This window comes from Cololabis saira, chromosome 1 (genome assembly GCF_033807715.1).
Source record: "Cololabis saira isolate AMF1-May2022 chromosome 1, fColSai1.1, whole genome shotgun sequence".
Taxonomy (NCBI): Eukaryota; Metazoa; Chordata; class Actinopteri; order Beloniformes; family Belonidae; genus Cololabis; species Cololabis saira.
In genome coordinates this window covers 10815809-10871581 of record NC_084587.1, presented here as the reverse complement: position 1 = coordinate 10871581, position 55773 = coordinate 10815809, and the positions used below count along the sequence as shown (strand labels likewise).

The window sequence follows — 55773 nt, the reverse complement described above, 5'->3', positions numbered from 1 at the left end:
TATTTTAGGAATGAGCCAGATCAAATATAATGTAAGATCCCTAATTATTATCAGAGATAATTGACACAGTTTATAGAGAAGTTTTGCTGCTATAAGCAGATTCTCATAATGAACTACCAACATTTGATGTTATAATGACCATGATTTTTTTTTTTTCATTGTCTTTTTTTCTTCTGTGCATGATGCTTTTCTTTCTTTTTTAGCTACTTTTATTATGGTGATTGTTTTTTGTTTTTTTTCATTGACTTTTTTTTCTTCTCTACTGTGCTTGATGCCTTTCGTTTTAGCTACTTTTATTATTGACTCACTTGTCTTTTAATTACTTTTATATTGACATACTTTTATATGTCAAGAAGAAGGGTATATACTGTATATGTATTATTGTTGTTGTTATTATTATTATTATTGTTATTGCTACTATTATTCTTTTATATATCGGATACTCTTATATTGCAAGAAGGGGCCGCACTAGATAAGCATTTGCTTCTTCCTGTCCCTTCTTGAACAAAACTGGTTGTGCTTTATTATTGTTGTTGATGTATGGTGTGTGTTTTTTTATTGTTTTGTTCAAGATGAATAAAGATCAAATCAAATCAAATCAAGTCCAAGCAGAAACTAAACAATCATCAAATGAAAGTAGCCATTTAATGTAAGAGAGCCCATTAACAACCAAAATTAAAAGATGGCTCTCGCAGCTTTGTGGTTCTGCATGGAGAGACATCCTGAAACCTCCCAGAGCTCCTAACCCTCTGTGAATCTGAAATTTGAGCTCTTGGGCTGCTTTCTCTCTCAAGACTGCCCATTTCCTCCAAGGAGTTCTCAGCGACAAAGTAGCGACTGTTCATCTCCGAGGATAAACTAGGTGAAAGGTGGCGGCCATGAAGACCTCACTTTACCTCCCGGTAACTACAACGCTTGTATTTCCATGATTTTACTATTTTATATTGTTATATTTTTCTTTTTTTTCTTTCACATGGGCAAGTTTCAGTGTTTTTTTTTTTTTGTTTTTTTTTAGTAAAATGTCACGGATCGGAAGATTAAAAGTGCACAGGTCTCTCTGATCTGCATGAGATGACTCAATCCGATATTCCCATTTTGAAATCATTATCCAGTAATGCCACCGCCCAGATGCGCGCACAGACCTGGCCGCATCTTCCTGGGCGCACAAATGCCTGTCAAATCTGCGCTGCCGGGGTTAATCATTTGCTATTATCTCGTACTTAGTACTTGAGCGTGGAGTTTGGAGTCTGCCCTCCCTCCAGATAAAACACAGCAGCAGAGGCCCGGGCTTGCTTTGCCTCTCTGTTTTTGCGGTGACACTTCAGCCTCAGGTCTTTGTGAATCACCTGGCCGCAGGGTGAGCACAATGTTGCTTCTTGTTGCCTTCTTGCTTTGTGCAGCCTCCACTACCTCAGCATCCACCAAAGGTAAGGTGATGGGTTTTTGTGACCCTTTTTTAAAAAAAAAAAAAAAAAAAAAAAAATCATGAGACTTACATGAGGTCCTTTTAGGAAATCTTTAAAAAAAAAAGGCTGAATAGGACTGAAGAGAGTAGAAAAAAGTTGTTTATTATCAGCTTAAAACTTTAACACTTTGCTGGCAACTTCTTCATAGAAGGGACGCGTGGAATTTATTGGTTGTCTTTCTGAGTTTTTGTTTGATTGGTATTTTGAGGCTTTGGTCTTGTGTGTTTCTCACATTTCAAATCCTCAATGAATGAGTCCTGGCTGGAAATGACCTCCACATTCATGGCCAGAGGACCTTCAGTCAGCGGTGTTTAGTCTGCATCACTGCTTGATAGGAGCACAAACTAACTAGGATTTAAAAACAGGTTTTTTTGAAGAGGAAAGAAAATGAATAGCTTTTGAAACTCCCATGATCCGATGTCCCTGGGATATCGTCAGTTTATGCAACAGACAAACTGACCCTGACATTGTATTTGATTAAACGAGCTCCACGCGACACGTGTGACTAATGATTGAATCAAATACTGACACGTCAGTATTTGTCTTCCTAACCCTGGCTGAACGTCACATCTATCAGGAAGCTTGTCATTACTAGTGAAGAGCAGAGATTATCTCTTCTCATCTGGAACACACCCAGTTCAATGGGAGATGATTGAATCACCTCAGCTTTTTGTCCACTCGCCACTTCTGTAAGGACAATGAATGACGTGTAAAAGTCACTTTATTACATATTCCTTATGGCTGTGAGCTTAAACCAAAACATTTTGTAAAAGAACTTAGTACCGTGTGTCATGATTGTTCATCACAACAGTGCAACTGATGTTAGTTTGTATAAAAAACACACTTCAAGACAGTTTTGGATTACAAATGAAAGGGAAATGATCCTTTTAACACTTGAAAGTTATCTTTCTTCTGTCATTTTTACCAAAGATGGCTCTCACTTAGGAATGGGCGATATTTTACCGTTCACGATATACCGTCAAAAGAAATCCCCACGGTAATAATTTGTCATCTCGTGGTAAAAATGATAGATTTGCGTTGGTGACATTTTTGTGTAAAAGCCGGATTTAAGGAAGGAAGGAAGGAAGAAGGGAAAGGAGCCTGAAAGAAAGAAAGGAAGGAAGAAAGGAAGGAAGGAAGGAAGGAAGGAAGGAAGGAAGGAAGGAAGGAAGGAAGGAAGGAAGGAAGGAAGGAAGGAAGGAAGGAAGGAAGGAAGGAAGGAAGGAAGGAAGGAAGGAAGGAAGGAAGAAAGAAGAGAAAGGAGCCTGAAAGAAAGAAAGGAAGGAAGGAAGGAAGGAAGGAAGGAAGGAAGGAAGGAAGGAAGCAAGGAAGGAAGGAAGGAAGGAAGGAAGGAAGGAAGGAAGGAGGGAAGAAGAGAAAGGAGCCTGAAAGAAAGAAAGGAAGGAAGGAAGGAAGGAAGGAAGGAAGGAAGGAAGGAAGGAAGGAAGGAAGGAAGGAAGGAAGGAAGGAAGGAAGGAAGGAAGGAAGGAAGGAAGGAGGGAAGAAGAGAAAGGAGCCTGAAAGAAAGGAAGGAAGGAAGAAAGAAAGGAAGGAAGGAAGGAAGGAAGGAAGGAAGGAAGGAAGGAAGGAAGGAAGGAAGGAAGGAAGGAAGGAGGGAAGAAGAGAAAGGAGCCTGAAAGAAAGAAAGGAAGGAAGAAAGAAAGGAAGGAAGGAAGGAAGGAAGGAAGGAAGGAAGGAAGGAAGGAAGGAAGGAAGGAAGGAAGGAAGGAGCCTGAAAGAAAGAAAGAAAGAAAGAAAGAAATGAGCCTGAAAGAAAGAAAGAAAGAAAGAAAGAAAGAAAGAAAGAAAGAAAGAAAGAAAGAAAGAAAGAAAGAAAGAAATGAGCCTGAAAGAAAGAAAGAAAGATAAATCGCCCGTTGATGACGTTTTTGTATTGGTATTTTTTTTATCATTATGGGGATAAATGCTAGAAATGATCGTGAAAAATGTTTTAGTCCATACCGCCCATCCCTACTCTCACTGCGTATTTCTTTACCGTCTGCGTGCTCGTGTTTCTTCAGGTGTTGCTGCTGGGCCCCGTCTCAACAACAACCAGCTGTACAAATTCAGCTACACCACCGAGTTCCTGCTGGACAAGGCCAGAGGGTCAAAGGAAGGCGGCGCCGGCTACAGGATCTCCAGCGATGTGAACGTGAACCTGGTTTGGAGAGATCCGGGCAACAAGGATGACCAGCTGGTTAGAGTGGCGGTATGTGGCCTGATATGTGTTAAGAGGAGCTTTAGATAGAAGAACATCAATAAGTCTGCTGAATAAGTGTGGTCTGCACACAACAATGACATTGCTGACTTTTGTTGCAATAAACTATTCTCTGTTCACCAGATCTCGAATGTGGAGCTTGAGCATGTGTCCCCCAGAACGGAGAAGAAGAACGTCCTCCGTGGGTCTACAAGTGAAAGCATTATGGGGAAAACCAACCTGGCAGCTTTTACAAAACCGTTCCTGGTGCATCTGAAAGGTGGAAAGGTGAGATCATGAATAGGGCTGGGGATCGATTCAAATGTCAAGAATCGATTTGATTCCGATTCTTAAGATTCAGAATCGATTAACAAGATTTGATTCGATCCGATTCGATTCCGATATTGATTTGGGTTAGTGTTATTAAAACTGTTTTTTCAGCTGTTGCATGAATTATATGACTGTAGTTATGCAAAATATTACTACTAGTATTATATTGAGATTCAACAGCAAGTATTGCAGCTAATGATGCTGTAAGGACCAATCAGCTCCCAGAATGCTGATAGAACTGCTTTCAGAAACATCACGTGGGTCAGAATTACCAAACAGATCCAGGGAGGAAACAGAGACGGATGAAATCGGTTTTATTTTTTCCCACATTCCGTTTTTATTTGTTCCATTTTCGGTCTATTTTGGTTTTTAATTTTTGAGCATTTGGTTTTTATCATTTTTTGCAAATGTAACCCCAAGACAGTATATAAAGTAATGAAATATAGACAATTTATGCAATTATAACCTAACACTTTAATGTTTTCATACCTTTAAACATATTTAAAGGCAAAAACATGGCACCAGTTATTCTCGTGTCCAACAAAACATTCCTTTTTTGGGGATAAACAAAAAAATAACCAAAAGTTGTAATGTAATGATGAAAAAAAAAAACACATAGATAAATAAAATTAAAAAAAAAAATCTTTACACATATGAATTGATTTTTAGGAATTAATATGAGAATCAATTTAAAATTGGGAAATTGATTTTTTCAACACAGGCCTAATCATGAAAACCATCACAGAGGGATGATTTTTTCTTAACTTGTGGAAGAAACTAAAGGCATCAGATTTTACTTCGTTTCTTTTTAAACTAAGCAATAATTTGCCTTGATAAACTAACAAAATAACACGGATATGAATGTAATGAATGCAATATATTTGTTACAAAAATCAGTTTGGCGCCAACAAAACCAATAATTATACACAAGGATTAAAAAAAGACTCCAACTTCAATTAATTAAAACAAGTATATGAGCTGAAACTGAACATCCATTGAAACAAAAAATATATGTACTCTTCATGTCACCAACAACATTAAAGTGAAGTATTGGCGCACGACCTGGTTTAATGTTCTGATGACCGATCCACATATTTTGTCAGTATCAGGAATGATATCCAATCCTAAAATCGGATCGGTGCATCCGTGCTGCCACACCGGTGCTCGTCATGGATTCATTTACTTTGTAGGCTCGTCATGTTAGCGGTTTACGTTTCAAGTGAGCGACATTAGGAAGAGAGCACAGTGCAAAAGCAAAAGTATTTTAAACTTTTCTGTTTAAGAAGACATGGCCTACTTTCTTCTTTTTTTTTTTTTACCAAAGCAAGTAGGTAAAAATCTATTTGTTAGAGTTGTTAGTAGGAGTTGGTGGTTGTAAGTTATGAAATGGGGGGGGAGTGTTTTACTCTTGCCACTTACAGCGCTCCTGTCGCCTTCAGAGCGTTAATGAGTGTATTTTCACCGTGCTGCAGTGATGATGCTGGCAGGGGAAGTACTGACGAGAGATGTGTGTGCGTGTTTGTGTATGTGCAAAGGTCACAGGGTTCAGAGGGTCAATGACGGAATTAGTCAAAGTGAAAAAACAACTACGGTACAAGCTGATTGAGAAAAAATACTGCTGAGTGAGCCTGGGTGAAGTCACTTGTTTATGATTTACATATTGCTTCTGGAGGCACAGTAAAGTTTGTCAAATGCGGGCCACTTTTATGTTTTTAAATGGAAAACATCAATAAAATGAATAAAATAAAACATGTATAGTCACATCTAATACATCTAAAATTTGTATTAAATTTGGCCTAAAGGATTTTGATATGATTTTATAACTGAAAGTGCCTTTAATAATTCTGACACAACCCAAAGTTAAATAAACCCTTTTAACCTGAAGACGAGGTATAAGGAAATTAAATTGAGATAAAGTTGTGGCAAATCTGACATATCTTTAAATGGTGTTGACGTTTATTATGCTCCTGACAAGCAGAAGAACTGTCATTAAAGACTAAAATCCTGTTAATCGAAGCAGTTTTTGAGTTTAGACAGACTATGTGTTTGAAGCAAAATGGCAATTAATCACAGCTCTGAGGCTAAATAGCTTATGCCAAAATGAAGTCTTTGTTTGTGTAAAGAAAGTGATTAAAAAAGGACTGTTTCTGCATCTCTTTGACTGTTTATATATCCCTTTATTTGCTGCCTCCTTGTTTCAAATCTGTGCAAAGCAACAACCGACGTCATGCAAACTAGCAAAATAAGCAGAGTTCATATTATCTGCCTCCAACAATAGTTTATTATTGATTATTGACTGATCCTGTTCTGTGGAAGATGAGGTCATGAACTCCCATCCATTTGCGTGACACTTAGTATTTGATTTGTATGAACTTAAGATGGCGACCGGAAGCAGATGTCATGTGTACAAGCGGCCCTTTTTATACACCTTTTAATATACTCACAACGTTAAAATGACCTCTAAATGTCTTCGGGGACTCTATTGTACGGAAGAGTATTAGGGCCAGGCAGGAGAAAAATAAAAATAATATTTTAGAAGAGGAAGATTTTTTTTTCATTATGCACTTCGAGAAAAAATTCGAAATGTCGAGAAAAAAGTCGAAAAGTCGAGATTAATGTTGAAGTAGAATTTCGAGAAAAAAGTCAAAATGTCGAGAAAAAAGTCGAAATGTCGAGAAAAAAGTCAATATTTCGTGAATAAAGTTGAAATGTTGAGAAAAAAGTCGAAATGTTGAGAAAAAACGTCGAAAAGTCGAGATTAATGTTGAAGTACAATTTCGAGAAAAAAGTCGAAATGTCGAGAAAAAAGTCGAAATGTTGAGAAAAAAGTCAACATTTTGTGAATAAAGTTGAAATGTGGAGTAAAAAGGCAAAATTTCGACTTTATTCACGAAATTTCGACTTTTTTCTCGAAATTGTATTTCAACATTAATCTCGACATTTCGACTTTGTTCTCGAGGTGCACAATAAAAAAAATCTTCCACTCTCAATTTTTTTTCCTCTTGCATGGCCCTAATACTCTTCCGTACTATTGACAGTATCACTCAAGTAAAATGAAATGTTCTTGCTCATAACTGTTTTGATTGACATTGTTTTGGTCTCTAATGAAATTTTACACTCTTTACCTCCTAAAAATAGACCTAGGGTTGATTTTACTCTTTTTAGCATTTATAAATGCATAGTTAATCCTAAGTAAATGACTAATTTTACCTCATAAACCCTAAATACCTTTCCATGTTTTTTTTTGTGTCTGAGAGTGGCATCTGTTACTCTTATGTCCATTATGCAGGGCAGTCCGTGTGGAGTTTTTAGTATGTTGGTTAAACCTGGTTCTCCACCTTACTTTGGTTCCTGAAGTAAAAAGGAATAAAATCAAAAATGCAGACGAGGTTCTAATTTTATAGGTAAACCATCATCTCAACCGGGTTCAGCATGGTGTAAAGTGTTGAGCGCTATTCGTCTGCGACACTTATATGTCACAAGACAGACCCGTGTCTCCCCTGGTGTTGATAGATTATTTATACCGATGGCAGGCGGCGGCGGCGGCGGCACCGGCGGCAGGAAAAACTCAGAGTAGCAGTGGATAGTCTATTTATGGTGGTCCTGTCTGATATTGAAGTTGGGTGCCACAAATAAATTTCATACTGTAAAGGAGATACTGTATGATGATGTAATGGGATGCTAACATTCATATCCAGGACACAGTCCATCACTGAGCCTCACTGGAGAGGTTTATAGTGCAACTTCCCATTTTTAAGGATTTCTTGAAACTGAACTTTTATTGGAATTATTTAATATGACATAAAATAACTATTAAAGAAGGATATGATAGTTAAATAGGTACTATATCTCAGTCTACGGTACATGTAGGTCATTCTGTGTACACTATTGCTTTATGCATGAAGCAAGAATACATTAAAAATGTCTTAAACATTGATGCTAAAAATGAAATTAACTTCCAACAAAGCTCAACTCCAGAGATTCGTTTGGAGTAATTGTTTATATTTTACCAAACACTAATGTAAAAGGATTAATTTATTGATAACATATTTCAGGAGATATTTTCATCACAATTTGCATGAAGTAACTCATGCTAGCTGACAAACTAATGCGAGCACAAGTTACTTCTTGACTTTTGTAAGTACTAACCTAATTCATTTGTCAACTCTTTCGCAATTTTTTTGTTTTTAGTGTTAATGTTTATGACAACAGACCATGACGATTAAAGTTAGATGCAGAATAATCAGGAGGGATAGCAGCAACTTCGCATTTAACATTAGCAAATATGTCTGTTAATATGAATTAAGGACTTCACAAGGTCTAATTTTGTCTCAAACCCTTTTTAAAAATAAAAATAATAATAATTAAAAAAATAAAAATAAAGAAATAAAATAATAATAATAATAATAATAATAATAATAATAATAATAATAATAATAATAATAATAATAATAATTCATTTTATTTAGAGGCGCCTTTCAGGTCACCCAAGGTCACCTTACAAAAGATACAACATACATTTTACAAGTTAAAATACAATTAATCCAAAAAAACAGACACAATCAAAAAGTACATAAATCAATAAATAAAACAAACTGTTGAGAGTATGTGGCTGATGAAGCATTATCAGATTATTAAAAAAATGTAATAAAAGTCTTAATATTTGCAGCTTTTGCAGTGTGATGGCCTGCTATTACCTCTAGCCTTTTTTCTTTACTGTGTTTTTGACCTGCACTTTGAAGTATAACATATAAAAGTATAAAAGTAGTCTGGTGTATAAAGTGTGAACATGTTTCTTAACACAAGTGTGCAAATGAAAACTGAGACTCTGAAAGTATTTGTGAGGTGTGCTATGGAAGGCTGTTACCATCGGTAGCTACACGTGCATTTATGTTTTACATTTCTGTCTTTTCTGCTGTAGACAAAAGGCTTTTATTCCTACTGGGCAGAACCTGCAACCATCAAGAACCTAAAAAGAGGCCTGGTCAGCTTACTGCAATTTCAGCTCAATACTGGGAAGGTTGTCGAGGTAACTAGCATTATGATATCACCTTTAATGATGTCATATATTAATGAAAGGAACAAATATAAAGAAAAGTGATGCATGTCTTTGACAGAATGATGTGTCTGGGAGGTGCACAGTTCAGTACCAAGCAGTAAAAGGTCAAGTAACAAGAACCAAGGACCTGGAGACATGTAAGGCTTCAGAGACTGGATTTACCACGTTTAGTAAGGTTAGTTACCATCTAGAGTAAATCTTCGTGCTCAAAGATAACGTTTTTGTGAGTAAGCTGCTCCTTTTTGTTCGTATCTTTCACCCGCTACCCTTTCCTTGCCCGATCCATCCAGGTCATGGGTGTGAGCAGGAAGTCCAGCTCTGTTACGGTGTTCACACTCGAGGACGGCTTCATCCGCTCAGCTGTGGCCGAGGAGACGCATTCAGTGGCTGTTAATTCTCACAGATCTGTGGCAACTAAAGTCGTGTCCAGGTAAAGGCCTTAGACCAGGGGTGTCAAATGTGCGGTCCGTGGGCCGCATGCGACCCGACAGAGGTTTTCATGCGGCCCGCGAGAAGTTTCCAACGCAAAAAAATTAAATGTTAATTTACTAAAAAGGAAGGCATAAATAATTGCCATGAATCGCAGCATATCTGATAATATATTTCTTCTACAAATCCATTGTTATTCCACAAAGAGAGCAGTTTTCGACATTTTTTTAGTTTTCTAGAATGCATTTGCCGATTTTATTTATTATTACTTTGTAGATGGTCGTTTATTTTTATTAACTGACTACTATTATATATTTTCACAGGAAAAATATCACTGCTAAAAAAGATGATAGAAGATATTTATTCTGAGAATTTCAGTTTTGGATACGCGAATAGTGACAAAGTAAAACAGTAAAAAGAGAAGTGCTGACTTTTTCGGCACACTGGCGTAAATATCCGCGCCAATTTTTAAAAATAAATACACTTAATTGTACTGGAAAAATCTCTAAATCACAAAGAAACACGCTCGGATGTAATAAGAAAGATTTTGCTTTTAATTAAATTTCCTATAAAAAAGCGAAATATAAAAAAAACATACTTGTTTCTGTTTATCTTTGTACAATGATATTAAAAGTATCTTACACAATTTGAAAAAAACCCAGAAATTTCAAGAAAAGATCCTGAAGAAATATATTTTACATAATTAGAGTGTAAACAAAGTGCATATTTCCTTTAAAATTAACTAAACTGATATTGGATTAGATAACAATAGTAAAAAAAAAAGAATTAGAGAAAACATTTTCCGCACCGTTTTTGTTATTTTGAGGCCGCGAGAAAGAAATTGGTCAAATCCGGCCCCCCAAGCAAAATGAGTTTGACACCCCTGCCTTAGACGTTTTGTGAAACTGTGAAAACCGGCGCAAATGTGACGGGATATGCAACGCTGCCCATGATTTTTAATGTCAAACTCCGTCACAATTAGGATCATTGCGCTGTCGTTGCATCAGGATGAGCAGCATTTCACTGCCATTAAACTCCAATGGCCCGATATACTTACTCTAAAGCAGGCCTTTGGCTTTTTTTAGTCACCACCTCTCCAGTTTAGTGGCCGGACCGAGGTGTTCAGTTGGTTGCAATTTGAAATCCATGCCATAAGATGTCACTACTTCCTCCTAGTGCCTCAAAACTGCATTGTTTGATATGTATTTCCCTCTTTCCCAGGCAAAAACTCCTGTTGTTAGGTACTGAGGCTGGTCCCCTGGAGACTGCTGGGAAAGATGTTGCTGGTGTTGTGAAGTCAATTGATGCCAAGCTGGCAGCTGTTGGCATTGTGGCTGAGAAGGTCAAATCGCAGTGCAAACGATGTCCGTCTGTAAGTCGCTGTTCATTTTCATGCAATAAATCTTTCATATTTTGTACAAGTATATAGGCATGTATTGGTAACATCAGAGGGCTGAAAAACCGAGCTGGTGGAAAATGTTTTCCCCTGGTCTGATGATGTAAAGCTTGATCCAAATGGAAACCAGTCTCCGTGGGCTCCTGAGTTTAAATGACCAGCTTTATAGCAGAACTAATCATGTTTCCAGCTTGGTTAAAAACGTCTGGCACTTTATAGCTATTTTTTCCCCTCATGACAGGAATGTTTCTCTGCTACTAATGGACGTACATGAGTACCTCCATGTTCTCAGTAATCCAATCTCTTACAAATCACTTCTGGCTCCAAAAAGCCTAGCTGGCTAAAGCCAAATACCAATATCATTATTACCAGCCGGTCAGGAAGATGAGCTTTACCGGATGAATTATGGTTCTTCACTATGCTTTTTTTTTTTTTTTGGTAATTTTAACCATTTTATTTCTCTCTCTAACCACTCAAAGGGGTTTTGATGAGCTCCTCAAGTCGTAATTACAAAATTACTTTTGATAGGACTGTATTAGTAACTAAATACTGTCTATTTTTGCACTTTAATCACTTACTGAAGACGATCTGACCTCTTAGACGCCTCTCCCCTGTGTTTTCCCTCTTAGCTTTTTGAGCATTGGCAGGCTGAACAGAAGCAGCTGGAGCCAGCGAGCCTGTCCAAAGTCACAGCTCCCCGGAGTTTCCTGGCCCTCATCCAGAGCATTAGGAAGGCGTCCAAGGACGAGATCCTCAAAGTGCTGAGGAGTGCCAGCAAGACATCTCTGTAAACCTGCTCCTCTTTTTTTTTTTTTTTTTTTTACACATTATTTCTTTACCACTGACACTGTGCAGTCTCACTGAAGTTTGTTAAACTGTTAAGATGCAGGTGCATGCAGTACTGGAGTTGAGGGGGGATGAGGGGGGAAATAAAAACGGTCAAAATCATCCCCCCTGTAAAACTGCCATCCCCCCTTTCCATCCCTTATGTCATTTCATCAATGAAGGTGGTTTTACTGCTATTTCAACATTTAGTCATCACCAGAAAAATAACACCAGAAAAATGTGACAATTTTCACCTGTTTTAAGTAAATTTTCACTTGAAATAAGTAGGAAAATCTACCAGTGGGACAAGATTTATCTTCTTATTACAAGCAAAAAAATCTTGTTGCACTGGCAGATTTTTCTACTTATTTCAAGTGAAAATCTACTTGAAACAGGTGAAAATTGTTGTTTTTTCCAGTGATGGGTCTTGTTTTAAGTGTAATGAGATTGTTTTACTAAAATGAGACATTTTAACTAGAAATAAGACAAATATTCTTGTTAAGATTTTGAGTTTTTGCAGTGATCCATTTTACTTATCCTGTGAAGGACAGAGTCATATTGATAAATTCAGAAAACTGTTTTTTATTGTTGTGTTTTGATGTATTTGATGTAAGCCCAGTGGATATTTAAAGCTTACAGAAGGCTGCATTTAACTGCTGCTATGTCATTCCTGCAGTATTTCTGCAGGTGTTTTGGTCACTGCTATTATTTGTAATATATTATATTATTTGTAATCAGCACAAATTATCTGTCCCCATATGATAAAATCCACCATCCCCCCTGACTTTTTTTTACAACTCGAGTACTGGGTGCATGGATGCAGTTACCTTCACACACTGTTTAATGCTTTGCACTCTCTGCTTATCTTAGACCTCAGGTGGTGGATGCCGTGACCTCTTCTCAAACCCACGCATCTCTTGATGCCATGCTTGAGTTCCTGAACTTTACCGATACCAAAGGTTTTGTTCTGCAGGAGAGGTTTCTCTATGCGTGTGGCTTTGCCTCACATCCCAACGAGAGAATGCTGCAGGCTCTGCTGGTAAGTAAAGTATAAAAGCAAAGGCAAAACAAACTCAACTATCTCTCAAACAAAAAGGCAAGGTCTTACAGCAGCATATCTACGATGGGGGATTGATGCCCAAAGTTCAGGGGATATTTTTTTTTTTACATTTTCAACCAGTGGATTATTCATTTGTTGTAAACAGAAATGTACCGATATAATCAAAACATGCTCTTTTGTAATAGGAACGTCATCTTTTGTAGTAATGAGCAGCCATATCCAGAGGTGGGTAGTAAAGAGTTACATTTACTCTGTTACATTTACTTGAGTAAGTTTTGGGAAATGTTTTACTTTTAGGAGTAGTTTTGAATCACTATACTTTTTACTTTTACTTGAGTAGATTTGTGAAGAAGAAACTGTTACTCTTACTCCGCTACATTAGGCTACGTTGAGCTGTTACTTTTCTTTTATCACTTTTATCCGCGTACGCGTCAATCTCATGACATCACTGGGAGATTCTTTGGGAAAAATGTTTGTTTTTGCATGTTTTGTCACATATACACAGACTCAAACACACACACAGAGTTTCTATGAGTTCATGGGCTTGTTCTAGTTCTGCCTGGTTAAAAAAGAAAAGCACAAAGGCTGGAAATTTTATGCTACTTGTGCTTAATTTATTTTTTTATTCTGTTATTTTATTTTATTTTTGAATTTATTTATTAAAGTACTTGAATTGACTTTAAGATTATTTTAATTTAAACTATTTTTTATTAATTTTAATTTATTTTATTATTGTATTGATTTAATTTGCCTGAAGATGATTATTTTGTACTTTTGTCTGTTTGAATGGTTGTGTTAAAAAAATAAATCAGACGTTACTCAACAGTTACTCAGTACTTGAGTTTTTTCACCAAGTACTTTTTACTTTTACTCAAGTAATTATTTGGATGACTACTTTTTACTCCTACTTGAGTCATATTATTCTGAAGTAACAGTACTTTTACTTGAATACAATTTTTGGCTACTCTACCCACCTCTGGCCATATCATACACACTTCTGTGTCTATCATTTGCAAGGCCAATTCATGTTTCAATTATTTTCTAGCACTAAATGTTTTGATTAAACTGTTGTTTCAAAAACCTTTTTTTCAGGATATTTATAAAGGAAAGATTGGCAATACCGACATCAAAGAATCAGTGATGATCATCATGGGAGCTCTGGTCCACAAGCTATGTCTGAAAGGAGGTTGTGATTTACCGGTGAGTTTCCTGAAAGAGTATTTCAAGTGCACATCAGATAGTCTTTTCCAGACTGTTTTTGATTTATCCAGAGCACTTCTACATTAGCTTTACCCCCATTATGCCTCCAAAGGGTTATTACTTCAAAAGTACTTTTGACATTACTTCAAAAAGTGTACAACTTCCTTGTAAATAAGATGTTGTTGTACTTATTGAGTCTGGAGGCCGATGTGTCTCATGCACAACTCTTGTTACCATCAGGTCAGGAACAGACCACAGAGCTCCAAACCAAGCTACGATAAACAAAACTGAGAGGTTACTTGTTTTTTTTCAGCAGTTACGACACTGGAAATCAAGTCATACATTTTCAGGCAAGAATTGGAGATGGAGCATGAAAGATGTCACATGTAGGAGCTTTACAACAACAGTAAAGATTAAACACCAACATCTCTGTTTGCGATGACTTTCAAAGGCTAAAGCAAAAGCTACAACTGTAAAATTATCCACACAAAAAAAAATACATTTATTCAACGGTATTGTGGAAGCAAAGAAAATGTACAAAGCAGAGGCTGATCACGTCTTCCTTGGTGTGCTGTTAAAAACCTGAAAATGTCCATATACAGGACTGTCTCAGAAAATTAGAATATTGTGATAAAGTTCTTTATTTTCTGTAATGCAATTAAAAAACAAAAATGTCATATATTCAGGATTCATTACAAATCAACTGAAATATTGCAAGCCTTTTATTATTTTAATATTGCTGATTATGGTTTACAGTTTAAGATTAAGATTCCCAGAATATTCTAATTTTTTTAGATAGGATATTTGAGATTTTTTAAGCTGTAAGCCATGATCAGTAATATTAAAATAATAAAAGGCTTGCAATATTTCATTTGATTTGTAATTAATCCAGAATGTATGACATTTTTGTTTTTTTAATTGCATTACAGAAAATCACAATATTCTAATTTTTTGAGACAGTCCTGTATATATCTTAGCACTAGACCAGCAATGTTATTGTTTCCACTGGCGGGGCTGGTGACACGATGCATAACTGGAAGTTGTCCTTCTTATAAATGTGCATGTCCCCCTCCAGGTAAAATCTGACCAATGAGGCAATTGATGTAGTTTTATGAAATCCCGAAATAAAGTCTTGCATCTTAGAATTCTCATGGCTTGGATACAATAACACCCCGTACACCTCTCTCTCTTTTTCTTCATCCTTACAATGTAAAAATACCATGACCACTTTAAATAATAAGTGCTGTAAGAAGATATTCAGTCCTTATAAAATGATTATAAGCCCTAGGAATTGTTCATTTCCTTTTGGACTTACTCAGGAAATGTAATGAAACGGACATAGACAGCACCAGATTGATTTCCTGTTGTGTGTTTATCCCTCAGACAGTGGTGACGGTGAAGGAAATTATCTTAAAAGGTCCTGAGAGCACACAGGTTGAAACTGAGGTCCAGATGTACCTGCTGGCCCTGAAGAACTCGTTATTGCCCGAGGCCATTCCCATCTTTACCAAATACGCGGAGTCAGAGGTGGGGTCTTTTAATACCATCGCACTCTCGTCTCTGCAGAGATACGACATCAGTCTCATCACCAGTGACGTAAGCCGCCGCATTCCCTCCTTCCATTCCTTCCTTCCGCATTCATTTCACCAATTGTACTACGATTTTAAAGCAGTTATAATGACTCAAAATGTTGTTTTGTTTTTCAGGTTAAACGGACGGTGAACAGAGTCTACCATCAAAATCGACGAATCTATGAGAAAAATGTGAGAGCTGCTGCCGCCGACGTCATCCTCAGCAGCGACCCCTCATACATGGAGGTCAAAAATCTGCTCCTGTCCATCGGAAACCTGCCGCATGAAATGAACAAGTACATGCAGTCAAAGATCCAGGACATTCTCCGCTTCCATCTGCCTGCCAGGTGAGTTGCATCTATTTTAAAAAGGCTTGTAGCACCCTATAATGTAATAATTTCCTGAAAATGTAATAACGCCTGAAAATGTAATGAAATTTGCACTTAACTCAATCGAAAATGTAATAAAAAAAAAAAAAAAAAAAAAAAAAAAAAAAAAAAAAAAAAAGAAAATGTAATAAAACCCAATAATGTAATAACTTAACCAATAATGTAATAAAATATCCTGACGGATATTGTAATAACATTTTTACCAATAATGTAATACCTTATTACGTTATTGGGAATTTATTACATGGTACGCAAAGTCTGCAATTTAACCCAAAAGTCATTCTGGTTTTTCAAATCCAGTATATATAACATTCTTAGATACGTAAAACACAAAATGTAGAACTCTGGACTGAAAATGAACATATATATTACATTATTTGTCAAGTATTACATTATCAGTTTCGGAAAAAAAAAAAAAAAAAAAAAAAAGACCCAACTGAAAATGTAATAAATTCCCAATAATGTAATAAGGTATTAAATTATCGGTAAAAATGTTATTACAATATCAGTCAGGATATTTTATTACATTATTGGTGAAGTTATTATATTATTGGGTTTTATTACATTTTCGATTGACTTAAGTGCAAATGTTATTACATTTTCAGGAAATTATTACATTATAGGGTGCTACAAGGCTATTTAGGAAAACTTTCCAAAAGATATTTTATGCACCAGAATATAAAGGATTTACCTTTATTCACATGACATGATGGCATCTTATACCATAAAATTGTTTTCTGGACGTTTCGCAGCAAAGTTATACAGCAAGCTATGAAGGACATGATTTCCCACAACTACGATCGCTTTGCTAAAATCGGGTCATCATCAGCATTTTCGGGATTCATGGCACGTAAGTAAAAAGAAAACCTTGTTGCTTCATTGCTAAATAAAATATGTTTTTTTTAATCCCTGGAATTTGTTGAAATATCTGACCCAGATTATGTAAACAGACAGAACAATGTGATGATGTTTCGTTCACATTGTCTTCACGTACATCTTCGGCAGTTCAGCATTTCCCAGTGCTCTGGCTCGGCTTTGTCAGTCTGGAGACTTATCAATTCATGCCTTAGGCCGTAAAGCAGTGGCAAAGTCCCTTTTTTAAGAGTGTGCTCCATCATTTTGGCTTCATCTATTTCCCTAAGTTTGTTATTTTGCTTTTTTGAAGTTTTCATTCATTTAAAAGTTCTGTTTCTCAAACCTCACGTCAGATGAGGAACCCAGTTTTAACCTCTGTCCTCACCTTTTATAAGAAATGAAGGCTCGGTTAATTAATTAATTTGTGTTATTTTTACTCATTTGAACCGTTAAAGACGGTATGTCATCTGTATTATAACCTAAGCCTTATTTTTAATAACATTGCTTATCAGTTTGCAGTGAGGTAGCTACGGCTACTGTATACTCACAAAACTGGGGTTATGGTATGCAGAGGTGGGTAGAGCAGCCAAAAATTGTACTCAAGTAAAAGTACCGTTCCTTCAGAATAATATGGCTCAAGTAGAAGTAAAAAGTAGTCATCCAAATAATTACTTGAGTAAAAGTAAAAAAGTACTTGGTGAAAAAACTACTCAAGTACTGAGTAACTGTTGAGTAATGTCTGATTTATTTTTTTTAACACAACCATTCAAACAGACAAAAGTACAAAATAATCATCTTCAGGCAAATTAAATCAATAAAATAATAGAATTAATTAAAATTAATAAAAAAAATAAAAAAGCTTAAATTAAAATTAGTAAGTAAATTCAAGTACTTTACTAAATAATAAAATAAATAAAATAATAACAGAATAAAAAAATAAATTAAGCACAAGTAGCACACAATTTCAAGCCTTTGTACTTTTCTTTTTTAACCAGGCAGAACTAGAACAAACATGAACTCATAGAAACTCTGTGTGTGTTTGAGTCTGTGTAAATGTGACAAAACATGCAAAAACAAACATTTTTCCCAAAGAATCACCCAGTGATGTTATGAGATTGACGCGTACGCTGATAAAAGGGATAAAAGAAAAGTAACGAGCTCAATGTAGCCAAATGTAGCGGAGTAAGAGAAACAGTTTCTTCTGTAAAAGTAAAAAGTATAGTGATTCAAAACTACTCCTAAAAGTACAACATTTCCCAAAACTTACTCAAGTAAATGTAACGGAGTAAATGTAACTCGTTACTACCCACCTCTGATGGTATGTGACCACAGTTTGTTTTTGCCCTCTTTTTGGCAGTCCTTTTCCAGAAGTCTGGGCTTTCAGATTTACTGTTGCAATGGTACCAGGAGCTTAAATGGATTTCAGGGAGAGGGGTTCAGACATTCATTAGTGTTGTCGCCTGATTAGCAGAATCATGTTTTTTTTTTCTTTTAGTCGCAAACTTTTTGTCACCATTTCTGTAAATAAACATAACACCCTGTTAAATCTTTCCCTACAGAAACTAAGGACGTGACCTCCACGTACAGTTTGGACATCCTGTATTCAGGCTCTGGGATTTTAAGAAGAAGCAACATGAATATTTATGGTGCAAATAAAGAAGCAATGCTTCATGGACTACAGGTACATGCATAATGAAGATAATGAAAATACCCAAATATATACCGTATTTTCTGGACTATAAGCCGGTACTTTTTTCATAGGTTTTCAACCATGCGGCTTATACAAAGGTGCGGCTATTCTGTGGATTTTTATTCCACCGCTCGGGGTGTTCTTACTGGAATTATAATCAAAACTAAGACAAAATAAATGCAAAGAAGAATACGCTACTTCTTCTTTAGCAGATAGAAAGTAGGTAGAAGCAGATTTCAAACAGATAGATAAATAAATACCGGTTATTTTTCTCTTGGTTCTGTCCAGTTTTAATCAGCAAAGTTGCTGCCGTGTTAAAAGACACTGTTAGGAAAGGATCTATTTAGGTACAAACATGTACATCATTTACAGTTCAAAATCCTTCTGTACATGTAGTAAATATCTAATCTAACAACATAAATATCTTCAGCTTGCATATCTTTTTTTTAAATATAGCGGATGCGGCTTGTATGCAGGTGCGGCTTGTGTATCTTTTTAATTATTAAAAAAAAAAATAGAGCGATGCGGCTTATATGCATGTGCGGCTTATAGTCCAGAAAATATCCAGTGAATTGGAATGTAATATCTGTTTTGGTATTCCTGTTGTCTTCCAGGTGGCGATTGAGGCCCAGGGTCTTGAGGGCCTCATCGCTGCGACGCCTGATGAGGGGGAGGAAAACTTGGATTCGTTCGCCGGGATGTCAGCTCTGCTGTTTGATGTTCAGCTGCGGCCCGTCACTTTCTTCAAAGGCTACAGTGACCTCATGGCCAAAATATTCTCCATGAGTGGAGAGCCCATGAATGTTGTGAAGGGTCTCATCCTGCTGTCTGATCACTCTGAGGTAACTGACCACATAAAGATCTTGTTTATACTGGACTCTAAGTAGTTTCACACTGATCCTATATATAATTACTCCCCTTCAGAAGAGTGTTGTTGCATTGCTCGGGAAAATAGCAGCACTGAAAGTTCTTTGAATGAATTTGAGAAGAGACAAGTACTCGTGGCAGTATGTAAATATATTACCATGTGGATGGTGTTCAGTGAGTTTGACATCAGAACATTATTTTTCCAGTCCAGAAGCAATTTACTTGACTGTGCCAATATGTTAAAAGTATAGCAGCTATGTGGGAAAAAGCTTTAGTTACTCATGTTTGGCAGCAGAAACGCATGTAATCTTTACTTAGTCAGATGAAAACAAACTCTTGCATAAATCTGACTTTCATGTCAGAATGAGCAGCTTTGCACCTTCAACCTGGGGGAAGCTTGAAGTGCTGCACTCACATGAGAAGACGAGCATGCACAGGTAGAAGGCCTTCTAGGAGACATTGGACATAAAATGATCACGATCATTTTTCACAACACCAAAGCAAAATGAGGAGGAACAACACTTGTTAATGTCATCTACGGTGTTAACCCTTGTACTGTCTTCGGGTCAAAATGACCTAATTCTCCTGTCCTTCTTTCCTCCTGCTCTCTCCTCCTTCCTTCCTTCCTTCCTTCCTTCCTTCCTTCCTTCCTTCCTTCCTTCCTTCCTTCCTTCCTTCCTTCCTTCCTTCCTTCCTTCCTTCCTTCCTTCCTTCCTTCCTTCCTTCCTTCCTTCCTTCCTTCCTTCCTTCCTTCCTTCTTTTCTCCCTTCCCTTTCTCCCATCCTCCATTCCTTCTTTTCTCCCTTCCTTCCTTCCTTCCTTCCTTCCTTCCTTCCTTCCTTCCTTCCTTCCTTCCTTCCTTCCTTCCTTCCTTCCTTCCTTCCTTCCTTCCTTCCTTCCTTCTTTCCTTCCTTCCTTCCTTCCTTCCTTCCTGCTCTCTCCTTCCTTCTTCACTTCCTCTTTTCCCCTTCCTTCCTTCTTTCCTTGTTTTTTCCCTTCCTTCTTTCCTTCCTTCCTTCCTTCCTTCCTTCCTTCCTTCCTTCCTTCCTTCCTTCCTTCCTTCCTTCCTTCCTTCCTTCCTTCCTTCCTTCCTTCTTTTCTCCCTTCCCTTTCTCCCATCCTCCATTCCTTCTTTTTCTCCCTTCCTTCCTTCCTTCCTTCCTTCCTTCCTTCCTTCCTTCCTTCCTTCCTTCCTTCCTTCCTTCCTTCCTTCCTTCCTTCCTTCCTTCCTTCCTTCCTTCCTTCCTTCCTTCCTTCCTTCCTCACGTCCTTCTTTTCTCCCATCCTCCATTCTTTCTTTTCTCCCTTCCTTCCTTCCTTCTTTCCTCCCTTCTTCCCTTCCTCCTTCCTTGACCTGAAGACAGCACAAGTGTTAACAGTCTCACCTCTCACATTCATGAATGAGGATAATAAACTCAGGTGAATGCTAATTTTATTTTTCTTCTGACATTAGTTTTACTCATTACTGAAAGTGGAAAATAATGCAGATAATGAGCCAATAAGAGTCCATCAACATGTAGGAAATCATTATTATCAACTGCTCACATCCACTGCTGTTGTGTTTTGAATATCACAGCATAAGCTTTTGTAATCTTCAAGTCTCAGGTGATATATGACAGGGGTACGCTAGCTCCCTCCATGCGTATGTCTGCATGAAACATCAGGAAAAATATTGACAGAAAAGTGACAAGCTCTTGTAATTTAAAAATCTCTCAACTTTTCAGGAAGATACATTTATGGTCAGTGTTATTTCCAGATAACCAATCATATGGGCAAATATCATGAACTTGTTAATCTTTTTGTCCCAAGCTGCAAGACAGAAATAAGATAAAGTCAAAATCAACAATTATATTGTAACAATAAAACGGGCCTAGGACAAGACTGATTCTGAAAGTAGCTTCTGCACGGGATGATTTTTTTTTTTAATCTTACTGACTGATAACGAGCAAAACCTCCTTGCAACACAGCTGTTGGACGGAGTTGTCACAGTATCACCCACTAATAATAATACGCCCCCAGCACCCTGCAGAGTTCTCTGACAGAGAAAAGTGCCACGCGCACATGCTTCCTGACAATTCAAAGGCCTAAAACTTGAAAGACATGTTCTGTTTCTGTTGTCCTGCAGGTTATCCAGCTGCAATCTGGTCTCAAGGCGAGTACAGAGTTCCAAGGAGGGCTGGCCATTGACATTTCTGGAGGCATGGAGATAAGCCTGTGGTACAGGGAGTCCAAGACCAGTGTCAACAACAGGTACTGCTCTGAGACAATAACAGAAACAACTCATTGCATTATTTGATCTGGGCATGTGCAAAACATTTACATATGTTTAACACTACCATTTATGCAGGTCCATGCAGTTATGAGCAGTACTGGAGTTGAGGGGGGATAAGGGGGGATGGCATCCCCCCTGAAATAAAAACGGTCCAAATCATCCCCCTGTAAAACTGCCATCCCCCCTTTCCATCCCTTATGTCATTTCATCAATGAATGTGGTTTTACTGCTATTTCAACATTTAGAGTCATCACCAGAAAAATAACATTAGAAAAATGTGACAATTTTTACCTGTTTCAGGTAAATTTTCACTTGAAATAAGTAGAAAAATCTGCCAGTGGGACAAGATTTATCTTCTTATTACAAGCAAAAAAATCTTGTTCCACTGGCAGATTTTTCTACTTATTTCAAGTGGAAAATCTACTTGAAACAGGTGAAAATTGTTGTATCTCCAGTGATGAGTCTTGTTTTAAGTGTAATGAGATTTTTTTACTAAAATTAGACATTTTAACTAGAAATAAGACAAATATTCTTGTTAAGATTTTGAGTTTTTGCAGTGATCCATTTTACTTATCCTGTGAAGGACAGAGTCATATTGATAAGTTCAGAAAAGTGTTTTTTATTGTTGTGTTTTGATGTATTTGATGTAAGCCCAGTGGATATTTAAAGCTTACAGAAGGCTGCATTTAACTGCTGCTATGTCATTCCTGCAGTATTTCTGCAGGTGTTTTGGTCAGTGCTATTATTTGTAATATATTATATCATTTGTAATCAGCACAAATTATCTGTCCCCATATGATAAAATCCACCATCCCCCCTGATTTAATTTTTTTACAACTCGAGTACTGGTTATGAGCCATGTTGGATCATCTCACTCAGTTTGTACTGTTTGTACTTAACGTAGAGGGTGATGTAACGCCCTGGTTGGTCAAAAGTATTTTTGATTGGCACATGATTCTTAGAAAACAATCTCCGTGACTGAAAGGGAAATAATTTTAGGGGTTCCTGCCATGTCACCCAGCTGGGATGATTGTTGACGCTGGATTTACGTGAACTCTGGAGGGTCTATAAGTGCGATCTGATTCAGTCGCTCCATCAGCACGTTGGACTGGCTCCAGTATTGTGCTCCACGCCTAGTCTTTTCCCCGCGAGGCTATGATGTCAACTCTGTCTGGTTCTCTATTTTAAAACATTACAGTCGATGCGCAGTAGATGAAATCGGAGCACGCCATCACTCTGGAGTCATTTAGCTCATGTCACCTGGTGATGAAATGGAATAATGTGGCAGATTTTTAACACTCAAAATGCAGTTTGACTTTCCTGTGTAAAACAGGCCTTCACATCAGATTACATATCTCATTCACGATTCGTGTGTCAATGTAATTCAAACGCGGGTATAGTTTTCAAGTATTGCATTACATTGCGTGGCACTATTGCCGTACAACCTCGGTGAAAATCCCATATAATTTATAGATGTCACTGTTTGTGTTGGCAAGTTGTTGGCATACTAATATATAATGCACTTCCTCGAATTTAAACAAAAAGGAAGAGCTGCAAGACTTCTTTTCTCTATTTTTAAATTCGCTCATTGTCCAGTTTGACTGGAGGGTCACACGTATGAATTGTATTTCAAAGACTTCATTATTTGTGTCCAGAGGAATGGCAGAGGCAGGTGAATGGATCAGCATAGTTGTGCCCCCTCTACTCTGATAATAGACTAGCAGGCTATCTATAGAAGCAGAACAAACCACACTGGCATCTTCTCAGAGGCATGGCTGCCTGAGCAGAGCAGCACAAGCTAGCTTTTCTTTTCATTTTGATTCAAAACATATGGAAAATGTGTAAGATGGTTGTCATTCAATATTTAGGTGTTTTACTGTTGTCTTGGGGGAATAAAAAAAATCCAGGTGAAATCCAAGGTATTAAAACCAGGGGTTTTCTGTGTAAACAGACACACACGTGTTTTTGAGATTCAAAAAGATACATGTATTTTCAGTGTTACTGGAGGTGTAATTAGGAATAAAACAGAATGTAAATATGACTCTAGAAGGTAAATGTGAAAAACTGACATCTCCAGTGTTCTTTGCCATCTTGTAATATCACTTTGGGGCTGATGCATGAACTCGTATGTGAAATTCTGCCTCATGGGGCAAAATGTGGTTACATAGCAGCTTTATTGACTACTTTTCCCCATGCAAGGGAAAAAAAAAGAAATCCCATCTCATGCACAAACTCTTTCAGTAAAGAAAAGTAGTCAGAAGTGTAAACAATTTTTTCAAAATTGAGGATTTTGTGTTTCTAAATTCGGACATTTATATTAACCGTTTCTTAAGTGGTTCTTCAAAAAGCACAAACAATGAAAACATATGACCAGTGGCGGAGCCAGAATGTAGCTAATGGGTGGGCCTGCAAAAATTTGGGTGGGCCTGATTTTTTATAAGTTCAGATGTGCGTACAAATAATATTGTGTAAAAAAATCCGGGAAGTTCGTTTTTATATTTTTTTATTTTAAATTCTAAATGTTAACAAGAAAATAGTTACACAGTTACACTTTTAAGGCAGACACAATGGTAACTGATCATGAATTATTATGACATTTTTTTTTTTTTTTTTTTTTTTTCCATGAATCTTACTGGGTGGGCAAGCTGTCAATCTGGGTGGGCCTGTGCCCATCCAGGCCCACCCATAGATCCGCCCCTGCATATGACAGTGAATGTATCCACAGCTTGTCTTACAATTGATCGGAGCTGATAATTCCTGCCACATAAGCGATAAACCAACAGTAACTCATAGGAGAAGCTTGTCAGAATTCCTCTGTGCAGCATCTGTATTTGGGAATTGTGTTCACATGCATTTTTGGTGTGTTTTACTTGATAGAAATTGTTTGTTGTTCTCTTGCTGGGCATAATAATAAATCCTTAAGCGCAAAGTGCTAAGCAATCCAAGCTTGGCAAGTTTTAACCTTTTGGGTGTTTACACCTTTTCTACATACATAGCCAGATGAATAAGGCAAACGGAGAGCTAGCACGATGGACCTGCTCTGGTCTGCTCAGGTTTTGAGTTTGGGTTACCATTCGGTAGGAATGGGCGATAATTTACCGTTCACGATAAACCGTCAAAAAAATTCCCCACGGTAAGAATTTGTCATCTGACGGTAAAAACGATAAATTCCCATTGATGACGTTTTTGTGTAAAGCCTGATGGTTGTGCGTTAAATCCATGCACAACGTACGTGAAGGAAGGAAGGAAGGAAGGAAGGAAGGAAGGAAGGAAGGAAGGAAGGAAGGAAGGAAGGAAGGAAGGAAGGAAGGAAGGAAGGAAGGAAGGAAGGAAGGAAGGAAGGAAGGAAGGAAGGAAATGAGCCTGATAGAAAGAAATAAATGAGCCTGAAAGAAAGAAAGAAAGAAAGAAATGAGCCTGAAAGAAAGAAATGAGCCTGAAAGAAAGAAAGAAAGAAAGAAAGAAAGAAAGAAAGAAAGAAAGAAAGAAAGAAAGAAAGAAAGAAAGAAAGAAATGAGCCTGAAAGAAAGAAAGAAAGAAAGAAAGTAATGAGCCTGAAAGAAAGAAAGAAAGATCGGGATAAATGCCAGAAATTATCATGTTAATTTTTTAGTCCATACCGCCCATCCCTAGGTTCAACCTAATCCTAAGTAAGCAGACACAAGACAAAGACCTGCTTTAATTTCCCGCCTTACCTGTCGTCCGATTGACTCATATACCATATGTCTAAAGAGCTGCACCAAAGTGTCAGCTTTGTTGAATGTATTTAACGTGGTTGCCATTGGATTTCCTCTCCAGGGCAGCATTAGTGGCCACTGGCAATGTCACTGTGGACATGGACTTTCTGAGAGCAGGTGTGGAGGTCAGCTTTGAAACCGAGGCGTCGCTGGACTTCATCACCACCGTCCAGTTCTCTGAATACCCATTCCTGGTGTGCATACAGATGGACAAGGCTACCTTCCCATTCAGGTATTGATCAACCCAAAGTTGCTGCCGTGTTAAAGGACACCGTTAGGAAAGGATCTATTTAGGTACAAACATGTACATCATTTACAGTTCAAAATCCTTCCGTACATGTAGTAAATATCTAATCTAACAACATAAATATCTGCAGCTTGCATATCTTTTTTTTTTTTAAATAGAGCGGATGCGGCTTATATGCAGGTGCGACTTGTATATCTTTTTTGGATAATTTTTTAAAAAATAGAGCGGATGCGGCTTATATGCAGGCGCGGCTTGTATATCTTTTTTTAATAATTTTTTTTTAAATAGAGCGGATGTGGCTTATATGCAGGCGCGACTTATAGTCCAGAAAATACGGTCATTGGTCGTACTATTAAATCAACTAATGCAAGACTTAATTTTTCCCTTTTTATGTTTTTTTTTTTCACAGTGAGCGTCTTGCCAAGTATGAGAGTGCATCTTCAGGGAAGAGCGCTGCGTCACGAAGGGGCAAAAAGCAGATCATCTCTGGCACTGAATTCCCTCTTCATCAGGAGAACTCGAACATGTGCAAGAGAGTTTTTGACTCCAGCTGGTAGAGAGCAAAACTGTGAACTATTGCTACGAAAAGGTTTCATTGCATTCGGGGACAGCAGTCACACCTCCACAGTGAGAGAGCAGGTCATCATCACTCAAGCAGTGAAAGACCAGAGAAGGAGTAAAAATGGTGGATGCTTTTTTAGCTGCACATGCAATGTTTACATTCCTGTGAGTATTTAAGTCTTTTTGATTCATCGTGTTTGTTTCCAATCAGGAATTCTTACGTTGTCTTTTTATGGTTTTCTGTAAAAAAGAAAAAGAAAAAAAATATTTATGATGGGCACATACATGTAGTACACGTGTACGTATCACACTGGAGACGGTGCCTCTTTCTGTCGACCTTCCTGTGTTTTTAAAGAAAACATGTTCAGGAGGAGCAGTTTATTGTTTTTATGTCACACTGGTATAAAATAACTTATGCATCGCTGGAATTCTATCATCTCATTCATTTTTAGAATCTTTTTGTAATTTTTTTCAACTTCTCCTACAAAGTTGATGTCTGCGTACACGGTACTTTGTACTTGCAAGATTTAAGATGAAACCTGAATCTAAAAGAGGTGAACCCATCAATACTTGAATTAATTTTGTTATTATTTTTTTTAATGGCTGTGATAGCTGTATGTTTGTTTTGTTGTTGTTGCTTTGGCTTATTGATTTCATTTGAGTAAAAAAATCCACACACGTTAACAACTGGGAGAGATTAACCATCATGTCACCCTGTCTTTGTAAAATCTCCCTCATAATTTGTCATAATGACGACTTGTTAGTCTGCATAATTCATTTAACACCAACCTGCTAAAGTGAGTCAACGTGGCCTGTTAAAAGTATACTAAAGGAATTCTGGGTAACCGGAACACCCCTAGAACAGGGGTCAGCAACCCGCGGCTCTAGAGCCGCATGCGGCTCTTTAGCGCCGCCCTAGTGGCTCCTGGAGCTTTTTCAAAAATGTTTGACCTTTTTTTTTCTTTTTTTCTTCTTTTTTTCAATTTTTTTTCCCTTTTTTCCCATTTTTTTCTTTTTTCCCTTTTTTTCTTCCTTTTTCCTTTCCTTTTTAATCTTGTCATTTCAACTTTTTTCTCGAAATGTTGAATTTTTTCTTGAAATTTTGACTTTTTTCTCAACATTTTGACTTTTTCTTAACATTTTGACTTTTTTCTCGAAATTGTACTTCAACATTAATCTTGACATTTCAACTTTTTTCTCAAAATTTCGACTTTTTTCTCGAAGTGCATAATGAAAAAAAAAAATCTTCCCCCAGTTATAACTAATATAGATACATGCAGCATGTGTTGTCTTGATTCTAAGGCTTATACAAGACTTTTCATTTTTTGCGGCTCCAGACATATTTGTTTTTTGTGTTTTTGGTCCAATATGGCTCTTTCAACATTTTGGGTTGCCGACCCCTGACCTAGAACATGCTAATGGCTACACAAATGACTGCACCTCCTCACTTGCCTATGTTAGGCTTTTACAGTTTTCAGATGACGTGACAGTTGTCAGTCTGGTCCAGGACAGCGAAGAGCTTGCAGACAGGCAGGAGGTTGAGCAGCTGGCTTTATGATGCTTTCATAACATCCTATTTCTCAACACTGACAAGACCTGAGATGACAATGGGCGTTGGAGGTCACTTGCAGCACACCCACTTTCACCATCCTGAACAGTACTGTTGTGGTTGTGGAGTCCTTCAACGCTCCAACTAAATAAATAAATACAAACCCAACAACATGTGTTTTTCAGTTTGCATTTTGTTTATCTTGGACTTCAGGTCTGTAATAAACAATTGATTGATTGATGTGCTTGCATGGTATACCTCGCTGTGGTTGCAGATCTTGTAAAAGGCTTCTATGTGTACACTAAAGCCCCTTTCAAACCAAACAGATGTAGAGACTTTGTGAAGGAAACAGGGACTCGAGTGTTTCCAGATGGGTAAGAAACCTTCGGTGGCTTTACCTTTTTTGGTGGTTGCACCCACTTTGCCGATAGGAACGCTGAAGTAATGTAACAGCGACCATTAGTAGATACATGAGTTAAAGGTATAGTCTTTGATTTTGGAGAGCTAGCAAGATTTGAAAGATTCCTCTAAGCCCCGCCCCCTCCTCCCCCTCCCGTCAGCGCTCCGTCCAAAGCCACGCCCCCACAAACTTTGGGGAACGCGCATTTGCAGTCGAGTTTTACAGGACATTTTGGACAGCACATTTTCAACAAAACTACCCCATGTCTCATTCTCCTGTAAGCGAGGCCGGTTTTAAGGGGGGGCAGGGGTGAGCTGTGCCCACCCAAATGTGCATCCTGCCCACCCAATCAAAGTTATGGGGATCCTTAATTTTTTATAATTTTATAAATATAAAAAAATATCACAGAATATCTGTACCGTTTCTGATTGGGTGGGCACTGCGCATCATTTTTAGACACAACAATGAACGGCAGAGGGACCCGGAGGGACCCGACGTCCCAGCAAAATGAGCACAACAGAGAAGTTCAGAACAGCACACAGAGCACACACTTAAGGCTGATTTATGGTTCCGCGTTACACCAACGCAGAATGGTGCGTGTCGCCGTGTACCCTACGCCGTAGGCTACGGCGTAGGGTACGCCGTAGCCTACGGCGTGGCTCCAGAGCCTGCACAGCATCGCAGCGCACCGCCACCCACACCGGCGCTCTCCGCCCTCGCTGGGATGGAGACGCCTCCATCCCGTGGCAGACCCCAGTAGCGGACAACCTGCGCCGCAGAATTGCACTTTGGCTTTCTTTTTTTAGCCTTTTTAGCAGGGTGAGCCGTTACAAGTAACGCTGGAGGTGGTATTTTCTGCTGCGTTTTCTCTGCCATTCTTCAGCAAACGTGACTCGAGTGTGTGAAGTTTTCCGGCAAGATTTTCGGCGTGACGAGTGCGCGCATGGGACAGAGGGGGGCGTGGGCGGGACTTAAAATGAAGGCATCTGATTGGTTCTTTCCCCCCTGCCAATCCTCTGGTCCTCTGACCAATCCATGTCATTCGGTGTGCAAAAAACAGATTGGTCAGAGTTTTTACAGGATTAAAGCTGTCAGAGAGGTCGGATTTTTTTCTTTCCTTTTTCTGAACACATTATTCACTGGCTACTCTCAGGATGGAAGGACCATTTCACCCAGTATAACAATAAATGTTTTTGAATACGATTGCAGACTATACCTTTAAACTAAAATCAGCTGTTATTCTTCCACCATATTTAAGTTTAAGCTTCACTCAGGCTTAAGTTTCCTCTGGAAAGTACCCAATTACAGTTTATTTTATTAAAGTATTGAGAATTGTCATATACTGTATACAACGTGATAGCATTTAATATACTGTAAGCAACAAGTACTTGTTGTTTATATACATATATATGTATGTGTATATATATATATATATATATATATATATATATATATATATATATATATATATATATATATATATATATATATATATATAAATACTCTTATTTGAACGTACATAATACATTAAACACAGATTCGGTATAAAACGGTTTCCATATACAGTAGATAACACGGACTTTGAAAGGAGCACAGTTTCATGGTCAGTTATTGAGAATGTTCTTCACCGGCTTAGACGAGACACTTACTTGTTGATCTAGGTGAGGCAATAAATCTGGACTCTTCCAGTGTCATAGATGTGACATCAGAGCCCCTGCTGGCATCCAAATGAAACAACTGGCCCCTAAAGTGGATTCTTTAGAAAGTACTGAGAGCAGCTGGGGGCAAACCAGTGTCTGCCAGTCTCGCCGCGTCCACGGCAACCAAGTAAACACGGCAGCAAACTGTCAGGTTAAACTTAAGACTTGCCGGGTGATGTTTCACTGTCACCCGAAAGCTAGCCTTGCACGCAGGCACATGCCAAATGTGTACTTTTGCTGGCATTAAGCCTTCGCAGACCTGAAATACCAGAATAGGTGTATATTACCAAATGAAATGAGGCTGGTAAGATAAAACATGAAATATTTTTGATTTGTAGTCCACAATGGAAAAAAAAGTCAAATGAAATGTGAAAAACACAGATTTGTTCAAGCTCTAGGGGTGCTAAGCAGTGAAAATTGAACACATTTGTCTCTTTTGTTCAGTAGATATAGACCAGGGGTCGGCAACCCAACATGTTGAAAGAGCCATATTGGACCAAAAACACAAAAAAACTAATATGTCTGGAGCCGCAAAAAATGGAAAGTCTTGTATCAGCCTTAGAATGAAGGCAGCACATGCTGCATGTTTCTATATTAGTTATAACTGGGGGAAGATTTTTTTTTCATTATGCACTTCGAGAAAAAAGTGGAAATGTCGAGAAAAAAGTGGAAATGTCGAGAAAAAGTTGAAATGTCAAGAAAAATGTCGAAATTGCGAGAAAAAAGTCAAAATATCGAGGAAAAAGTCGAAATGTCGAGAAAAAAGTTGAAATGTTGAGGAAAAAAATCAAAATCTCGAGAAAAAAGTCGAAATATCGAGAAAAAAGTCGCAATATCGAGGAAAAAGTCGAAATGTCGAGAAAAAAGTCAAAATTTTGAGAAAAAGTCGAAATGTCGCGATTAAAAAGGAAAGGAAAAAGCAAGAAAAAAAGAGAAAAAAAGGAAAAAAAGAAAAAAAGGAAAAAAAGGAGAAAAAAAGAAAAAAAGAAGAAAAAAAAGAGAAATAAAAGAAGAAAAAAAGGAAAAAAAAGGTCAAACATTTTTTAAAAAGCTCCAGGAGCCACTAGGGCGGCACTAAAGAGCCGCATGCGGCTCTGGAACCGCGGGTAGCCGACCCCTGATATAGACAGTTTAACCAGCCAAATATTTACTCTGAAATATGTTTTCTTTTACTATTGTTTAATTGAAACATAAATAAAACAGAAATTAATCATAAATAAAGCTATGAGTAAATTGGAGCTGGCTCAAAAAAATGTTGTCTCTTTATTGTGGCTCTGAAGAAAAATGTGGTTTTAAGTAAATATTGTATTTTCTCTTCCATCTCTAATGAAAGAGACTCCTGTTTGAAGGACAGCAGAAAAACAAACGGCATTAAACACAAAAGCAGGCCTTAAACTGAGTCACATGGACAGAAACGTGTTCATGGCTTGTATTTTTAATTTATTACAAACAAATGTAGGCTCTTCAGTCTACATTACAGTCATTCACCATATTCCTTACTTTCAGCATGGTAAGTGCGAACACAGCACTCACTTTTCTTTTTCAAGTGTCCCTCCACGTTCATCCCGACCTCTGTCTTATTGAGAGGCAGCCACATAACACAGCTGGCGGCATCGCTGACAAAGATTACACTACTGCACGACTTTAGAGCCATTAGGACATGTCATTCAAACGCGTGCCTCTTTTCTTTCGACATTTACACAAGTATGCACTTATCTCAGACCATCACATCACATTCACCTCAACTGAGTCCTTTTATTTCATACAAAATAAAGCGTTCATATAATCAGTTAGCCCTATTTAGCCCAAAAACAAACCTGCCAGTTATTATGGCATGGCATGTAAATCACAAAGAATACCATGCCATGTACTATCAATTTACCTGCAGGTATGTTTTTTTGTTTGTGTTATTTTCATCAGGAATCAGGTTCATCCTCAACCATCGTAACGCATTTGATATGTCAAAAGAAGAAAAATGTGCTTGAGATGGCATAGTATTTATGCACGGTGCCATGTTATGTTTTAAAAAGAGGACTTAAACATAATTTTAAAACATCTAATAAAAATCTTGTTATAGTGCAACTTTGGGGCAAAATTCAACAATAAAAATGTTTTCCTTATTATTGGTGACAAAACAGTCACACTTTAAGTGCATTAAGTTCATTATTATTAACAGATAAAGGGCACAGTGTTGCTAATAAAAGGCACGAGTGAACTTAAGTTGCTTCAGTTTTATGTTCATCCTGCACTTTACTGGATCTTGCAAATTATTAATTACTATATTAACAATTATTGCATTTCTTATCCAATTTTACAAATTTCACTATGAATGTAAATAAATGTGAATGCACTAAAGTAAAGTGTCTCCTTATCGGTCCACTTTTCATGGTGTATAGTGGCACATATCCCTTCAGTATGGACCTAATTATACTTAAAAAAAAATTGCTTTCCTTTTCTTACCTTTCCCAAACCAATGACTTTTTTTTATTTATTATTAAATACATTTATTCAAATAAATTAACATTCAATAGACTTAGTTTTATTTAAACTTCAAGGGAATCTTCTGGAGTTAAAATAACTTTTTCTCTATTGTTAGATGGCAATTAGTTCATTTAATTAATTCATTTAATTCATTTAGGGACCAAAACAATGTAAACTGAAGTAGTTTTTAGTGACAAAAGAAAAAAACTTTGACAATTAGCGTAAACACTTGGGGCAACTGACCAACATATAAACAACCCTAATGTTACCTGTTGTAAGGGTCTGGTTTACATTTTTACTTGTAGACAGTTTCCTGTTTTGTCGTATAGATACTGAAGTACTGATCCATCATCTCTCATTCTTTTGCACGTACTGACAGACATTTATGTGACAAACTTGACTTGTACAGAATTATGATAACATGGCAGCAACCACACTGAGACGCATATACAAACAGACCTTTTTATAAACTTTCTGTACATTTCCAAATAATGTCACTTTGGTTTGAAAGTATCCACGCTATCAGTTAAACAGTCTGACCTTTAAATTAGCAATTTATTACGGATTTCCCTAAGTGTTAACATTAATGTTACTGCAAGTGCATATGTCACTATCACTCAGAACCGCTTTGATTCATGTTGTTTTGGTCCCTAACAAACATTTACACTCCGTATCACCTAATAATAGATCTAAAGTTTGTTTTAACTCCAGAATAAACCTTTAAGCTACAATTGCACTTCAAAGTGCATCAAGTGTTTTAACTTTAATTTGCCCTGAAGAGCAAACTTTTTTTATTTTTTGCAAAATCAATAACATATGGTCTCAAACACTGCATTGATTGATCATAACAAAATCTACTCTTGGAGCAACTCATTTATGTAGAGCATGGTGTCCCAGAGGGTAAACTATATTTATTTTACATGGAGGTACGTAGACTGACCAGCAGCTCCAAATACCTTTGTGTTTAGTTTATGAAACATGATTAAAAACAGCAAATCTACAGTTGGCATAATTTCTACATGGATGCTGGTATAAGTGAGTCAAGTCAAGCAAAATGACAAATGAAGCCCCGCCGTGTATTCAAATGGAAACAGGACCAAAAAAAGAAGAAGAGGTAATTAAAAAAAATGAAAAGTCATTCTAATTTGGATTTCAGTGGTTAATAGTCTCTTAGATTATTAATAAAATCCCACCTCAAGACAATTTACAGTGAGGAACTCCAGAGACAATCGGCTGCAGTGTGTTAAGTGTAAAGTCACACTTCACACATGTACAGCCTGCGTGACCCTGTTTGCAGAGAAGTAACATAACTCCGTGTTGTACTCACAGAATGCTCAAATGCCACACATAACTCACAGCCACAAACATACTCAGACACACACCAGCTCCCATCTCATTGCACAAAAGTGTAAACTACAGCAGCACAGACAGAGGAACTCGTCCTCCAAACATCTCAGCTGGCTCCCACTCATTAGCCCCACGATTACTACTAATGACCTTAGTAGATACAGCGTTAAACCCGAGGCCCAGCTCTGTTTTCATCCGAACGACACACATCGTTGCGTTTCTGTTCTCTCAGTGTAATATAAAAGGTGTGCTTTTGAAATAAAAAACATTTCATACAACATACAGTTGTGCAGGAATTGGCAGCATTGTGCAAGTCATGACATGGATGTTTCTTAAAGTAGAACATGAGCCGCTGACTGACATTTAAATGATAGTGATATGATACATGTCAATACCAAAATATATATTTGTTACTTGAATCTTCTGTAAAATGATTTGTCAATACATAAAATTATTAGTTATTAATACAAATTAATTATTCATTTGAAATATATTAGTTTCAAATCATCATCAGACTTACTATAACCAAAAAAAAAAAAAAAAGTTTGATTCAACATCCAGTGCAGACGAATGGTCCCTGTTGTTGGATAATTGTGAAAGACCTACAGAAATTGTGCAATTTAAACCAACTGAATTTTTTTACATTTGAATGTGGCCTCATCACCACTTACAGGACTTTTTATTTTCTATACACCAAAGATTGTCATGATTCCTATCTATTCTTCCTGCTGGCTAATTTTTATTAATAGCAAACCATTCTGGTCAAGATAAAAAAAAAAATTAAAAAAAAAATAAAGAAAAAACACATACAATACGGAACTACGCTTGACTGAAAACCCTTTGAATTTTTGATAACCATGTTACAAATTAACATCTGCAAAACCTTTTCCACTGCTGGCCCAGATGGGAGAAACTTTGCCAACATGTTTTCTTTCTTATAGCACAATTTTTCCTGGAGGACCCGAAGCAGACAAGGAACTTAATCCCTCTACTCTCTAGTACTCTAGTTTTCCAAGTGATCTCTTTTCAGTTGAATGTCTGGAATATCTCACAGACATCATATGCCCAAACAAGAGCTTAAATAGTAGTCAATATGTCAATAATACAGATTTTGGAAGAGCTACAATATTAGTACATTTTTGTGTAATTGGTTTCCACTTCGGAGCAGGAACGAAAAAAATAAATAAAACCCTGTATAAGAAGTTCGATGACCTACAATAGGTGTAATACAGACAAACAGACATTTTACAGTTACAAGAATTGTGGTGCAAAAGCACCTACAGATGCTTAAAACACCCCACATCAGACATCAAATATAACTCCTTATCAAGTTCTGCGTGTTTGCATCTTGTTTTACTTTTGTGATAACATAAATTAATCTGTAACAGAGTGTTAATCGCAGAACATTTAGTGTCATAATGACAGCAAGCAAACTCAGTAATCTCAATTACAGAGCAATAGACACCAGAGAGACTTTAGTGTAACTGTTTTATATTTCTCATATGTTAACTGTTTTTTTCTTTTGAAAAATGACATAGTCTCACATTAAATGCATGGTATCTTGTATTAGTATTAATTAAGTGGTAGCTTGGCTAAAAATAAATAACACTTTTAGGTCACATAACGTCCTTGTTTCCTTTTGAATAGACTGCAGGGCACAGATAGCATTTAAACAACAGAGTTCTGAATTAAAGGTGTTACAAATCAGATTTTTTTTTCTTTTTATCAGTGCATTAGCCAAAGGGCATGGTTGAATTTGTTTCTACTTCAAAAGTGCTGCAATGCACACATAAAAACAAAGATAAACAACAGTACAAAGAGAGGGCAGAAGGTGACGGTGGACGTCTTGGGAGCAGGTCACATGGGGGGAAAGCTGCACTTACACTGAATGCAGGCAGATTCCTCAGGAGAGATATCTGGAGGTGACAGAGAACAAAAAATACAAGTATTGCCGTGAACACATGGTCATATGTTTAGCTTGTTTGTAATAAAAGTTGTAGTGTAAATATAACATATTTAAATCTGTGATATTAACAATTAAAAATGAAGTTTGTTGCTTTACATGAATACATCTAGTTTTGAACTTAATCTGCATTTGTTTGAAAAACAAGACATTGTGTATTTTTTCCTTAACAAGCAGTATTTATGTAAAATTTACTTTTCCTTTAACAATTTTAATCTATTGGGCAGATTGACCAACGTTTAGATGAAAAATGCTTGATTTGTTTAAATAGAACACCACAAATTAAGGCAACTTTTTCACGAGATTTTTTGAGATTTTTATGTAGATCAAGAAATACTAGTCTTTGTATAAACTACTTCATTTTTAGTATGTACAAAATTAATTTGCAAGTAAAGTCAACTTAATTTTTTTTCTTTCTTTTTTCCTTTTTTTTCTTTTTTCCTTTTTTTAATCTTTTTTCCCCTTTTTTCCTTTTTTCTCTTTTTCCCCCCTTTTTTTCTTCTTCTTTTTTCTTTTTTTTCTTTTTAAAGTGAACTTAATTTTGATAAATAAAGTAAACTTAACACAATTAAGTTGTCTGTACTTGCAAAATGTATTATTTTCAAAGACTAGACTTTCTTGATCTACATAATAATCTCATGCAAAAAGTTGCCTTAATTTTTTTTAAGTAGATCCAGCACAATATTTGTATCAGTGTGTGAGCCTTCGAAATACACAGTCTTGCCTTGAATCGGCTGATCAGATTTAGTCAAATCAGTCCGGGGAGAAAGGCTACTCCATTTGTTTACACAGAAGCTGTGGAGGTCGGCAGTGATCTACAACTCCTCTCCACATTTAGGGATAAGCGAAGGGGGAGGGGGCTATAAAAAGTTGACCCCCTCGCAGTCCTGCAGACTCGCGTCCAAGCTGGAACTGCAGCAGGATCTGATCTCTCCAAGCAGCTGTCCCCCCTTTTGCATCAGCACAACAAATACTTTGCATTGCCTGACCTTTTCCTCCTGCATCACTATCCCAGTCATGCCCCCCCCCCAGTCCCTCCACCTCGAGCTACACACATACATGCTGTGTTTCCCTCACACACCACTACTCAACCCTTACAAGGCCCCTGCCTCCCACGAAACCAGCTGACATGTATCCTTCACACTCATGCATTTGTATTATTGCTCTGACACATTAGCTGAGAATGGATTCTGACTAGGTGTAAGTGTGTATATACGAGTGTGACGGAAAGAGAGAATGGATTTCATTCTTGGGAGGAGCCGAGCGACAGCATGTGAGAGTAATGAGACGTCGAGTCATAAACAAATATAAAGAAGTAATCTAACTCTTTGGCCATGGTCAACATTTACAAATGAATACACTTTGAGGTTATTATTATTGATTTAATGAACTTAAATTCAGTTGTTCTCGGTTCGTTGTCAGTTTAAGAATTATGTATGTCTATTTTTACTCCAAATCCATGATTACATACAGAAGCACTCCTCCACTTGATGGATGGTGCAGCAGTAGGTATTCATTTGACTGAATGACCAGGACTCAATCTCTATCTGGTTCTCACCCAATAGTTCATTTTCTTCTCCAGTTTTATCAGGTTTAACCACCTAAACCACCGGATTAAGATTCAGTTTCTGCATTAAAATCATGATACTAGGTTTAGTCTTTAAAAAATTAATTAGATTCATGTAATGAGATGTAAGTGAATATGTCCCTGGTGTCATGTAAAAAAAAGAAAAAAGAAAGAAGCACAATTGTCTCTAACTGTAGGATTATGTTTACCCTATGTTTTTTTTAAATATATATATATATATATATATATATATATATATATATATATATATATATATATATATATATATATAAAGCTATAGTATTTCATGGTTACCTGCAACATTAGCCTGTAAAATGAGGATTAATGCAAGTAAGTGATGACCATTAATTTGAATCAAATGTGACACCAATGAGATCAACAAACTCAAGCTGTTGTTTTTTGACTCTGTGACTGAAAGAATCTGTCAGGTTTTGTAGGACAGAGATTTTTGCAAATTCAGCACACAAAGGATTGCAGTCGAAGCAAAATCTTATATTATATTACGTTATAGCACCTGAGTATTGAGGTTAAATCTATGAACTTCCAGTCCTGTAGCATTTGAGGCGTCTTAAAAACCCATGCAAATAAAACTGAAACTGTCTAGGACTAGGTGGATATATACCAGATATAAGATTACCTCACACAATATATCACTTTATGAGTACCATACGCTGCATGGTAAACATTTGCAAGCAGTTATTCTGCAAAATCTTTTAATTTGAACATTATCTTACTTGTTTAAATGCAATCTTAGCTTCATTGCGGTGTATTCAGCCTCCTCAGATTCATTAAAAATAGTTGAGCATACATTAGAAAATAGTATCACCCAAGAAAATACAGTATGTTACTGTAACTTATTCAAGTTTCCTGAAATATCACAAACAAGGAACGAACACAGCAATAAACTGGAATGCTACATGAGAAATGAAAGCATTTGCAACTGATTAAGAATAACTTAGCGGAAGGTGTCAGTAACTGGAATAGTTTCCTCTAACACCCTGAGAAGAGGCCGTGTAAACAAACTCACTGCACGCTATTAAAATAGTCCGCCGATGTGTAATGCAGAGAAAAGCTCCGAGCACTGTATGAAAATCTAATCAGCTAGCCGAGCTTGGGGGAATCAGGTTACCTGACAAGAAGCTGCTGCATGTCTATTAACATGACACGCTACCACTAAAGTGGCCAAGAGTGCAGCTTTGCTTGTGTTCACACAGAAATTATGAAAATAAAACCAACTAAACTCATCAATATTATGTGTACAAGGCTGTTTGCTTTTCCTTCAACTATCCCCAGCATCGTCTTCGACTGTTGTATATGATTTAGTATTTTATGTCACTTTGTCGTCATTTCCCCCATTTTTGTGTCATTTTTATGTCATTCTTATGATATTTTTTTGTGTCCTAGTTTGGCCAGGTGCATCTCTCTCTTCCCAATATGTGTCTATGTTCATTTAGAATGTCAGTATTTTTATTTCTGTATTCATTCATTGTCCTATTTTAATCACAATGTGTCTCCTTTTCATTATTTTCCAACACTTTCTGGTAATTTTGTGGATTAAGGATTTAATATTTCGCAGCTCTACCTTGTTATAATTTTGTTTGTCTTTTTTTTTACATTTGACTGCTCTTTGTCATATTTCTGTGAATTTACGCAGTCATTCTATGTTTGCAAATCAAAACAGGGTGCGATGATTTGCAAATGTCATTAATCCCTATTTTATTCCCAACAGGACATAACTAATGGATCGCCTGCTGAAACTGAGCCATTTTACCATTTCATAGAAAACATTAGCTCTTTTTGATGGCAACAACCCAGTTAAAGCAGCACAACGTAACTTTCAGCTTTTGTTGAGTTTGGCGGCTCCTTTGGACTAAAGCGGTAGTGCTTTACCAGTAGTGTGGAAGGGTTCCTACCATCCACCTCAAAGTTACATAGTGCCAGTGAAGGCGATACAGACCCTTCAGACCATGACAGAGGTTCATTAAACCTGTTGGAAGTTGATGTACCATCACAATGATGATGATGAAATATTATATTAAGGTGGAAAAGTTACGTAGTGTCGCTTTAACAAAAGTTGGAACAGGGCGATTTTTACCATTGTTTAACATCCCGTTAATCTTAGGTTTTATTTTTAACGATTTTTTTTTTAATCGTTAATCAAGTGCCTGTAAACATCTAGGAAACAAGGAGAAATTTGCCAAACTGGACTATTTCACGGAGCTTGTATTGAACTTTTATACTTTTTCCTTGAAGTGCCCTGAGATTGTAAATTGGTGTCATTCAAATAAACTAAGTTGAAATTAATTCATGGTTACCAAACACCATCTAATTTAGCTAATTATCAAGTTTTTAAAGTTCCTGGGAAACAGTTCATTTTTTTAAACATATAATGTAATCATATTTAGTTAAAGTGAACATAATTTGATAGAAAAAATATTTTTAAGTGCAGCATTCCTACAAGTCTACGGATGATCTGAGGATGATCTTAATTACTAAAGTGCATTACAGTGACTTGCAGGGAATCTCAAGGGTAGTATTTTAAAAAGAAAACTCCTGCACACCTTCTTCTCACCAGACTAGTGTTTTATTGGGCCAACGTTTCGGTCATCGACCTTTCTCAAGGCATCAATCCGGCATCAAACCTTTTGGCTTTTTTCTTTTGGCACCCAACTCACCTGCTCTACATTCATGCATATCCGGTGTGCAAAAAGCTTTCTACTAAGGGTAGTATTTTAAAATATGAAAGAAGTTTTGAAAGTCCTGACCACCATGCATACAGAAACGATTGCTCTGAATCGATTTGTGTAATTCTTGCAAACTTACATTTCCGAAGAGCCGCTGTCTTGGTCACCGATGCTCAACTACAAAGCTCATTGTTTTTCCATCGAAGGAAGGTGGCGCGATGATTCTTGGACCTTGTTGCCTTGTGATGCTGATGAGGGGCTTCCTCTCAGAACTTCCTCTGGCGATCATACGTCCCAGCTGCAGCGGCCTCCGCTGAGCTTCTCTTATTGGACTGTAATGTGAACTCTCGGCACCTGCTGTCGTGCTCTCCAGCCGAGGACTGCTGGCGTTTTTCACGTTTTCCCCGGCTGCGTGCTCCGACTGACATGGGGATTGTGGCATCACTGCCTGGGCCGCTAAAGTGGGTGATGGGATGAAGCCGGGGTAGATCATGTAGGTGGGGGCGTACGCCGGCGGGCTGAGAGCCAGGGGAGACAAAGAGAGAGGCACGGGTGTAACGGGCGCCACCGGCGAATGGGTCATTGGGACGTCCACATACTGGCCTGTGTCCGGGTCAAACAGTCTCTTGGTGGAGGGCTGTATGGGGGTATCCACCAGGTAATAATGTCCAGTTGTGGGGTCCAAGAGCATCTTGCGTTGGGTTTGTGGGGCCCTCTCTCCAGCAGAGGGTGTAGGGGACACAGTGGGGCCGGAAGGAGAGAAACATAACAGCTGCGGTTGTTTTTGAGGACTTGTCACTGCTGTTGAATGATGGTAGATTGTTGCAGCTGGGTATTCCATGATCAGAGGAGACTTCTTCTGCTCGGCTTCCTTGCTCTCACCTGCATGGACTTTACTAAGGCTTGAAATCTCCTCTCGGTTCAACGGTTTGCTTTCATTTGTCCGCCCCAGTCCTGGGATGGTTAGATAGTTCTCAGAGTCTAAAGAGCTTGGTGTGACGGTGGGATTAGTAGGGCTGGTTTTGGAGTTGCCCTGCTCCACCTGGCCATGTTTCGGCGGCTCTATTTTCACCGACAGTGGAGCCACAGGTTTCTTGGAGCTTTTAATAGCAGAAGGCGACAGGAGAGCAGAGGTTTGCGGAACGGGGTTTGCATCTGAGTTAATGCTGACGTGGGTCTTGTTGCCAAAATGCAGGGTGCTTTTCTTAGTGAATGTTTTACTTTGCTGAGACTGCGCATTAAAACCGTCATTAGTATATGGAACGTGTATGATATTCGCAGCCCTTTTGTCTCCTTGTGGCTTCCTTGTTTCTGTGGTGTTTGGTGAAGGCTTGGGAATCCTGTTTGCTGGCTCCAGCTCCATCTCACTGGCGATGACCGACAGCACGTGGCTGTCTGTGACGGGACGTGGGGGCTGAGTTTTACGCTTCCATTCATTTTGATCAAAAACATAAAGCTGCTCCATCGTTTTGACTGCAGCTTTGAGTTTCTCCAGTGCACCCTGCTTTGGCATTGTAGCCTCATTTCTCCTCTCAGATGCCTCACCTGCAAACTTATCCAGCCTCAGTTTCAACAGTTTGCCCTCAACATTTGGTGGAACCTCGGATTGATCAGGATTGCCCTGCTTATTTACAACTGTGGGCACCCTGCTGGAGCCACTCTGTAAAGGAGTATTTTCATTTTGGGATATTTCCGACGGGGCATCTGCTTCTGCTTCTTTCTGTGATGCTTGAGCTATTGGGGATTTAGCATTTGTTTTAACAGAGTTGCATTTAATCACAATGGGAGATGGTAATACATGTTTTGGTGGCTCTACTTTGGTCTTCTCCTCCAGTTTATTAGCAGTTGTGGAACATTTACTGTCACTGTTATCCAAAGAGATGAACCGATATGAACTCTTAACCAATTTACGCACATCCCTAACGTGATAGATTGGCGTCTGAAACTTGCATTTGTTATCTCTTACATCTCTAACAGTGAAGTTTGGGACCTTATCAGTTGCAGGCAAAAGATGGAATCTGGTGTCATCTACTGTCCTAAGTGTGTTAAGGTTATAACTTATTTTAGGAGTTAGGAGATTTGCTATATTAAGTCTGCCTCCTTTGTTTTCTTTGACACTTCTCAGACATATTTTTATTCCAGGTGATTTCCCTTGCTTTCCATTCTGTTCTTCCACCTCTGGGTATCCATCATTGCTGTTTTTCAGCTCCTTTTCAATTTTCTGTGAACCGGTAGGTGGTTTTGCTTCATTTGAGTCCCTGTCTTTTGGAAGAAGCTGGCAGCTTGGAACAAAGAGTAGTTTTGACAGCATGCTGCTGGTGTCTACTCCTTCTTTTGCGGTGTATTGTGAACCATTTAGGGATGTAAAACCAGCCTCCTTCACAGCCTGTGGCTCTTCTTCTTTTAATGCATTAAATGCACTACTTTGGTTGGAGATGAGTGGTGTTTTTTGGTGCTCATCTTGTTCTTTTTCTGAATGATCCGGTGTTTTGGTGCCTGTTGTCTCCTCCGGCCCACTGGGGCTGTGCCTGAAATCCTCTGACTGCTCATCCTGCTCAGAATTAACAGTAAACGTTGAGCCTGAATCAGAGGTTTGTCTCTGTAAACCCTTACCTTGATTATTTTCTCTCAACCCATCTTGATAAAAACAAGGGGAGACCGGTGGGTGTGTGTCACGGATTTCCCCCCTTTCCATTTTGCGCTCTTGCTCGAACTGCATCTTTTTGGATATCACATTTTGCAACAGACTTGATGCAAAAATTGCCCTTTTGTGAGTGTCCTCCGTGCTCTCTGCGCGGTGATATTGCACTTTACACCCCGACCTGGCCAGCACGGTCCCGGTGACATCACTGGGTCGTGCCTTCTTGGAGCATCTGGAACTCCTGCGTCCATCGTGGGATTCGACATTGCAGCGGAAATTCAGCGTGACTCCTCGCTGGCTCGGCTGAACTGAAGGATCCTTCAGCTGAATCCTTTTACTGGAAGATGCTGCCACTTGTTGCGAATCTGTCTTCTTGTGAAAGGCGTGAATGTGGCTCGATGAAGCCTCCGTGCTGGTGGCAGACTCATTGCGCCTCCTACTATCCACAGTCCTGTTCATCTCCAGCGTTGCGCTGGAGGTCTTGTGCGCAATTACGCTTCCCTCCTTCCCCTGCGAGATGTTTCCATAATTCCAATCTACATAAGCCGACCACTTATTTAGCCCATATTCCGACAAAGAGGATTCACTTGAAGTGCTAAGATTAATGGCATCAAAGTATGGGCATGCGAGGCTCCGGAAAGACTTGGCGGTTAAATTACGCACCTCTTTATCCGCGTCGTCCAGCTCGCTGATGGAGCTGGACGCTCCGCTGGAATACTCATTGATATCTTTCCTTCTCAGTTTGGTGGCGAGGTGCTGACGGCAAGGAGCCGGGATGAAATACGGGCCTGCTGTATCACACAGGGGTTCGTGCGCTCTGGCGCCGGAGCTGACGAAAGAGAAATGGCTCTGATCTCCAAACCGTTGCGCGTACTCGTGCAGGTTGCTGCTGCTGCTGCTGTTTTCAAACACGCCAATAACGGGCTCTTTCACGGCTCTGGACGACGTTTTGATGGATAAGTGGATCTTCCCACTTCCCACTAAGTCGTCTTCCCCGCTGTGGGTTTTGCACACGCTTTCATCCGAGCTGGCGCACTTGTCGGAGTCGCAGAGGTCGCTCTCCTCCTGCTCGGTGCTGAGTTTGGTCTGCAGCCCTCTCCGGCCCTCCAGCACCAGCGTGCCCTCCTGGGACTCGTCGCTCTCGAAAGACGCGTAATCCACAAAGGAATAGACGAAGTTGTCGTCTTCGAAGTCCCAGCAGCCGGTGCCCCTGCCCAGGTCGTAGTCCACGTCGTGGTCGAGCTCTGTGAGCTGGATCTCGTGCGTGGTGATGTAGTGCGACTCGTCCTGCAGCAGAGCGGCCTCGGACGCGCAGCTGCGCTCCGACAGCTCCGAGAGCGCGCCGTCCGACTCCGTCCTGCTGTGCAGATACATGTCCGTATACTGGAGCTCGTCGCTCTCTGATTCTTTCACATTAGAGCCGTGTTCACTGCAGTCACTCGGTTCTATTTGCTTCTCATTCCCCGAATCCTCCTGGTCGGCGTTTTTGTTGGGAAGTTTGGTCAAAGTTTCCAGCGGAGACTCACCCGACAGCGGCCCCTCATGCGCGTCCATAATATCCTCCCCCTGGATCTCATTTGGAGAGACTTTTCTCTCCTTCTTCTCTTTTCTCTCCTCCTGGACCTTATTGGAGCTGTCATTTTTGCTGACGGACAGCTGGCTTCCCTCGCCGGTGAACGTCACCTTCACCGTTTTCGGCCCGTCGGGTTTCATGTCCAGGTCCACATAGTTGGATTCGTCGCTGTGCGTCTTTTTCTCCTTCTCGTTCGGATCGTCCCGGTGCTTGTTCTTGTTCTTGTTCTTGTCGAGGGCGAGCAGCTTCACGTGAAGTCCGGTGTCATCTCGGTGGGTGAGAGTTTTCTCCGCTGCTTCCATTATTTCGGGCCGGTTCTCCGCCGTCAGGTGGTCCTGGGTTTATGATGTTACTCTGACACTGGACGGAAAACTCTGCAGGGCTGGAGCAGCGAGGGGGCGGCGAGGAGAGGGAGGGAGAGGGAGAGGGAGAGGGAGGGGAATGAGAGAGGGAAGGAAGCAAAGGAGTGAGAGCAGTACTCGAGTTGTAAAAAAACATCAGGGGGGATGGTGGATTTTATCATATGGGGACAGATAATTTGTGCTGATTACAAATAATATAATATATTACAAATAATAGCAGTGACCAAAACACCTGCAGAAATACTGCAGGAATGACATAGCAGCAGTTAAATGCAGCCTTCTGTAAGCTTTAAATATCCACTGGGCTTACATCAAATACATCAAAACACAACAATAAAAAACTGTTCTCTGAACTTATCAATATGACTCTGTCCTTCACAGGATAAGTAAAATGGATCACTGCAAAAACTCAAAATCTTAAGAATATGTGTCTTATTTTTAGTTAAAATGTCTCATTTTAGTAAAAAAATGACAAGACTCTTAAAACTTAAAACAAGACTCATCACTGGAAAAAACAACAATTTTTACCTGTTTCAAGTAGATTTTCACTTAAAATAAGTAGAAAAATCTGCCAGTGGAACAAGATTTTTTTGCTTGTAATGAGAAGATAAATCTTGTCCCACTGGCGGATTTTCCTACTTATTTCAAGTGAAAATTTACTTGAAACAGGTGAAAATTGTCAAATAAGTTATTTTTCTGGTGTTATTTTTCTGGCGATGACTCTAAATGTTGAAATAGCAGTAAAACCACATTCATTGATGAAATGACATTAGGGATGGAAAGGGGGGATGGCAGTTTTACAGGGGGGATGATTTTGACCGGTTTTATTTCAGGGGGGGGGGTGCCATCCCCCCTCATCCCCCCTCAACTCCATTACTGAGTGAGAGGGAGGGGGAGGGAGGGAGGGACGGGGAGGGGGAGGAAAGGAGAGACACATGGAGCAGTTCCGACTTGAATGCCAGGATGCAATCAGGCATTTTGTTACTTTTGGTCTTCCAAAATGTTCAGCACCTCTCCTGCAGGAACAGCTCCTTTTCACAGTCCAGCAAAGTTTTGATTCAGTGTTTTTGCAATTGTTAGGCAGGTCAGCTTTGCATTGGAAAGTGTTGCATGTGAACCAGTTTTCTGGATGTAAGAATTCATGTTTCTGCTCATCTTGACAGTTCACTTATTGAAGGAAAACGCTTATTTAAAGGCGTTGTTTTCTGCTCTTCCTTGTGTGAAGAAGTCAGTATGTTTACCAATATGGAAACATCATGGAGGGGAATTATTACAGAAGTATATTAAATTACATAAAACATTGATTAGATGTGTACTCCATCTGAGTGTATACAAAGATTTGTGATTATATTGATTGTTCTCCTTCAGTAAGATATGAATCACCACACATGACATCCTTAACTTATACTAAAGAACACCGTTCTGTTTGTGCATTAGATGTTACATTCTGTTTCTTTCAAGTCCTTTATTCTTATAGTTTTGTGTTTATCAACCAGGTCCCAAGGGTGAAAGGTCAACTTTGCATTGGAAAGTGTTGCATGTGAACCAGTTTTCTGGATGTACGGATTCATGTTTCTGCTCATCTTGACAGTTCACTTAGGAAGGAAAACGCTTATTTAAAGGCGTTGTTTTCTGCTCTTCCTTAAACCTGTGTGAAGAAGTCAGTATGTTTACCAATATAGAAACATCATGGAGGGGAACTATTACAGAATTATATTAAATTACATCAAAAATTGATTAGATACTCCATCTGAGTATATACAAAGATTTGTCATTAGATTAATTGTTTTATTGGGTTGTTATCCTTCAGTAAGATTAATAGTGATATGAATCACCACACATGACATCCTTAACTTATACTAAAGAACACCATTCTGTTTGTGCATTAGATGTTACATTTTGTTTCTTTCAAGTACTTTATTCTTATGGTTTTGTGTTTATCAGCCATTTATGCCTCACGTTCAGAGAACATACTATAAGAAGAGGAAGGTATATATTTCTGTTAATGCTTTTTCTGTGTCAAAGCGTTTATGTCATATGCTACAATAAAACAACTGTAAACGAGAGTCAAAGGACCTACAGCTATTTTTATCTGTAAATATTTTAAATGCTGTTTCATCACAGTACGGCTGTGTTTTACTTTGTGAGTTACCAGATGGAAAAGAACTTATTTTATTGTCTTCGTAAAGTTGTGCAGACATTTGAGTCATGCGAAAAATGTAATCACATGAGTGGACTGTAGACTTGAAATGGCTTGATCATTTGTTGAAGCTGTTCCCATACTTCTTTTTTCATTTTTTATTTTTGTATGATTTAGCCTTTGTACGCCACCACAATGGATTTGAAATAAAACAACAAAGATGTGATATCATGAAAGTGTATGTTTCAGCTTTGATCTAAAAATATAGCATTAATCATTTTAGAATTACAGACATTTTAAGCAAGGTACTTAATTGGATAGAGTTCAATTAATGCAAATACATTCTAATTAGAATACGTGGATTGAAATCTTTTACAGTCAATGACTGCATAAGGCTGATGCATTAACGTCATGAAATTCTGGGTTTCTTCCAATGGAGATGCTTGGCCAGCCCTCCACTCGGTTGCTGCTTGTATGTGAACTGTCTGTGAGACTGAACTGTATCACACTAATGAAATCAGATCAGGCAGTGGAGTTGATGATTAAGGTCACTTAGCCTGTCATAACCAGGGCTAGACCTGTTGTACTCGGGCAAGACTATCCATGTCAGCCTGCAATTTGTGGTCTTCCCAAGCAGACTCGTACTTAGAAAGGTTCTTATATGATCGGTTGTGGCTCCTGGTTCCTTCAGCCAATCCACACTGGAAGAGTTGAACGACCTGCAAACATTTGCATCAGCATCTCTTCTTTTACATGTTTGTTTATTGGTTGTGAAATCAGAAATGACTTCTGAGTTTAGGCAACACTTGATTAGCACAAGCTGCCTGCTCTTATCTAAGATCCCATCCAGGCCAACCCACAACCAGTCATGGTGGTCTATTAGTAGATATTAAAAACAAGAAAGAATGTATTCACTTTAAAATACAGTCCACACCTCTAATTATAAATATAGCTGTAGCTTTTAACAATTCATAAAATTTTAAAAACATATATATATAAAATGAACTTATTTAATTGCTTTTATAATTTTACCTGATGTGGTACAAATAAAGTTGGTTGTACTGTCATGTGAAATCTAACTATGGAGACTAAAAACAGCTTTTTTCTTTTTTTTAAAGCTGTTTTTTTGTAAATTTTTGCTGCAAAGTTGGACAGTTTCACAAATTAACTTATTTTCAGTTAATTGTCCAATTTGTCAGGGTTTGACATTCAGTTTCTGTTTTGCCCCGCCTGTGTCCCATCTGCCCTGATTGTCTGCACCTGTGTCTCGTTGTGTCTCGTTATCCCGTGTATATCTGGTCTTGTCAATCCCTTGTTCCCTGTCGGTCCATACTGTGCTTCCCTCCATGGTTCCTGTTGTTGCTCCAGGTTTTTGATCCCTGTTTCTATTAGTTTTTATCCTGCCAAGCAGCACTTTTGGTTTTTGGTTTTTGCCCTCTGCCCTCTTCCCTCCTTTTGTGGAAAAAATCCTTGTTTTTGAGAACTCCTGCCTCCGGCCTCCCTCCCTCTCCTGCATCTGGGTCCTCACCACACCAGCCTGACAAGGGCTTGACACAAATGCCTTTGAGCTCCTGAAAATTGCCTACTTTTAGCACTGAAATTAAGGATACTTTTCGCATAGAAGGTGAAAAGCCTTCATGAAGAAAAGGAATTCCAGTTGCCTTTTTTGAGGCTTTTGCGAACTAAATAGTGATTTTAAACTGACATTAGGAGTTAGTGTGTGTGATTGTTCTTCTGTGTGTAGCCCAGGGATGGACTGGTAACCCGTCACGGCTGTATACTCCTGCCTTATGCCTGAAGAGAGGAGGGATAGGCTTCAGCCGTGTAACGCAGGGGAAGTGACTATAGGTAATGGATGGCATTTACAGTATGTAATTTACTGCCAATATGTATAATTGTATTTAAAAGGAGTGGAAAAATGTTTTCTTTTATAATGAATCTTACTTTTTTGGGGGGCTCTAGTGGCCCTGTATTCAAAGTATACAGACAGGCAGGGGGTAGAGAGAGAATGGGGATGACATGCAGCAACAGTGCACAGGCCAGGATTCGAACCTGCAACCGCTGCAGGAGGACTGTAGTCTCAGTATATGAGCCGCTTGCTTAACCCTCTGCGCCACCGAGCAGCTCAAGAATTGTATTCACCGTATTTTCCGCACTATAAGGCACACCTAAAAGCCTTCATTTTTTTCAAAAGCTGACCATGCGCCTTATAATCCGGTGCGCCTTATATATGGATCAATATTGAGCCGAAACAGGTCTCGCAAATATGGTAAGCAGCCGCCAGGCTGAACTACTTTCCTTAAACTTTTCTTACATTTCTCCATACTTGGCCTTGCTGGGGTTGAAAGTCGCAACGAATGGATGGCATTTTGGCGGGTATACCGGCTTTCGCGAATATGACGTTTATTTTAAATGACAAAAAACAATAAAATATATTTATTCTAATATGTCAAAATCACAATAATCTTCCAATTTAGAACTAAAATATTAAAGAACTAACACAAATAAAATACACTTCAATTAAATACTTTTTTGTAATTTATTTTCCCAAGCCACTCAGAGCCGCAGTATAAGGATGAAAGAGCCGAATGCGGCTCCGGAGCCGCGGGTTGCCGACTCTTGGTCTAATGGATGCATAACGTAACCCCAGCCTCTACTGTAGCGCCTTATAATGCGGTGCGCCTTATATATGGAAACATGTTTTAAAATACGTAACTAATTGAAGGTGCGTCTTATAATGTGGTGCGCCTTATAATGCGGAAAATACGGTAACATGATAACTTTATGTTGTGTGAGTCATCTAACCAGCTCACACACACGGATCACCCAAGTTAAATATTTGTGACATTCGTAGATACGAAAAAGGCCCTCCATGCTCTCCCTCCACCTACTGACACAGCTGTCTGCACAGAGAGAAGTGTCTACCATCAGCCGGTGCCACTCAGCTAAAGGAAGACAGTCCATCCATTCATCTACAGATGTTTGTGCATGATCCTATTAGTCACGCTCAATACAGCTCACACCCTGAGCCGTGCAGTAAAATGTTAGACAAAACTAAATGGAGGAATCTTTTCTGATGCAGCTTACTACCAAAACAATGCTGAATCAGGCTGCCTCGCATAACAATGATCCAGTTGTTAGACGTCTGTCTAGGTTTTGAAGACACAAATGTTGTTCCTGGACAGGGCCCCAGATCGGCGGTATGTGGCAGGGCGGGGGCAGGCCAACAGTTGTTGCATTTAGAGGGCACTCGGACAGCAGTATCAAGGACAGAGGCCATCAGCATTAAGCTTTGGTCACCTTTAAATCTGTAACTCTTCCTGCCAATAATGTGGGACCAACATGACAAAGCAACCTTTTTCAGAAGCACTGATGGAAACAAGAAACAATCATAATGCCTTCCCGTGTCATTATGAGCTACTTTACGCCTCTACGACTCTGCATTTCAGGGGGAAAGAATGTGCTCCTCTACATTCACTGGACAGCTGTAGTTATTTTCGGATTAAGATTTCACATAAAAACAAATATGATGTCAAATAGCCGATCAGTTGATAAAACAGTCCTTAAACATTTAACTCTCATTAAAACAATTTTAAAAAGCTGTTGGATTCAAATATTTATACAGATAGGCATTGATAAAAGTATATATTGATAATACAAGAATATTAATGTAATAGTATTTATTGTCTATGAATGTACTGGATGATAATAAATACACACGGGTTGCAAAGAACAAGTAATCCCACTTATCTTTATCTTTACTTGAGTGAGTTTAATGGAGGCTTTACTTGTAAGCTGGTATTTTTAGATTCATGTTTCATGGTATTAGTCAAGGATCTACCTATTTTTGTAATGTTTTATTTAATTGATGGAATTTTGAGAGTATATAAAACCTTTCACAACAGACACACACAGGTTGATGTGACCTACACAAAGCTGATAAATTTAGGCAGCTATTTAAAATGGGAACATGGCTCACGCGAGCAGGTTGGTATCAGTTTCTTACCGTGGTTACATTAAAGCAGCAGGTGTTAAATCATGAGCCTCATTAATCATGAACGCTAGGCCAAGCGAAGACCTTTTAAACTCTCGCTCTCACTCACACATCAGATGTTGAAGCAGAACTGGGAGAATTGATACACAATCTGTGCGCCGGTCTGAAAATAACCACCGCACAGTGAAAGATAAGTTGAATGGTGACACAGCAAATCTGCGTGCATGAACAAGTGTTGATTTTATGATGGCAAATCTTCGGAGTTGACAAGTGTTGGTCAGACAGCTGAACGTTTTTTGCGATTGAAGGACTTGATAAAGTCTGGGCGGTTTTGTAGAAAATATTTGAGCTGCTATGTTGAGCGATTTTTGCACCGTTTACGATAAAGATATCAAAATCAATCCAATCCAGTCAGCCAGACACATACGTACAACAAATAGCTGACCAGATGGCACAAAGATTAAAATTGAAGTGAACTTCAACCCCATCAACAAAAAGATTTAATCATGCTTTTCTGGGTTTTGTTTTCAGTAAGTACACAAAAATACACTTAGAACTCAAATTAAAGACAATAAAGAAGGATTAATAGAATTTTGCACTTTATTTTTTCAAATTATATCTTATTAACACATTAACACTGCCTAAAATTATTGGATTTAGCTTATTTACAATCTTCTTTTTTCTTATAAAGGCAGATTTGGATGGGAATTAAACTAAAACTTGAAGCACACTGATGTGACAGATGAGTGCAATGGTTATTTGTATAATCAGAAGCTTGTGTCGGTGTAGGTGCAGCACAACAGCTGGCCAAGGCTTGTTTAATCTGTATCAGTGAGTCATATCTTATTGCTCATGAGATAGTTTCATGCTTGGGATATTAAAAGTAGCCATTAACTAAGCTCTTAGTGAAATATTGACATCAGAAAATGTAATAGGTAGATATCATAGTGCAATTCATTAATGTTTAATAATAAAAGGTCTCTTAAAACAGACAATAATAAGGCACCCAGTATTCAAGAAGCCACAAAATGATGAGTCATACTCACTAGGATGTGATGAAAACCTTACCTCCAAGTTACTGAAAGGAAAAAGACAAAACTGTCGAAACAGTTTGAGAATTTGCATAAAATATTTTGTGTTTTGTTTTTTTTCTGAACATGAACTTTCCCCATGATGTGCAGGATCCTGCTCTGTCATGTAAATGTTTTCCGTTGCATCCAGCACAAGCAGTGACTTCTTGACCCCGGGTGTTGAGCCCTCTGAGGCTCCCGAGCAGGAACCGGAGAAATGTAATAGCAGGCGCTGCACTTATCCATGTCCTCTTCCCTTCCTCACTCTGCACACACAAAAACACACACACGCACACACGCACGTACATGTACACACACAAGCACACACATGCATGCACATATCATTCTCCATGGATTCATGGTCCCAAGGGTGAAAGGTCAGTTTTGCATTGGAAAGTGTTGCATGTGAACCAGTTTTCTGGATGTACGGATTCATGTTTCTGCTCATCTTGACAGTTCACTTAGGAAGGAAAACGCTTATTTAAAGGCGTTGTTTTCTGCTCTTCCTTAAACCTCTGTGAAGAAGTGAGTATGTTTACCAATATGGAAACATCATGGAGGGGAATCTTTACAGAATTATACTAAATTACATTAATTGTTTAATTGTTTTATTGGGTTGTTCTCCATCAGTAAGATTAATAGTGATATGAAGTAGGTATATATTTCTGTTAATGCTTTTTCTGTGTCAAAGCGTTTATGTCATATGCTACAATAAAACAACTGTAAACGAGAGTCAAAGGACCTGCAGCTATTTTTATCTGTAAATATTTTAAATGCTGTTTCACCACAGTACGGCTGTGTTTTACTTTGTGAGTTACCAGATGGAAAAGAACTTATTTTATTGTCTTCGTAAAGTTGTGCAGACATTTGAGTCATGCGAAAAATGTAATAAAATCTGTCAAAGGGTCACAGGTGACATCTCTGGATGTCTGTGGAGGGCAGACAGACAGATATTTTCACTTTATGAAAAACATGTGAAAACATACCGTATGCTTCTTTTAAACCGGAGGATCCCGAAACTTAATCTCATCTTTATGGTTGTCTGAAAAGAAAAAAAAAAAAAAGGTGAGAGATATTTGCAGTGTGTCTTCTGGTTTCAGCTTGCATGTGTCCTGACTCTTTAGGGATTCTCCGGCCTAAAAACAGCAATGCTAGCAGATCTGGCAGAGCTGCCGTGAATCATGCCAACAATGGCAGACATGTACGGTTGCTGCCTTCTGGTTATTTAGTTTCATTCGTGCTCACAGACTCCTGGTCCTCCGGCAAAGGTCAGTGACTTGCTATGGCCTGCAGGGCCACTGAACAAGGCCATTGTTGAGGGAAAAATGCTATTTAGCAGTAAAAATGGATCTACCTGAAAAATGAGAGACGTTAAAGCTGCTACATGTCAATCAATATAGTCATATACTGTATCTATCTATCTATCTATCTATCTATCTATCTATCTATCTATCTATCTATCTATCTATCTATCTATCTATCTATCTATCTATCTATCTATCTATCTATCTATCTATCTATCTATCTATCTATCTATCTATCTATCTATCTATCTATCTATTTATCTATCTATCTATCTATTTATATCTTTATCTACATACATACATGATACATACAGTATATACAGTATATATATATATATAATAATAAAAAAAAGATATACAAGCCACATCCGCTCTATTTAAAAAAAAGATATGCAAGCCGCAGATATTTATGTTGTTAGATTAGATATTTACAACATGTTGAACTGTAAATGATGTACATGTTTGTACCTAAATAGATCCTTTCCTAACAGTGTCTTTTAACACGGCAGCAACTTTGCTGATTAAAACGGGACAGAACCAAGAGAAAATAACAAGTATTTATTTATCTATTTATCTGTTGAAATCTGCTTCTACTTCTATCTACTAAAGAAGAAGTAGCGTATTCTTCTTTGCATTTATTTTGTCTTAGTTTTGATTCTAATTCCGGTTAGAGCGCCCCGAGCGGTGAAAGAAAAATCCACAGAATAGCTGCACCTTTGTATAAGCTGCATGGTTGAAAACCTATGAAAAAAGTAGCGGCTTATAGTCCAGAAAATACACTTTATAACTTGATATACCTAATCAAACATACACTGTATATAATGTGTATATGTGTATGTATTTGTGTATTATGACACCATTTTAAATACATAAATGTGCTGTGTTGATGAAAGAGCCCCTGAAAATGCATACATACAGTGTATATATATATATATATATATATATATATATATATATATATATATATATATATATATATATATATATATATATATATATATATATATATATATATATATATATATATATATATATATATATATATATATATATATATATATATATATATATCCTGATACTTGAGGACAGTCTGACAAGCCCTGTAATACTAACATGTCTCACTAGAGGTGATTTATATATCAGTGAAGCTTTTAGTGTACCTAAATGCGTTCAAAAGTAGAGGGGAAAGTTACCTGACTGAAGGCATTATTGCATGTCAATAATGCTGAGTACCGCCCAGATAGACTATTTATACCCAAGTTTTAAGTCAGACTCGCCAGGGGACCGATCGGGGAGCAGCTGGCGGTTGCTCGGTGGCCCTCCATCATTATGTGTGAATAACTCCAAGACACTCGTCAGTGAGCCATCTCTGACTGCTGGTGGACGACATGTCAGATAATTAGTGTCGTCTCAGCCAATGAGAGGACAGATAATGAGCTGATGTCAACATGACGAAGGAAATCCCATAAAGCAAGAGGGAGGTGCTATAAGCTTTTATACAAAATACAACGTGAAGGACCACAAATCTAATAGGTAACTATTTGTTCATATATACATTCTATATATATATATATATATATACATATATATATATATATATATATATACATATATATATATATATATATATATATATTATATATATAATATATATATATATATATATATATATATATATATATATAGTATATATATATATATATATATATATATATATATATGTTGCACATGGCACATTGAGGCTTGAGTTGTGTCACATGAACAGACGTGATGCCAGAAATCTTCCCATGCAGGGACATACAGTATATACAGTTTTTATTATTGAGCTTGAACAGCAAATGTTTTAAAGCCTGTCTTAACCCTTGTACTGTCTTTGGGTCAAAATGACCTAATTCTCCTGTTCCTTCTTTACTTCCTCCTGCTCTCTCCTTCCTTCTCCCTTCCTCTTTTCTCCCTTCCTTCCTTCCTTCCTTCCTTCCTTCCTTCCTTCCTTCCTTCCTTCCTTCCTTCCTTCCTTCCTTCCTTCCTTCCTTCCTCTTCCTTCCTTCCCTCCCTCCTCCCCTCCCTCCCTCCCTCCCTCCCTTCCTTCCTTCCTTCCTTCCTTCCTTCCTTCCTTCCTTCCTTCCTTCCTTCCTTCCTTCCTTCCTTCCTTCCTTCCTTCCTTCCTTCCTTCCTTCCTTCCTTCCTTCCTTCCTTCCTTCCTTCTCCCTTCCTCTTTCATTCTTCCCTTCCTCTTTTCTCCCTTCCTCTTTCCTCCCTTCCTCCCTTCCTTCCTTCCTTCCTCCTTCCTTCCTTCCTTCCTTCCTTCCTTCCTTCCTTCCTTCCTTCCTTCCTTCCTTCCTTCCTTCCTTCCTTCCTTCCTTCCTTCCTTCCTTCCTTCTTCCTTCCTTCATTCCTTCCTTCCTTCCTTCCTTCCTTCCTTCCTCCTCCCTCCCTCCCTCCCTCCCTCCTCCCCTCCCTCCCTCCTTCCTTCCTTCCTTCCTTCCTTCCTTCCTTCCTTCCTTCCTTCCTTCCTTCCTTCCTTCCTTCCTTCCTTCCTTCCTTCCTTATTTTCTCCCTTCCTTCCTTCTTTCTTTCCTTCTTTTCATTCTTTCCTTCCTTCTTCTCTTCCTCTTTCCTTGACCCGAAGACAGCACAAGGGTTAATCATTCTCTCAGCACTGGAGATTTGGTTGTTTTCCAGAGTTTCAGGATGGTGCCACAGCCACAAACACCCACCATTATCACTGAGACCTTCCCTTTTGAAATACTGACAGTTTTGGGTAAAGTGGGAGAGTTTATCCAGGCTAGTTGACTAGAATTTCTAGTACTTTGCAAAGGCTGAGCA

The 55773-nt window shown here is 38.4% G+C and overlaps 2 protein-coding genes across 2 annotated transcripts; one reads left to right on the top strand and one right to left on the bottom strand.

The window, feature by feature from the left end:
* Positions 1–1263: 1263 nt before the first annotated feature.
* Positions 1264–27873, top strand: mttp (microsomal triglyceride transfer protein). The gene is made up of 18 exons (XM_061739052.1): positions 1264–1427; positions 3488–3675; positions 3808–3951; positions 8915–9022; positions 9111–9227; positions 9343–9482; positions 10703–10853; positions 11507–11664; positions 12573–12741; positions 13855–13962; positions 15346–15558; positions 15669–15880; positions 16675–16772; positions 18337–18458; positions 19082–19309; positions 21460–21584; positions 25405–25575; positions 26000–27873. The coding sequence occupies exons 1-18, from the start codon at positions 1367–1369 to the stop codon at positions 26145–26147; spliced, it is 2661 nt and encodes an 886-aa protein (XP_061595036.1). The 5' UTR covers positions 1264–1366; the 3' UTR covers positions 26148–27873.
* A 3355-nt stretch (positions 27874–31228) lies between these two features.
* On the bottom strand, positions 31229–44434 carry LOC133458767 (uncharacterized protein C4orf54-like). Its single transcript, XM_061739000.1, has 2 exons — positions 40003–44434; positions 31229–35544 (listed from the first exon to the last, which is right to left on the bottom strand). The coding sequence occupies exon 1, from the start codon at positions 44377–44379 to the stop codon at positions 40027–40029; it is 4353 nt and encodes a 1450-aa protein (XP_061594984.1). The 5' UTR covers positions 44380–44434; the 3' UTR covers positions 31229–35544; positions 40003–40026.
* Positions 44435–55773: the final 11339 nt, after the last annotated feature.

Bases quoted from the DNA above. Each gene is read 5' to 3' on its own strand.
- mttp (XM_061739052.1), top strand. From the start codon at position 1,367: ATGTTGCTTCTTGTTGCCTTCTTGCTTTGTGCAGCCTCCACTACCTCA. The intron at 3,676-3,807 runs GTATGTGGCCTG...TCTGTTCACCAG, and splicing joins ACCAGCTGGTTAGAGTGGCG to ATCTCGAATGTGGAGCTTGA. The intron at 9,483-10,702 runs GTAAAGGCCTTA...CCTCTTTCCCAG, and splicing joins GCAACTAAAGTCGTGTCCAG to GCAAAAACTCCTGTTGTTAG.
- LOC133458767 (XM_061739000.1), bottom strand. From the start codon at position 44,379: ATGGAAGCAGCGGAGAAAACTCTCACCCACCGAGATGACACCGGACTT.